Source organism: Panthera leo, chromosome A1 (assembly GCF_018350215.1).
Source record: "Panthera leo isolate Ple1 chromosome A1, P.leo_Ple1_pat1.1, whole genome shotgun sequence".
Lineage (NCBI taxonomy): Eukaryota > Metazoa > Chordata > Mammalia > Carnivora > Felidae > Panthera > Panthera leo.
Genome location: NC_056679.1, coordinates 197568967 through 197629914, shown reverse-complemented (window position 1 = coordinate 197629914; position 60948 = coordinate 197568967). Strand labels below are relative to the sequence as shown.

At 43.6% G+C, this 60948-nt stretch overlaps 1 protein-coding gene across 1 annotated transcript; it reads right to left on the bottom strand.

The window, feature by feature from the left end:
- Nucleotides 1-1531: 1531 nt before the first annotated feature.
- Nucleotides 1532-51263, bottom strand: HTR4 (5-hydroxytryptamine receptor 4). The gene is made up of 6 exons (XM_042903021.1): nt 51121-51263; nt 49672-49872; nt 30293-30446; nt 29123-29164; nt 25831-26399; nt 1532-1622 (listed from the first exon to the last, which is right to left on the bottom strand). Exons 1-6 carry the CDS (start codon nt 51261-51263, stop codon nt 1532-1534), a joined length of 1200 nt encoding a protein of 399 aa, XP_042758955.1.
- Between the last annotated feature and the right edge of the window lie 9685 nt (nt 51264-60948).

Sequence of the window (60948 nt, the reverse complement as noted above, 5' to 3'; positions counted from 1 at the left end):
GATCAACGTGTAGGATAAAGTCCTGGGGTGCTATCAAATCACAGCCAAGATCATTGTTAAAACCTCACACGGCTCATGTGACACAGTTGGGTTTATTGCCCTGGGACCTTTCCTCTGGGGCAGTTGGCAAGAGCCAAGGACTCAGCTCTGAAGAAAAGACATCCAGGTTAATCTGAAGGGCAAAGTTGGCAAGACCATAGGTCTAGAAGGCCCAGATGAAGAGGGTAGCTCCTTTGAAACAGAGTCAAAAGGCAGGCAAGCCATGGCTTTTCGAGGTAGCTGACGGCTGTAGCAGCATCCTGTGGTCCTAGAAATGGAGAGGGATCTTGGCGATCCCCGAGTTCAAACTTCAGTTCACGGACATAGAAAGTGAGGCCCGGGAATGGAAGGGCGGGGGTCAAGATCTCACAGCGTGTTAGGAGCAGAGCCAGGGCTGGAACTGGGGTCCCCGGTTCCAAGTCAAGCACTGTTTTCCCACCCCAGCACTGCTCAGTCCTGCCCTCCTGCACTTGGGGAGCTGCGGTGAGTGTCGCTCCTGTGCAGTGCGAGCTGCCCCACAGTCTTCTCTGGGAGCAACAAGGCCAGATTCAAGGCTTTTGAGCTGCTACCGTGGGCTTCGCCACAGGTCTATGGGAAAGATTCCAAAGTCTTTAATACACACTGCGATGTTGGTGGCCCTACACAAGGCTCTTTAGAAGAAGATGCCCGGTTCTAGTCCAAGAGGGAAGCAAGCATCTCAGAGCTGCAGGGCCCGAGGCCACAGCACGGGAGGAAGCCGTCTTCGGCCAAGCTGCAAGGGTGCCACAGAGACCGTTCTCCTCCGAGAGCCCTCTGCTCCCGTCTCTTCCACGGTACATAAATGGACACCGGACTTAAGGAAGAGGGAGGGGAAGTCTGCAGCTGACATGGGGGCTGGCCAGGAGGATGCACGCTTGGACCCAGACACCGGAAAGAAAGTGTATTGGTATCTGGCACAGCACAGGACGGGGAAGAGACAGCAAGCACTTTGAACGTGGCCGTAACAGATGTGAACAAGCAAGTAACGCGTGCTTTTGGAACATGGCTCTGACCAAGACAGGCGTGGGGAGGATGTGTTCTGACAACGTCTGTGAGCAGACACAGCAAAGAAGGCTTATTTGGAGACATCTATGACTGAGATAGGACACAGCGAGCGATCGTGTTTGGAACATGAGAGAGACAAACCAGGAACAGTAAGGGGACATACTGGGGACAACAGAGAGTGTGAGGCACGGGCGAGACGCCAGGAAGAGGGAGTGCTGGGGAATGAAAAAAAAAAATCCCTTCACAGGGGATCTCTGGAGGAGAAACCCCAGGCAACAAGGAGGTTGTCCTGTCCCCTGACTCCCTCCAGCGCCACCTGCTGAAGCCCCAGAGGAAATCCCTGGTGGCCGTGGGCTGCCTGGCGTAAGACACGGTGGAGAGAATGGCAGGTGCAGTCCCACACAAGCAGCAGTTTAGAATCTGCCCTTTCTCCGAGGGATGGCTGTCTTCTGAGTCACTGCCCCGGGGCCTAAGTGTCACTGGGCTGAGCAGCCACCAAGGAAGAAGTTGCTGGAGGGTGACAGTGACTCTCCCATTGGCCACCACACTCCACCGCATCCCTGGAGAGGGGAGATCATAGCACCTCAGAGTTGGAACGGACATCCCCGATGATCTCTGCAGGAGTGCCCCTTGTGCCACACAAGTCATTTACCCCCTACTCGGGAATCTCCACTGACCGGCCAGGCCATTATTATTTTTGAACAACTTCAGTTTTTACAAAGAACTTATTAACGTTCAGCCAAAATCTGCCTTCATACAATTTCCACCCAGTGGAACTGCTGTGCCCTCTGGGGCCCACTCAAAATTCTTCCCTCTACTAATTATATCCTCCAAATTTTCTCTTCTCCAGGCTACACATTCCCATTTTCTTTAATAGTTCATTATATATTATGGTTTCCAGATTATTGCTCATAATGATCACCGTTCTCTGAAAACAATCCCTATCATGATGATCTCTCTTGACATATGGTACCCAGAACTAGCACAAATCTACACAGGGAGCCTGACTTGTATATATCATGCACTTTTCATCATCAGTTTACTTCTGTATGAATGTAGTCAACACTAACAATGGCAACTTGCTCTAGGCTTACAGGGAGCTTGTTAACAATTTGTATCTTTTTGACACAAAGAGCTGTCAATTCCTGTGGTTCTTTATTAAATGGGTGCAGAGTGTTTATTTATTTATTTATTATTTTATTCTATTTATGCCAAAATACAGGCCATTACATTAGTCTCAGATAAATTTCATTTTATAGGTTTGGTATCATTTTAGTCAATTGAGGTCATTCTAAATCATAACAATCGCAACATTCAAGATGCGATCATTTAGCACCTGTTCCAACTAGACTTTAAGGATTTCACAAGCACACGGAAGATCAGATAATTTATTGCTACCTAGACCTTTCAGTTTAGTGTCATTCTGCCTTCTAGCTCTTTGGTCTTCAGGGAGGATCAAAAACAAAAACAAAACGACCCTGTTGGTTAGGGCAGGGCTGAAACAGACTTGTTTCGGGCACAGACTGCCTTCCCCGGGAACAGCTCACACTCAGTGGGCCTGAGAATAAACCCACCCATGGAAGGCTTTATCCAGAGCTTTGCAGAAATGAATCTGCCCCGCGGTAAATCTGTCCTCATAATGAAATTAGTTGGCATGAATTGTTTTTTTAATGAAACAACGCTGACTCTTGCTCACAAATCATTTGTGTAATAGCTGTCTTAGCATTTTGGTAAGGTCTATTTCAAGCTATGAGTCTACTGTTTCTGGAGTCTAGCTTTAGTCCTTTTTTAAGAACTGGGGCAATATTTACTAGTCTCCCTCCAGGTTGCCCTCATTTCCCCCGCCCTCAAAAAAGCACCAGTCAGAGATCTTATCAACTAGCTCCTTTAATCCCCTGAGATAGAATACATCTTGGCTCAGAGACAGTTAAATATTTTTCATGAATCCTGGACAGCAACCTTCTCCCTGTAATATTCTCATCTTTCCGGATGGAAGACTATTCTTATTTCAATAGAATATGCAAGATTTCTTCCCTAAATATTGAGATCTAACTATTTCTGGATTTGCTACTTGCTCTGAACATAGCTTTGATTCAGCCTTGGCTATATATTCCTTCTTCTATGCTATTTTCAAGTAAAAGCTCTCTAGATAACTCAAGATGCAACCTCAAGTCTTCATATACCTCCCTCCATTTTTATGTCTTGATCACTAAACATATCTATTAAAAGAAAAAAAAAACGAATAGGAAGGAAGGAAGGAAGGAAGGAAGGAAGGAAGGACAAAGGAAGGAAGGAGACAAGGAAGGAAGGAAGGAAGGAGACAAGGGAAGAAAGAAGGAAGGAAGGAAGGAAGGAAGGAGACAAGGGAAGAAAGAAGGAAGGAAGGAAGGAAGGAAGGAAGGAAGGAGGAAGGAAGGAAGGAAGGGTTTCTCATTTCCCACTAGCCACATTTCCTTTTTTATCACACTTTTTATTTCCACCATCAGCAACAATAAAACCAAGCCAGGCATTAGGCTAAGCGTGTTATATGTGTATTAATCTGTGTATTTTGTGCCCATTTAACACACGAGGAAACCGAGTTTCACAGAGTTTAAACAATTTCCCCAAATTTACTCAGTTAATAAATGGTAGGATCAGACCTTACATTTAGGCCATTTTTGATACCAAAGTCTGTGCTCTTAATTATCCTGATATATTGTTACTCGTTGTCTCGAGAACTGTCATAGCTAAGTCTAGTGTTCACGTGCTGCTGCCCTAGCGTTTCCTTGTCCCACTGTGACAGATTCCAGGGTAAAAGGAGCATGTGCAGGGGTTTGTATTGTATCTATTCCACCTGTGGGAAGCCTGCAGGGTGATGTGGCTCCTCCTTTTACTGAAACACAGTGCGACTGGGATGTTAACACAGGACTCGTTCCTGGAGACCCCTCCTGCCCCCTAAAAGAGAATCTTTGCCAAGTGGCACATGTATATTCCGTGATGGGGAACTGGGGATACAAAGCTGAAAAGGAAAAAAGTCCTGCAAAAGGCAGGAGAAAAGTCAGGAGGGCATAGTCAAAGAGAGGAGCTGGGTGAGGAGACAGCACAGAACGAGGACAGAGGACGGACAACGTGCAGAAGATACGGGCTAACAAGAGCTACGGAGTCGGGTATGCGGAAGGCTCCAGAGTAGTCAGGGAGAATGGAGGAGGTTCTCCGAGAAGCGTTTCTCAAGGTTACACTGGCTCTCTCCTACAATCCTTCCAGAGCGTCAGAGATAAAGATCGAGATGACCATGGAACCACTGTTGGATGTCTGCATTCCTCTTCAGGCTACATGAATGCACAGAGTATTGCAAGGTGAATGGAAGCCAGAACGCAGGGACCTGGGAACTAACGCCTTTTTACCGCTCATCCGCACGTGCCTCCTCTCATGACTTACTCCCTTTCGTGTGCCTCACTTTCCCCATTCGCTAAATGAGGAGGAGGATCATCTAGAAGATCCTCTGTGGCTCTGACATTCTGATTCTATGAGAGGCAGAGATGGTGGGTGACAGATCCAGACCTTCTGATTGGGCACCAGCTGCGTGTGGGACTGCTCTCCAAAGCTGTGGCTAATTGCTTGAATTTGGCTTTTAATATCCTATTGTTAGTATCTGATACTTTATATTCCGTATGGAGGGAAGAGGTTTCGCTGGAAACACGGGGAGGCTAATTTTTGGTTTGTATTAAAGAAGCTGAAAGACCTCAATTTCTGAATCTGTGAAATCACCCTGCAAAGCTGTTAAATGTATCTGGGGAGGATGGGCTAGGACAGCCGAAATGCCACAACTTAGAATGCAGCGAGACCACAACTGTCTCTCCTCAAACATATGCTTAGGCAAAACATTGGCAGAGCCGCTCAAAATCCCTGATGGAAAACCTCATTAAGAAAGAACCTCCGACATTTTAACACACGAGTTCCTCAAGTGCCATTTCTTGTTTTGGTGGTTTTAGTAAAATCGCCTACGATGTACAAAGCATTTTCGTATCTTTTTCCATACTTAATCGTTTACACAAATCCATTAAGATAGGAGGGTATGGGGTTATCATTTCAATGTGAGAAGAGGAAGAAGGTCAATGTAGGGGCATGGGCTGATGGATGGGAGAGGGGGATCCAGGACTACAAATCGAGCATTCTGCCTCCCAAACTAGGAACCCTGTCCACCGGGGCATGTGGAAGTCATTTGTGTGCAGGGAAGAGTTTTGTGGCGAAGTTGAACGCGAACAGTTGATGAAACAGACCTACAATTACTTGTGTTCCAGAAGAAGGAGACTGGCGAAGTCATCTTTCGCAAGGTGGTGTCCAGAGGTTATGTGTATCAGAATTATCTTGGGAACCTACAATAAATACAGAGTCCCAGGATCCACTCCTGACCTCTGTCAGCAGGGGTGAGAGGTCAGGGGTTGGGTGGGGAGAGCAAGCATCTTCATTTCTTAAAAAAAAATGCTCTCAGCTAATTCCTATGCATGTAGGAGTAGAAGATTCTCTGAGCAGGTGGATATCCAGTATTGTACTCACACCTGAGGCCGTGCTTTGGGCCAGACACTTAGGGGGCTTCAAAGGGAAAGTACAGGTGAGTGGGAAGGGTCAGAGCTATAACATGAGGCATTCAGTGGTGGTCCACAAGAGATCGGAATGGAAGCACTGAAATGCACACAGCAGTGCATTTTAGCCAAGTGGATCAGGGGGCACTTCTGGCTTTTTATGACACTGATGATGAAATAAGACTTGGCAATGAATCATAAAAATGAGAAGTTAAAAACGCAAAGGAGGGGCACCTGGATGGCTCAGTCGGTTAAGCATCTGACTCTTGATTTCAGCTCAGGTCATGATCTCATGGTGTATGAGTTCCATCCCTGAGTTGGGCTCTGAGCTGGCAGGGTGGAGCCTGCTTGGGATTCTCTATCTCTCTCTCTCTCTCTCTTTCTCTCTCTCTGCTCCTTCCCGACTCTCTATCGAAATAAATAAACTTAAAAAAATATGCAAAGAGCGAAGTTTGGAATGTGTTCTTTATGTGATGGAAAAATAAAATCCTTGGGTACAATTAGCTTATTGAAACTAATTGAATTGTCTATAAACAGCGAACACACAGGCTTGCACTATGTTATCAGTAAGTTCGATCGCTCAAAAGGCAATGCCCTAGGTCAATTTCTTCTTTTGTCTTTAGATTCATTATCAACCACAATAGAATCTTGACTATGGAAGAGCCAGTATTTTCCAAACATGGGGTGTGATCCACAGGGGATGTGTCAAACAGTGGGCACAGAATTAAATAATCTGAATCATAGTAAGGGTGTCTGATATCTCTTTAACTTATTCTGCTTATTTTTATTTATTTATTTTTAAAACATATATTTTTAGTATTTATTTCTTTTATTTTTGAGAGAGGGAGAACACACACATGCTTGAATGCACAAGCAGGGGAGGGGCAGAGGGAGAGGAAGAGAGAGAGAATCCCAAGCAGGCTCTGCACTGACAGTGTCCAGCCAGATGCGGGGCTCGAACCCCCGAACCGTAAGAACATGACCTGAGCTGAAAGTAAGACTTGGACAGTTAACCAACTCAGCCACCCAGGCACCCCCTTTAAATACATATTTTTTATATTTATTTATTTTTATTTTTGAGAGTTGGGGGGGGGGGAGATCATTCTGCCTATTTTAAAGAAAAAGACTCAGTTGGTGCCCCCTCTGGCTTTAACAAGTTTCTAATACCTAACACATGGAGAGCAGGCCTTAGGCTCACAGTCTTTGGCAAGCAATGGGATCAAGTCAAATTTTAGTGACCATAATTTATACAAATAATAACTGGTTTTGTTTTCATTGCACTATATTTAAAACAATCTTCTCTATACGGTTTTGCATTCGAGGTCATGATAGCTTCCTTTACAAATACATTTATTCAGATTAAAAATGTATTTAAAGGTAGTGGTTCAGTTGGGTAAGCATCTGACTCTTGATTTTGGCTCCGGTCACGATTTCACGGTTCGTGAGATTGAGCCCCACGTAGGGCTCTGTGCTGACAGTGCGGAGCCTGCTTGGGATTCTCTCTGCCCCTTCTCTGATCACACTCTCTTTCTCTCTCTCTCTCAAAATAAATAAGTACGCATTTAAAAAAAAATGTATTTAAAGGTAAATAGTAAATAAATAGTAGCATGGGTAGAATGCCGATACAGTAGAAGTTGTGAAAGTAGCAGGCAAGGGACGAAAGTTCTTATCAGACAGATGGGAAAACTGACTTGCAGTGAACACAGAGTCTTGGCAAGGACATAAAGTGATGCGTCTGCAGGGTGATGGCTCTAAAACCACAGGCCAGCACTCCTGCTATTTTCTGCTACTTGTCGAAAAGACCCAAATAGCTGAGTTTGCACAGTTTGAAATGCCTAACTAACTTTTGCCTCTGGACACAATGTATTCCCAGAGCTTTTTAACCCTACCCCTGGCCTCAGATGTGTCTGTGTTTCAGTATGCCGAAGTGCAAGGTCAATCAGTGGGCACGGCTTGTTCCAATCCTGAGGCACCTCTCGCCCTACCTCTCATATGCGCAGATGACTGAGGTCAAACCATTCTCCTGGTGAGACCTTTTTCCCCCCTCCTTGCCTACCACAGTTCCTAAATGACCAACAAAAGGATCGGAACGTTGAGTCTTTGGGGGATCAGACTGACAGCTTTTTCTGCTGAACCGTTTCAATGTGGCTGAACCTGAAAATATCTAGGAGAAAATGCTTTAAAAGTGCGGACCCACAAGAAAAACAGCCAAAATTTATTTATTATGTGCCATTTACTGTGCTAAACACATCGTGGGTTACCTTACATAACTTTCACAGAAATCTCCTGACACAGGTGCTACTATTTGCAGGTTCTGGTTGACTGGAATGAGGCCGAGTAACTTGTTCCAAGTCAAACATCTGTCACCAGGTGGAGCCAGGATCGGAACTGGGCGATCTAACTGGCGTCTCACTGCACCAGCATGCACCTTGAACGTGCACCTTCCGTCAACAGGCACCCTCGGGTCCTAGCCCCTGCGGGTAAGAAAATGGCCTGCTCTTGGGAGGCTGCCCAGGTGAGTAGAGAATGTGTCAGGTGCATAAGAGTACTTCCGATCCCTCGGGGTGAACTAAGCTTCAAGAGGAGAAGCAGGTGGTAAGAGAGCCCAGAGGGGGAAGTGATTAGTTATTGCTCAGAGATTGAGGGGGTGGGGACCAGGAAAGTTTAGAGAGCTCGTGTTGGAACGCTGCCTTGAAGAATGAGTAGGCTTGTCCCAGGCAGGAAAGCGAGAGAGAGAGAGAGCATTCAAGGCAGCAGAAATAATCCAGAGGTGGGAGAACTCACTATCTGCAGAAAACTGATCGATCTTGCACGCTTATTACGCAGGGAGTTAGGCTGGGGAAGAGTTGAGGGAAATGAGCTGGACAACCAGGTTGGGTGAGGCCAGGAGGGCTTTCTATGCCCTTCACTATCTGTCCACTACAAGTCCCACTATGTTGCTCAAGGTTGTTCTATTAGAACTCAACCCAGCTGGCATTTACAGTTTCAAATCCCACAGGTCTGAATGGCCTTTCCATCGTCTTGAATGCTACATATGAAATAGGTTGTCTCTCTCTGGTTATATTCTACACATTGTCCCCAAAGAAAATCAGAGGCAGAAAAAATAAATTAGAATTTGCAATAGTGTCAAGAAAAGGTCACCCTCAAATCACCAAATACGTGAATAGCCTTGAGTTCAGTTCTAGAGTCCATTCTTTTGGCAAGTCATGGGCAAACTGGCCTGAATGCAGAGAAAGTTGCCCAGGATGGCTTGATTATGTGTGTGTGTGTGTGTGTGTGTGTGTGTGTGTCTGCTTCCAAGGGCTCAAACCATCAAAAAGAAATGGGATGATAAAATCTCAATTGTGAGTTCCTTCATGGCAGGGATCCTGCCTATCTAGAAATCTGCTGTGTCCCTACTGCCTGAAACAGTGCCTGACCCACATTAGGCATGTAATAAAAAGGCAAGAGATGAATGAATCAGGGAGAAGGACTCAGAGTTCTGAGACCTGGATTCAGATCTTTGTTCTGCTCATACAGCAGAATCGTCTTAAACATCTTACATCTTGGAGCCTCATTTTCTTCTCTGTAAAATATTGGGTTCGCTAGTCTATTTCAGGCATCTCTTAACAAGACTAACAACCCCATGGAGTGGCCACAGGAGACACTGGAGGGATGGGGTCGATGGTCACGGCTCTGTGCACACACATCCCCATATAAGCATCTGTTGTGATCAAAGCAGTTATACTTTATTGCTCACACGTCCAAGGAAGATTCCATTTGAACAAAAGATTTCCACATCTGCAAAAATGTGTTTAAAAACTACTGGACTGCTCGAGCTCTGTTATCACTTCCAGCTATAAAACTCGAAGCTTTGATGATGCTATGATATAGAGAAGTAAAATTTGACCCAAATCTGCAACCACTAGGGCTGTTTCAACAATAAAATGCCTTGCTTTGAATAATAATGAACTGCCTCTCATGAGGGGGGCGATTGAAAACCACTTATCAGATAAGCTACAGAAGAGACCACTGCATTAGCTGGAATATTTGGTCAGATCACTTCTCAAGCCCTTCTGACGTCCAAGAACCAAAAATTCTATATTCTTTCAAGGGTTTTCCGTTCACTAGTAAGGAGCACAGTTTGGTGGTTTCCAGCAAGGGCTTCGAAATCAGATGAACATGCGTGAGAATCCTGGTCCTAACCCTCACCAGCTGTAAGACGCTGGCCAAATTAATCTGAGTCTCAGTTTCCTCATCAGTGAAATGGAAATAATAATACCTGCTCCATAGAGTATATTAAAGATTCAGTAAGATGGTGCATGTGATACACTCCGCATAGATGCCTCGCATACAAACCAGTGCTCAGTAAATGGTAGATCTTACGATGACGATGATAGAGAAGGAGGAGGAGGAGGAGAAACGCGAGGGGGAACGTCCAGACTAGGAAACCAAATTATTCCTAACGCAACTGACTATTATACGTGACAATATATTATATTACGACAATATATGACATATATTATTATATGTGACAATCACATATGTATAGGTGTGTGTGCCCAGGATGTATGTGTATACACATGGACACACACACACACACACACACACACACTCCTTTCTCCAGAGGCAGAAATGTAAAGCAGGCAAGGCCAATTCACAAACACAGGAACAAATTACATTATACCAGCCAGCGAAGGAAACGAAAGTCTGAAAAGAATAAAAGGAAGAGGAGCAGGCTCCAAATATATTTGTTTGTCATGTTGATCAAAACACAGATTCGCTCGTTTCTTAGAGAATAAAAGGCTCTCCAAGAACAATTCTAACTGTGAAGTGTTTCTAAGAATCTTGTTAAAAATAACCTAACATAGGCATGGAAACAAGACGAGACGTTCAGAGATCATTTTCTGAAAAGGAGGTTCTTGGCTCTTGGCTTGAATCTAACCCAGAGCACACACACAGTTGTTTGTTTCTATAACCAGAAGCTATTCACTGGGTCTCCTCACGCAGGGGTTGGAGACGACGTCACAGTGCTTCTAGAAGAACGGCAGCTAGAACCTGCTGCATGCCTCCGTTCGCTGCGGCTCCCATATACTTGAAGGTGAAGTACTTCTGAGCCTGCTGCTCAGGAACCATCCTGCCCCTTGTCAGGAGGCTATTATGGTGATTTTGGCACCCAAGTGCTTCCCTCCACCACCTGTTCTGACAACGAACCAGCGTTCGCGTGACAGGAGGCTCGTTCTGCTAACCTGCGTCTCTGACTTTTCGCCTCGAAAGATGCTGATGCTGACAATGAGAACTCAGTTTATCAATAGCTGCTGTGTTCCAGGATCCATATGTACAGTATCTCACACAAGCCTCACAACACTTTTATGAGCAAGGGCCATTTAGAACAGGAAGAAGTTGAGGCACAGAAAGGGCCAGTAACTTGCCCAGGGTCACATAGCTTCAAGGTGGCAGGACCTGAAGTCAAACTGAGGTCTGTCAAATACCAAGTCCTATGCATTTGGTCATGATATTAAACTGCTCTACAGTACTCTGGCTCCTCCCAGGTTGGGATATTGCCTTGCTGTTTCCAGAGCCTGAAGTCCTGGCCCTGACATACGAGAAATGAAGAACATGAATACCAGATTGAGGGGGATGTTTCTCTAATCTCAGCCTAGGGCTCCTTCTCCCTAAACATATTTAAATAGTAACTATGTTCATATTAAGGGCTCAAGTGATAGAAATTTATCGTGATGGGTGGATGGGACAATATTTCCCTCACACGGAATCACAGGCATTGAATCAGCTATGTAGCACGGAGCATCTATACAGCCTGGGGATAAATTTCTTCCTTAGATACGTCTAAACTTCCTCCCGTCCACAGACTGCCGGAAGAATCCTAAACCAAAACAGAATGGCCCTTGGCATTAACACTACTACCTCTGGCACATTTCTTCCCACTGGCCGTCTTTCCAGAAAGTCTCCAGCTCCAACCAAATGAAATAAAATGACTGAGGTAGGTCTTGCTCCCTCTCGAGTGTAGCTGCACTGTGGGAGGATTTCTTGCGGTTCCGTAACTCACGCAGCCACAAAGGAGGGATCTGAGGGCGTTTCCTTAGACCTCCCGCCCCTTTCTCCGCCATGCTCATTCAAGTCAACGCTTCCAGTGACCAATGTTGACCACCACTTCTTTTTTTTAAATGTTTATTTATTTATTTAGGGGGAGAGAGAGAGAGAGAGAGAGAGAGAGAGAGCAAGCCAAGAAGGGGCAGAGAGAGAGAGAATCGCAAGCAGGCTCCATGTGGTCAGTGTGCAGAGCCCAGTGTGGGGCTCAATGTCATGAACCATGCGATCATGACCTCAGCCAAAATCAAGAGTTGGGCGCTCAGCTGGCTGAGCCACCCAGGCACCCCTTGATCACCACTTCTAAGTGACTGGTGGTTGTCCCAATTTCTCCTATTTTATTCTACTTCTTGTCTACTTTAATCCCCTTATTAGGAACTCCCTAGAAAGGCAGTCCATGCCATGTTGTGCTGAAATACGAACTCGTAAAACTTCAGTCTTTTGTCCCTACTTCTCTCCCTGCAACCTTGAAGAACAAGCCAGATCCCCTTTTCGTGTAACGGTCCTCAGATAAATAAATAAAAAAAAAATGCTGATGACCATGATTTCCTTTAAGCTCAGCCTCCCCTGTGCCTGACATTGTTGCTCCTAGGTCCTGAATTCTGCAAGGGAAATCATGGTGTTTACCCTTTTCTGGACACACTCCAGTCTGTCAACACTCAGTATAAGATGGAACTTTACCGCCTCTATGGGCCAGGGACCTGCATCCTGACACCGTGGACCGAACACACGTTTCCAAGGAGTATGGGTTTCTGGTGGGTCTCTTAGAGTGTTCTGGAGGCAATTCCTTCCTGAACAGCTGCTCCGACTAAATCGGGAGGGCTGTGTCCCTGCCAAGTACATGCTGTAAGAGAACAAGCTCACAGAGCCTGCCTGGTGGAAAGGGCTTTTCAGCAAGGTTACTGCCGGCACCGTAACCACAGAAATTCCGGGCCCTGCTTCGCAGAACTGACACCAGTTATCGTGTTCTACAGGGTTTTGGGTTTTTTTTCAACTTGTCTCATCTTGGGAATGGATGTGAGTTAAGAGAAGCCATGTGGCGGGGTGTCTGGGCGGCTCAGTTCGGTTAAGCGTCCGACTGTTGATTTTGGCTCAGGTCATGGTCTCACGGTTTCATGAGTTCCAGCCCCACATTGGGCTCTGTGCACTGACAGCACGGAGCCTGCTGGGGATTCTCTGGTTCCCTCTCTCTCTCCGCCCCTCCCCCGCTTGCACTCTCTCGGTCTCTCTCCAAATAAAGAAACAAAACAAAAAAAAAACGAAAAACAAAGAGGAGTCGCGTGGTGCAGGGCACTGCAGTGGGCAGGTAAAAGCATACATTGTCCCCTGGCGCTGGTAAAAGACCCCTCTTGCTGTCGCCTGTCAGTGGTAAGGAGAGTCTATGTTGCGAAGCCCAGAGAATCCGTTTCAAGCAGGGTTTCTCAACCTCAGCACTATGTTGCAATTTGGGCCAGACAATTCTTTGTTGCAAGGGGGTCGGGGGCTGCCCTATGCATAGTTGGAAGCTTCGGCAGCATCTCTGGCCGAAATCCACTGATGTCAGTAGCCCCCGCCAGTCAGGAGCACCAAACATGCTTTCGGACATCGCCAATTGTCCCCTGGGTTACAAAATTGTCCCCATTTGAGAACTAATGGGTTATGCCCGCACTAGCTCAGTATTTAAGACGTGGAACGAGGCTTAAACTTGAAGGCACTTCCCTGTTCTATTGGTGCTGAAAGAAACAATGACTCCTTGGTGATCGACACAGGCTCCCTGCTCTGGCCACCGAACCAAGGGATCTCAATACTGCAGTACTCCTGACCTCCTAAAACAGAAGCATTTCTGGTCCCCAACTGGACCCTTTATATAGAATCTCTACCAGTGGAGCCCAGGCTCAGGTACTAACAGCTCTCAAGCAGCTCTAGTGTGATCCAGGGTCAAGGGTCGGAACCCCACACCATCCTGCCTCCATTCGTGACCCCGGACCACTCTGGGCGTCTCTGGAGCTGGGTGTGGTTTTGAAGTCTGCCCTACAGAGTGGCATGCCTGACCCCTCTTTATCGTGGGCGCCAGTCTCAGAGGGCTGGTACACGGAACCTCAACACCGTAGCACCAAGTCCAGCACCTGCAGAGCAAAAGAGGAACACCAAAGGCACAGACAACGTACGCAGCTTGTTCGGCATGGTTAGCACGTTTTAGATTGGGTCAGAGAAGTGCCGACAGGTAATTTAAAAGCCAGAAGGCATATTCAAAATAACAGTCCCGACTGTTCAGCAAGAGGCATAATGTACCCAGGAAACAAGTCTTGTCTCCTGTTGCTTAAACAATTATTTATAAACAGTGTGATTAATTTAATTTAATTCATCCCTGGTTTTTCTTCCAGTCGAGGGAGGGCGGCATTCCTTGCGTGGGAGCAGTGTTTAGAGAGCACAGAGATTTCTATTGACTCATTTCTTACGAAATGCTTATCAGGAAGCTGAAAAAATAACTGGAGAAGTTTGTTTAACCAAGATATGAATGATGTTATATATACAATTATAATAACAGCAGTTACACCAGCTTCCGTTTATTGAGCACTTTCTGTGTAAGAGGAGCTGGGCTCAGCTCTGCACATACAGTCTCGTTATTTAACCTTAACAAAAGCCCTAGGAGATGGGTTCTCATAGTATTCCCATTTTACAGATGAAGGAACAGAGACCCAGAAATGTCTGGTCACATGTTAACATTTGTATCAATAGTAAATGACAAGTGTCAGGACTAAAACCCAGGTGTGCCAACCCCCCTGCATGACAGCCATTATGCTTTTGGTTTCATAACTCAAGTTCACCTCCCTCTAAGTCAGAGGTGGGAACTTTTCCTTGAAAAATGTCTCCGTGGAGGGAATAATGCTTAGGCCTCAGCACTTCAGCCCAAAAGAGGGCATCCTGGAGGGCAGCTTAAGCCACTTGATTACTAAACTTCAGGTTAAGGGGAGCTCTTCTGATGTTGTTATTCTGTTTTCCTGGTGTTCTCTCAACAAGAGCAATGTTTCCTGAGAGGTTGCTTTAGGTTGTGATTGGGAAGGACGAGGGACAGGCCAGCTTCCTGGCTGTGTGAGCAGTGCAGCCAGACAGAAACCCAGGTCTTGGTTTAATGCTCTGTTTGCTGCCATATTGAAATTCTTAGTAAGTTTATCTTTGAACCTACGAAGTCGGAGGGACAACGGAACATGCACCAGTGATATCTGGGGCACTGGCGAGCACAGGCTATAGGTGCATGTGTGTGTCCGCCATAGTTCCTTGCTGCCTCAAAACGTTAATGATACCCCATGAGCACAGGATTCTGGTAGACTCGCCATGCCTAAAGTATGCCTCAGAGCAAATACAAGGTGAACACATCATGTATAGAAAGTGTTTTTCCTGTTTTCCATCGTCTCTTGGTCAGCAACTTCTACAATATGTTTACCAGGGAGTCTTACTGAATTCCCACAGATCACAGGTCCACTAGAATCCTACGCTCACGCTTCATATCAACACGTGTACGACTGACTAACTGGGAACACAGACAGCCCTGAAGGTCACGGTTTCCATCTGACCAGAACTTGGCAAATGCAGGAGGAAGGCAGTGCTGCTCGAAGAAGGAGGGGGAACCACCAAAAAACCCTCTATCATCTTGTATTTGCCAACCACTTCTGCTGAAAATATCAACAGAGAAAGAAAGGATGAGATATGGCCAACCACGGCTCTTTTCCCTTTTAGTCCTTCTTTACTCATCAGTTAGCTGAAGGTAGCGTGTTAGCGGAATGAGTGTGTGTACTCTCAAGAGGTGAGGTCAAATACGATTTGCATGGTTCGTGTCATTTTGGTGATTCCATACAAGTGAAATGCTCTCATGTTTGCATTTAAAACTGGCTTTGGGTACTATAAATGGTAAATCTTTGCTAACAATTTAAAATTAAATTTTACTTTCCTACTAGAGGACAGGTAAATAGCAAAGAAAATATGCCATGACGAGTTAAGAGAGAAACTGCAGATTAAAAAAAAAAAAAAAAAAAGGCTTTACATATTAATACTTTCAGTGGAAGCCTTATCTGCCTTTGACCAAGGGACCCTGCAAATTATGCAGCTAGCCCTGGTGGAGGCTGCAGGATATGAGGCAAGGTCATCCTCAAACCATCTTCGATTCACCCAGATTCAGTCTGCACTGGCTCAAAACAATGAGCTAACTGTTGAATCCAATTGTAACCTCCGGAGTTCAAGGTAAAGGCCACAAAATGGCTGTTAAATGTCAAACAGCTTTCCAACATTAGCCGAAACCTCTCAGGATCCAAAGTAAGAGCACACCTAAATTATTGGCTCATCCATGGGTAATCTAGACCGCGGTGTGAAAACCTCTGTGTAAAAGGGGAATTCTGGTGTGTTGAGATTGAAAGTTGGGAAGCAGCAGCACAGTGAAAAAAAAAAACAAGGACTCCGGTTGTGGGATTCATAAATATTTTTTTTTAAGTGGTGAAAACTTATTTGAGTATACCTATTCCAGGTGGTTAACGGGATTTGATAAGAGCGTCCATCCATTCAACCAATAAGGGTATTAACTGAGCAAAGGGCTATACCCTCGGGGAACTTTCGGAAATAAAATAGACATGTTACCTGCCCTTATGTACTGACAGTCCAGCTGGGGGCACAGGTAGTAGATAATTAAACAGCAACTAAATACAAGGATAACTTCTGACCATTGTTATTTATCAAGGAAACAACAAAAAGTAATAGCCCGGAAAAAAATGCTTTTCTCCTACTGGTTTTTAGTTTTCTTTGCCTCTTTCTCACTTTCTTTTTCTCTCTATCTTCATATTTTCCTCCCCTATTGATTCCCTATTTAAACCTGAATATATTGTGCGTGGAAATGTCAAAGACTTATATGGCGCATCCGTCAGAATTGCCTTATTTATTATTGAGCTTTGGTTGATAACACTTCATAAGTCTGAAGGAAAGCATATGCTGCCTTATTCCAGACAGAAGGCTCACAGAGCTCTAGAGCTGTTTTCTCCAGTAGAACTTTCTACAATAATGAAAGTATTCTATTTATAACATACGGCTACTGAGTGTTTGGAATGTTAATGGTTACCCTATAGGACAACACAGCCCTAGAGATTCCCCAAGTCAACAAAAAACCCTTGTTTATCAGGCAGATTGACGGTGGGTAATGGAGGACAGCAGCCAAGAGCCAAGTCAGACAAACAAGAAGTTCTCTGGGAAGTGCTGGCTGAAATTCTCAGCCTTCTGAGGAGCCAGGTGAGTGTCCCAGCTTTGGGTGAGGTCTGAACCTGGAGAACCAGGGAGTCATCTCAGCCTGGCCTGGGAGCAGAGAAATCCATCCCCAAAGCTAAATTCTGCATGCCGTCTCTGCATTGCTAAGCATGCAGTCTTAGCTATTTACCTAACTTATAAATAGTCTGTTCTCATCACATCATTATCTCTCCCCTGAGGACAGAGCTTTGCAGTTAGCAAAGCAATTTCACCTCCATTACCTCGTTTGATTTTCACAATGAGGTAGTGAGACAGGCAGGCCAGGGATTATTTACCCAAGAAGCCAACAATGGAATCCTCAGTGGATTTCATGTAGAGAAAAATTTCTGTTCTAAGGTTACACTCAATGCCACAAATCCTTACTCTGCCTTGGACCATCGAGGGCTACTCTCCATAAAGACAGTCAAACAGAAGAGAAGCGAGCCTGTGGAAAGGGGCAGAAACATTCCCTTACCCCTTGTCAAGCCTCACAACGTGCCAGGCCCTTTACTAGGCTCTCCTCAGAGAGGAGACTCCTCAGGCAGCAGTGAACAGCACTGGCAAGATCCTTGACATTCATCCGACGGAAAGAGAACTCCAGAATCGAACCCCCAATGAACTCCAAATCACATCAGTAGGGCTGGTTCCCATCTCCTGTCCCGGTACGTGGTCACAATCTATAGGATCACACTTTGCCTCCCAAGTGGCCAGAGTCACTTGGCTTGAAAATGGCTGAGCTGAGGCCACTTCGAAAGGAATTTCACTAGTTAACATCACATGAAACTATGACTCTGAAAGGACCGAAGAATTATATGGTATGTGTCATAACCCTGAAGCACAACCAAAGTCAGCATACACTGGGCCATTCCAATCCATGAGGATCAGAGACTGGTTCTCAAAGTTTAACACAGGTGAGAATCACCTTGGCAAAAATGTCATTTTCCTTAACGTGCCCCAATTCAGTGAATGGGGCCCAGGAATGTGTGTTTTGACTCCGTTTCCAGGGGATTCTAATGCAAAGCATACAGGAGGAGTCATTTCAGCAAAACGATGTAGCCTTGTTTTCTCTTGCTCACGGCGGAACTAGGGCCCGCAGGTAGATGTCACAGGGATGAAGATTTCAACTCAATGGAAGGAGACCTTTTAGATTCTAGAGCTGCCTAACCATTGAGCAGGCCCTTCAAGTAGCAATCCTCCCACTGCAGGAATTCAAGCAGAGATCGGGGGACCCTCATCAGTGACGACGAGGAAACTGTTGGTTAGGTAGCAATCCCTCCAGCTCCCAGTAAACCTTGCACACGATCCCGGTGATGTCCACTGTGCTGTGATTATTTGCTCGTGTGTCTCTTTCTTCAGTGAGGCTGTGAGCTCTGTGAGATACCGAGTCTCATTTTTCTTTCTCTACCACCCCCCTACACAGTGCATGGCAAGTCGATGCCCCGTGCACAGTTACAGTGAATCAAACCTAATAACCTACTCGGAACCTAATAACTCACCTTTCAGAGTCTGCAAACCTAGGCTTCTGACGAATTTCCTGTAGTTTCAAAAGAAAAATCTGGATTTTTTTTTTCTTCTGCTCTCTGCCGTGAACCCTTCACAGTATCTTTGACTTCTCCTTTAGGAAAGTATTTAAGTTCCCTTCGATAAAGATCTTACATTTTTATTTTGCACTTTTTTTTTTTAAGTAACTTTAGTGACTGCTCCTGTGGATGGTGGTATTTTTCCTGATCCACATTCTAACTGGTGATTTCTAGTATGTAAGAATCGCTGAATGTTGAGTTAGTTATACAGTATCTGGACATCCTTGTGACATGTCTTCATTTTCAGTTTACTGTGGGATTTTCCCGCTAAATAACCATATTGTTTATAAATAGCCACAGCTTTGCTCTTTTTCCTAAGTTTTATACTTCTTATTTCTCCTTTCTGTCATTTGGATTTTGTATGCAATGTTGAACAGCACAGGTGATGAGGCAACCTGTCTTGTCCCTGACTTGAGTAGGAATGGAGTCAATGTCTTCTCACTGGGTGATTTCTTCCTTCTCTGCCATTATGTCTGATGGGAGTTTCGTAGAGTGGGCAAAGTGACTCTTGTATAAGACTAAGGCAGACTGGTGGATGGGGAGAACAACTATAGAGCCAAGTTAAAGAAGTGACAAAGAGAGAGAAGCTGGCCCCAAATCCACTAAGAATCAGTTCATACAAATGATGAACCTCTTAGAATCCATTGCCCATACACTGGCATTATGCCTCCTCCTCCTCCTTTTTTTTTTTTTTTAATGTTTATTTATTTATTTGAGAGGTGGGGGGAAGGGGAAGAGAGAGGGAAATAGAGAATCCCAGGCAGGCTCCACACTGTCAGTGCAGAGCCCAACATGGGGCTTGATCCCATGAACTGTGAGATCATGACCTGAGCTGAAATCAAGAGTCAAATGTTTAACGGACTGAGCCACCCAGGTGCCCCTATGCCTCTTTCTAATATATGTGGGCATACAAGTTAAAACTGCCCCAAGAAACATATATATGACAATAATTCATGTTTGGAAACTATTTTTAAAAGGCTATGTAACCTACATGTCTAGACAAACTACTTCAGGAGCCAATCAATGGCATTTTCACTTCTATTTTGATCATGAGCTGGATATTCCAAAGAAGATGCTTATCTCACGGAACACCAAACACAACGGCAGACATCTCTGCTACATGGTACATTATTTCATTCAATTTGAGTGGGCAAAGTCCTCTAAGACTGTCTTGCAAAAGCTTATTTTATTTCTTTGATTGCCCATGTGTTTGTTCAATAACAAAATGTAATACAAGTCAAAGGACTACGTGGCTAGACCTACTATTCCAAACCACTGAGGCAGACTGGCCTGTTTTTAATTCAACCTGGAAAAGCAGAATTCCATTTTCTCAAAAAGACTTTAAGAGAAAAAGGCCCCACAGTTTCAGAGTGTTGTCATGACCTGGCTCTCCCCAGTGTGATTCTTAGGTCGCAGACTAACTCCTCTATACCTTATAGATTCTCAGGAAAGGCAAGATGATTTTCAATTTTGAGTGTTTTAATATTTCATTAACCTGAAGACAATCATGAAGACTTTGTGTGATCTTGGGCCAGTTAGATACTCTCTTTAAACCCTGGATTTTCTCATTGTTAAAATCATGATAATTACCATAGCAGCCTACTCGGTTGTTGTAAAAAATTAAATGCAGTAATGCATTCAAAGTTCTTAAATTCAGTAACTGGCACATTTTTTTTTGAGTTATGCTTGGCATCATAATCGTTACTAATAACACAGAATGACATGAATTTGTCAATGGATGCTTTGCATGAGGAAATGAAGTTGCACTTATCAAATTCCAATTTTTATTTTATTTTATTTTTAACTAATCTCCTACTCAACATGGGACTCGAAACTCAATGACCCTAAGATCAAGAGTCATGTGCTCTTTGGACTGAGCCAGCCAGGCACCCCTGAAATTCCAAATTTTAAACATGCAGCAGGAGGTTCAGGCATCATCTACATTTCTGTGATTTACATGTTGTCACTATGATTAGATTTTGCATTTATTTAAAAAAAAATTTAATATTTATTTATTTTTGAGACAGAGAGAGACACAGCATGAACGGGGGGAGGGTCAGAGAGAGAGGGAGACACAGAATCTGATGCAGGCTCCAGGCTCTGAGCTCTCAGCACAGAGCCTGATGCGGGGCTCGAACTCATGACCATGAGAGAGGGAGACACAGAATCTGAAACAGGCTCCAGGCTCCGAGCTGTCAGCACAGAGACCGACGCGGGGCTCGAACTCACGGACCGCGAGATCATGACCTGAGCCGAAGTCGGACGCTCAACCGACTGAGCCACCCAGGCGCCCCAATTTTGCATTTATTTTAGATCGAACTCCATATTTTCAATATCAGCTGATGGGTTTTTCTTTCTTAAAGCTTCCCATCTGTCGCTTATATGTTAGTTCTCCTTGAGGGCCACAGAAAGTGTCCAGATTTAGTAACATGGTAGATGACAGCTGTACTTTTGGAGACAGAGGAGACTCAGGAAGTCTGGGGTGGGCAGGTGGGCAGGTATATAGGAGAGTTCTGTTTAAGGGACATTAAATGTGAGATTCCTGAGAGGCACCTATGTGAGGCTGTCAAGGAAGTAAATTGGATTTTGTGGTCTGGAGCTCAGAGGACAGCTCTGATCTAGAGCTACTAATTAAGAAGAGATTAATGGCACAAAGATGGTATTTAAAGCTATGGATGGTCAAATCACATTTAAAGCAAGAATGTCATTTGAGAAGACAGTGAAGAACCGAGCCCTGAAGAACTCTAACATTTAGAGGCCAGATAGAGAAGGAAGGACCTATAAAAGATACTAAGAAAGAGTTGCTGGTGAGTCAGGAGGCAAAGCAGGGAAGTATACTGTCCGGGAAAATTAATGTCAAAAATATTTCAAGAAGGAAGACAGGTTAACTGCAAGAGGCCAAATAAATAGCACTTTTGAACTTTGGAACTTTCATATGACAAAAGTCAACCAAAGTTCAAAAGCAAGCGGAAGAGGAGGGAAAGTGTTTGCAAACTATGTAACAAGGATTAACATTTAGATGGTAATAAAGAACGTTCAGAAATTCATAAGAAAAATACAACAAAGTTGTCACACAAAGCACGATGTATGTGAAAATGCAGTTCACATAAGGATAAATATTTGTCAACAACTTTGAAATTAGTCAGCAATTAACTTAGAAGAGGTTCAACCTATCAAACCACCTGGAAAATGCAAATTCAGTGAAAGAACATTTCTGTAATCAGCAAAATAGTAAAAGACGAGTAATGTACAGTGTTGGTGAAGGGAAGGAGTAGAGGCTACTCTCAGACGCTGCTGATGAGACTACAAATCTCTACGGCATTCTAGAAGGTCAACCTTAAAGTAAACCTAACATTTGTAAATGCACATATACATCAATAGAGCAATTTTATTTTGGGTAGCTATCTAAAAGGAATACATATGCACAAAGAAATGTGTTCAAGGGCATTAAAAACAGTACAGTTAGATACAGCAGAAGAATGGAAACACCTACATATCCAATAATGGGAAATAAGTCAATTTTAGTGTGTATTTTTAGTACAGAAGCCTACGGAACACTTAAAAAGAATGATTTAGATCTAAATGTTCTGAGATGCAAGGATCTCTAAAATACATTCTTAAGGGATAGAAAGCAAGGTGCAAAAAAGTACATATAAAATGACCCCATTTATGTAAAATAAAAGTGATAAGAAAGTGGTACAGTTTCATACTTTTGCATGTGGCTGTTCAATTTTCCCGACGCCATTTGTTGAAGAGACGGTCTTTTCCCCACTGTATATTCATTCCTCCTTTGTTGAAGATAAACCCAAAATGGAGTAAAGACCTAAACGTGACACCTGAAACCATAAAAGTCCTTGAAGAGAGCACAGGCAGTACATTTCTCTGACACTGGCCATAGCAACATTTTTCCAGATATGTCTCCTGAGGCAAGGGAAATAAAAGCAAAAATACACTATTGGGACTAAATCAAAATAAAAAAGTTACTGCCCAGTGAAAGAAACCACCAAAAAACCTAAAAGGCAACCTACTGAATGGGAGAAGATATTGGCAACTGACATATCCAATAAAGGGTGAGTATACAAAATCCATAAAGCACTGATGCAACGCAACACCCAAAAGACAAACGATCCAATTAAAAAATTGGCAGAAGACACGAACAGACATCTCTCCAAAGAAGACATTCAGATGACCAACAGACACATGAAACGATGTTCATCATCACTTACAATCAGGGAAATGCAAATCAAAACTACAATGAGCTATCACACCTGTCAGAATGGCTAAAATAAAAACAAAAAAACAAAAAAACCACAAGAGACAGCAAGTGTTGGTGAGGATGTGAAGAAAAAGGAACCCTTGTGTGCACTGTTGGTGGGAATGCAAAACTGGTGCGGCCACTTTGGAAAATAGTATGGAGGTTGCTCAAAAAATTAAAAACAGAACTCCCCCTACCCGATGATCCAGTAATTGCACTACGGGTATTTACCCCCAAAATACAAAAACACTAATTCAAAGGGATCCATGCACCCTTATATTTACTGAAACATTATTTACAATAGCCAAACTATGGAAGCAGTCCAAGTATCCATCAATAGATGAATGGATAAAGAAGAAATGGTATGTATACTGGAATATTATTCAGCCATAAAAAAGAATGAAATCTTGCCATTTGCAATGACACGGCTGGAACTAGAGAGTACAATGCTAAGCGAAATCAGTCCGAGAAAGACAAATACCTTAAGATCTCCCTTATATGTGGACTTTAAGAAACAGGGCAAATGAGCAAAGGGAAAAACAAAGAGAGAGACAAACCAAGAAACGGACTGTTAACTATGGAGAAGAAGCTGATGGTTACCAGAGGAGAGGGTGGCGGGTGGGGATGTGGATAGGGGATGGAGATTAGGGAGTGCACTTATCATGATGAAAAAGAATAAAATAAAAAAGTAAAGTAAGATAAAATAAAATAAAATAAAATAAAGGGAGAGGAATCTATGAATTTGTATGTTTTATGCAGGCTTGTAAATGCATTTAAAAAATCACTGATTAGTTTCAATTGTCTTTGAGGTGAAGGATAAAACCAGGACAAAAGCCGATTGTACTTTTGATTATTTAGGTTTTATACTTCTTGAGTCCATCGGAATTTGTTGGTGTCCTGCTTATAGGATTTTTAAGAAAAACATAACTTTTTCCTAAGGCGTATTGATACAATTGATCTAGAGAACTCACTGCACGATGTATGAATTTATTCATCAAGAGTTTAAGTTCCTAGTGTATGTCGGGCAGCATATTGGGTATTTGGTACAGACCAGTGAACAATACAGGCAGTATTCCTGTCCTTAGCAAGCTGGGGGCTCAAAGCAAGCTGGGGAGCAGTGGGTTCCAACAGTCGTCTCTGCATAGGCTTCCCCGCTCTTAGAAGATTCCTCACCCCCACAGAGGATTATCTCAGACCAGTTTCCTGCAGTTTTCATTACCTCACTAAGAAATCATCCACCAGCCACCTCTAAACTGTCATCTCTGTTTTACAACCACACGGCAGGTTTCCAAATGCGGCAGGGACGAAACACCGTTATCAGTCAGGTGGGTTTCTTGGGCTGTCCTGGAAAAGCCACCCCCCCACCCCCACCCAGTCATAAACAACTGACACAAATCCAACTGCTAGAACATACAAGTGTAAGTCGTTGGGTGCCTGTACTGAGGCAGCTGCTGACTTAAATAGCTTTTAGGCGCCCCCCACAGAAGTTCCTGTACGCACACTTTACTACATGGTTGGATTCTTCCCATGACACTCACTCAAGGCATAATAATCAGGGAAGAAGGTGAGCCTACGGGCGCAGCCTTTGAGGCTCTTGGAGCAGCTGGCATCACCATGCTAGGCTTTCACTACAAGTCAGACCACACTCGTAGCAGGAAATTGAATTCAGGCTTCTGAGCAGTCTCGGAGGCAAAGTGCTTATATTTCACTTGTAATCCCTATTTTGCTTTCTTCTTTTCTTACACATGCAAATGAAAGTTCCTCAGTTTTTGGTTGCCAGGACAGCTGAATACTGTCATCAGAAAAAATTAAATGCTTGTGTCAAAGAAGGAGCTGCTTTTTTAGAAATTCCTATGCGTCTTGGGGCAAAGGAAAGTGAATGCCGTTGACAATTCATTCGTCTTTGCCATAGGATGAATGTACTTTTACATACGGTTTTTCATGGCTGAGAAAAACTCTAGCCCGGGGAGCCAGAAAATTTTCAGGGTTTAGAAGCATCATGACTAGTCACTGAACATTCAACTCCACAGTGACCCCCATCTCCATCAACCTACGTGACCTTGGGTAAACCACTTGACCTTCCCATGCTCTTTCACGTGCCATTTCCTTCCTCATGCTGTTCTATCTGCTAGAATGACTTCCTTGATTTCTCCCCCAAGTCTCCAATTCTTAAAAAATGCTGTCCTCTGAAGCTTTTCCTGATTTTCTTAAACCAAATCAGCTTCTTTCCTCCTCAAATCCCCCTTCTAGATTATCTCCACCTCCATTACATCAGTTATCACATGGTGTTACTGTTACATATTTATCCTTCTATTTATTTTGTTTATCACATTATTTAGTGGCCATCTTAGGATATCAAGCAATATGTTACTACTACTGCTCCTACTGACATTAATAATATTGTTAGTAATATCATGAGTGCTTACTATGTGTCAGTCCCCATATGAATACATTATTTCTAATTGTCACAATGGCCCTATGAAGTGGATATTATGATTATTACTATGTTTTTATAGTGGAGTAAAATAAAACCAAGGGAGATTATACAAATGATTAGTAGTGGCATTGAGTCAAAATAAAGTCTATTTTACTTTAAATCCCATGCTGCTAACCACGGCTGTAAAACACTATCTAATAAATAACAGTAGATAATATTTACTAACTGCTCACTAGGTATCAGGCTCTATACTATGTGATCCACACACATCAGCTAATTTGATCTTCATAAAAACCCCGTGATGTAGATATTGTGAATATGATCTCATTTTTTTTTTTTAAATGAAACGAAATTTCGCAACGTTTAAATGACTTGCCCAAGGTCAGAGAACTGTGGAGAGTGAATCTGAATACAGGCCAGTCTCTCCCAGAGCCTGAGTCCTTACCCACTATTCTACTTCATGACCAGATGGTAGAATTTTCTTTAATCCTTATAAACATTGCCCAGGTTTTTAAGAAGAATCCTTCTGGAAACAAAAAACTGGAGAGGTAGCCCTTCCGAGTCACGCAAGCCGACAAAATCTATCGAGCCCCTGACACTCACCTTAGCACATGTGTGGATCCATTAATGGTTGTGGTTGAACAGGGCACAGCCTGGCCCAGAATGGAGGGTCTTCGGTAGCGCTCATCATCACAGCAGAGGATGATGAGGAAGGCACGTCTAAAAGACTTATTCAAGAAGGCGTAGAGAAAGGGGTTCAACCCAGAATTGATGTAGCCGAGCCAGAGGAAAGCGGTCCACACCTGCCCGGGAACAGTGTAGTCTATGAATGGATCCACAATATTGGTGACAAAGAATGGAGCCCAGCAGAGGCAGAAACAACCCATGATGATGCACAGGGTCTTGGCAGCTTTGGTCTCTGTCCTCATGCGATGAGTGCTGTGCTGGTCGGCCGGCTGGGGCCTGCCCTCTGAGGGGGCCCCTGCCCGTTGTAACATCTGGATCTGGTGGGCATGTTCCTTCGCTGTGACATAGATGCGATAATAGGCCAGCACCATGAGGAGAAACGGGATGTAGAAGGCCACCACAGAGCAGGTGATGGCATAGGGCTTGTTGACCATGAAGATACAATACGTAGAGTTAGAGTTCTGGTTGAACTTCCTTTTTTCTATCTGAGAGTTGGAGAGACAGAATAATGAGGGAAGAAGGGAGAAAAGGGAAGGAAAAGTGAAGAGAAAGAAGCAGGAGGGGAAAGAGGAAAATTGTAAGAAAAGAAAAAAAGATGGAAAAGAAGAGAAAACGAGGAATTGGAAGGGAGAGAGAAAAGGAGGGGAACAGAGAAGGGCAGAGAAGGAAGAGGAAAATACAAGAGGAAAAGGAGGAGGGAAAAAGAGAAGGTTTATCAGTAAAATTCTCTTTTTCTTATTAGCCTATAGCACCTAGAATCACAATGATAGAAGAGAAACATGATTGCATCCCGGGGCGCAGAGGCATTGTCTGAGCACCAGGGGCTGAAGGCTCCAGGAAAGAGCGGAAATAAGACAGAGACAAAATCATCCTTCATTCCCTTTACCCAGCCGATAGCAGAGTTAGCCTCTCCCTTTCTCTTCTGTCTGCACACAATATATCTGGTAGAAAAGGGCTTTGAACTCAGGCTCATCTTCCTCAGGCTGTCCTTACATCTCGGCATTTCCCATATAAAATTTAGAATTAGCTTATCAATCTCCATACAAATCTTTGAGGATTTTGACTGGTGTCAGAGTAGAATGACTGAGGGAAATGGACTTCTTTCCCATGGTCAGCTTTCCAATTCACAAACATGGTAAGTCTTTCCATTACTTACATCTTTTGAAATTTATTTCAGTAATATTTTACAATGTTTTTGTGTGTAAATGTCTTGCATGTCTTTTGTCAGACTTATTCCTAAGTATCTGACTGTTAGTCTATTGCAAATGGTACCACGTTAAAGTCCTTAATCTTAATTGTTTGTTGCTAGTATGTAGAATTCAGTGAAGACTTTTTTTTGTATGGCTCTGTATCTAGCAACTGTGTTAAACTCGTTATTAATATTTCATTTCTAGATTCTTAGGGATTTTCTCCATAAGTACCCATGTGACCTGCAAATAATAAAAATTTCATTTCTTCCTTTCCAATCTTAACACCACTTTTCTTGCATTATTGACCTTGATAAGACCTCCAGCGTAATTTTCAATAGAATTAGGTAATAGTGGATGCCATTTTACACTCCCAGTTTTAGGAAGGGAGTTTCAATTTTTTACTATTAAGTATGATACTTGCTAGAAGTTTTTTATGGATGCTCGCTTCTATTTTCAGTTTGATGACAATTTTTTTAAATCATGAACAGATACTGAATTTTGTCAATGAATTTCTGGCAATAAAGAGATGATCACGTGGGCTTTCCTTCTCTCTTGTATTAATATGGTGAATTACAGCGATTGTGTTACATTCCTGGGATAAACTTCACTTGTATTAGGTACAATGACAGACTGGATCTCTTTAAAAGGTTGAAAGTCTTTTCTCTCTACTATACTCTGTCTGCTGACAGCTCTGAGTTCTCAGCCTTGTCTAGGAATAGCCCTTGGCTGAAAAGAGCTGTATAATCCAATGACACTTCCTGCCTGAGGTCAGCCTGTATACAGTGTGAATATACACACGAACAAATGTATGGATAACAATTATATATGATACACGCATAAGCAATTTTATCTGTGTGCACATTTAGTGTCGTGTCTCATGGTATATTCTAAGGTTATAATAGAACTCCCTATTGAATTGACATTTTTCTTATAACGAAATCTCTTTATCTCAGGTAAGATGACGTGCCTTAGATTTATTTCATCACAGCTACACCACCTTTCTTTTGATTAGTATTTGCATATTTTATAGTTTTCCATTATTTTATATCAACCTTACTGTCACCTTACATTTCATGGGCCTCTCTTACAGGCAGCATATATTATGTATTGATTGGTTGATGAAAATATTCGGACCAGAACTTGCAGGAACCGAACTCTGTATTCCTCCCAGGGGCAAAGATATTCAGTATTTGCTAATTTAGTATTTGTGGCAACTTTATAGAACCTAATTACTGTGAATGATGAGAATCAACTGTACCTGTACTATGAACATGCGGGTTGTGTTAGCATCTCCCTAGGCCAATTCAATGTGTAGATGAGTGGAAAGATATGAAATGCAATCACGGCACCATGGAGCGAATACGAGGCATGTTCATAGCAAGCAGGTGCCCCCATTCCCCAGCTGCGGGAGGTAAATGGGGGATGCCCCCCTCTCACTCTTGAAATGAACAGCAGTTCTCTAGATTCTTTCCCTTAGAAATTCTATATCCGAAGGTAAGAGTGCAGCACCCTCTTTTAAAAGTTCTGATTCACAGAAGTTTATGCTTCCAAAGGTCTTCTCCATTAGGGAGGAAGTTTAGCACAGAGATCAAGAGCACGGACTCTGGAGTGCAGGAAGCTTGAACTTAGCTAGAGTCACCACTACTCCCTGCCAATCTGACGTTAGCTAATAACTGCACCTCTCTGATGCTCAGTTTCCTGAGGACAATGATAGGATCGACTTAATAGCACTGTCGTGAGGCTTGTGAGAGGTTCACAGTAATAACGATTAAGTGAACACGGGGCTCGGCAAACAGTAAGCGTTCAACATTTGTTGGCCGTTGTTACTACTCTACTGGTTGTTGGAAACTTGAATTTCATTTCCCTTGAGATTGGCAAGGCTGAAAGTTTGAGAGAAGAAGGATAGGATTCAAGAAAATATCCATACAGTCTCCCTTGTATGAATCCCCTTTTACTTCTCCACTCCTTTGTCCCCAGCATTTCTTTCGGAAGCCCAAGGAACTCTTGTTCTGACATACCACATGCAAATCCTGGCCCAGCCTTGGCTTGGATATCCTTTCCTGGACAAAGAACAAGGCAAGATTAGGGCTAGGGACGTGGTGGAGAGAAGAACAAGCAGCTTCTACTCTAACTGGTCTTGTGGGGCTGGAGCTTGCTCTCGATCTTTCCTCTCCAGTCCCCTTCCTACATCAACACGGTCCTGGACCGAAGGTTAGAGTGACTGCCTGACAACTTCCTTAGGGAACATATATCGCTGCTAGTGAACACGCACCATAACTTTTGATCCTCATTGCGAGTTTGGCACTAGGAGCATACTGGGTCAGAGCTGGAAATCTCTGGAAGATCATCCGGACAGGGGCTGGCAAATGCCTGGCTCGTGTGCCACACTCTGCTCTCCTACTCTCTGGGAGACACTCCCCCACTGAAGACCAATGCACCTTCTCACTGCAGTCCTTCAAGGTCAGGGACAGAGCTGGACTCAGGGTTCAGTTCTCTCGACTCCTGACCCAGGCTTCTCTTCATTCTCTGGAAGCCTCTGCCCACATGACATGTTTTCTGCTGGTCACTGGCAGCCATGAAATGGGACGAAGGCCTCTTGGGGCACATCACATGTCTCAGGCTCTCTGGTCTGAACACCAAGCTTTGAGTACCCATTGTGCTATTTGACCAGGCATGTTACTTTACCTTTTTGAGCCTGGTATTTCTCATCTGGATGAGATGACGGAAGGATGTCATTAGGATTCTATGTTAAAGTCTGAGCATATTTTCTGGCATCCAACAAATATTCAAAAATGTTAGCTTGCCTTTTTTTGTTGTTGTCACTTAGATCACTATCAGAATCTTTCTGGGGTGCCTGGGTGGCTCAGTCGGTTGAGCGCCTGACTCTTGGTTTCGGCTCAGGTCACGATCTCATGATTTGTGTGACTGAGCCTGGCATCAGGTTCTATGCAGACAGTGCAGAGCCTGCTTGAGATTCTCTCTCTCTCTGCCCCTCCCCAATGCATGCGTGCGTGCATGTGCTCTCCCTCTCTCTCCCTCCCCAAAATCAATAAACATGTACATATATAAAAAAAAGAATCTTTCTTAGAATATCCACCCAACCTGATATTGTTTATTTATTTAGAATCTCAGGCAAATAAAGTAAATCAGAGAGTAAAACAGCAGGCACTCTCTGCATAGGTACTCACCAGATCAATTATGCCAATATTATTCCAGCCTTGCATTATAGGGAGAAAAGAGATAAACGTGGGGATGACCCAGCAGCCTCCCAGCATTAACGCGATGCGCAGAGGGGTCATCTTGTTCCTATAGACCAGAGGCTGGCAGCAGATGGCATAATACCTGGAGAGAGAACAGAAGGTGTGGGTGCCATGGGAAAGGAAGAACGAGAGGGAAAAGGAGGGAAGAATAATTGAAGAGAAAGAAGAGGAGAGAAGGAGCAGAGAGGAGAAGGGGGATAAGAAGACGAAACATCGGGAAAGTGGGAAATTAGAGGGGCAAGTAGAGCATAAAAGAAGAAAGAAAAGAGAAAATAATGGGAAAAAAGAGGAAGTGGGTAGTAGAGAAAGGGAAGATGCAATGAGAAAAGAACAGAGGAACGAAAAAGGCAATTACACAATGAGATGTTGTATCGCCCCATGAGTTTCTGCTAACAAAAATATAAACTTCAGATCACATCTGAGAGTCACTATCTGGAGTTGGCCCCACATCCCTCTTCCTCTCCCCGTATATGAAAAGCCTGACACTCCCTCAACTGACGGTCTGCTCTGTCTCAGGCGTGCTTCCGAAACTTACCTTCGTGCCTGGGCATTTCAGAAGATTCTGTCCAGCCCTCTGGACTGTAGTGCCCAAGGCAACTGTAGCGTCTCCGATAACAAGGTGACGTCTCCCAGGCTTGGCCCTACATCTGAGCTCTAAGAACTGTATCTCAGATTTGTCCCCATACTCTGAATTACCTGGCTATCTTGCAGTGAAATTCTAAGTCAGTGTTCCAGAGATTCCACTCCTCCCCTACATCAGACGCACCTGAGGAGGCCCATTTAATGCAAATTCCAAGCATCTCCTGCATCACAGTCTGTTGACGAGGGAGTTTGCCTCCTTCCATATGACAAATGGAAGTCGTAACTGCTGTTTGCTAAAAACGTCCAGCCCTTCTGGGCACATGAGCTTCCTGGGCTTCCTTGTGGTTGGCTGAGGCCAAGTGATTGGTCTGGTCAAGGAGTTGGAAACAGAACTGACGTGCATTACCTCTGGACCAGCCCATTTAAGTGTTTCTCTGATGCCCAGAAGGTAAAAGTTCAAATTTTCCCTACTCCATCATCTCCTACCTATTGGTGGACACCACATCGCCCCTATTTAGCAGGGTCTGCTCTTCCTCATGGAACTCACTGCTCATGGCTTTTTGAGTTCATATTCTGCCAATGTACTAGTCTCCTTCTTTCCTCCGGACAGAGATGCAACCTACTCTACTCTGATCTGGGCTCTAACTCCCAGACTGCTTCTTGCATGCTATTCCAGTCTTGGAAATCACCACTTCCACACCCAGGCAACTGTGGGAATTTGACAAGAGGCACAATACCCCAGTAGGTCTATCGGCTATTTGTCTTTGGAAGAGTCACAGAATAAGCGCAAACAGAAAGCCTGGGGGCTAAGCCTGTTCTTTAAGGTTTGATACCATTTAACGATGAGACACCCCCTTATACCACTCATTTTATGCAATTTGCTTTAATTTTTCCCACCTCTTCTTTTCTTTTCTTAATTCAAAGCCTAACTAACGTAACAATGGCTATATTCTTTGAAGAGGTGGTGGTAGGACGAGTTGGGAAAGAGGGTGGCATAAGAAGGAGAGCTTGCCCTGTGTTGGAACATGGGACGTGGGGGCCTCAGGAACTGAGAGGGCAGAATTACACCTTTCCCTCCAAGGAGTCAGGGAGCAGCTGACCACACTGTGCCAGCAAGCTTCCTGTGGCCAGTAACACCGTGGGAGTTCTGACCTGCACCAGAGTGCAAGAAACGACAGACCAAAGAACGGGAGAAAGGCTCCTCTGGGAACTCATTTTCTCTATCTATAAAACTGACACGGTGACAAAATCTGGCTAAAGATAGCTCACCAGTGGAAAGAATCATGATTCGCTAGAATTCCCCCCATGATCTTGACTTATGAGAAAGGCCAATCGTTATCAGAATGACAGGTTTTTCTGAATGGCGGTATTAACAATCATACAGATTTATTATTAACGTAGAATTAATCATGAATTTGGGGTATATGAAAATATTTTTTAAAATACTTTTAAGATGTATTTATTTATTTTGAGAGAGAGAGAGAAAGAGAGCATGAACGGAGGAGGGGCAGAGAGAGAGAGAGGGAGAAAGAGAGAATCCCAAGCAGGTTCTGCACCGTCAGCAGGGAGCCTGACGTGGGGCTCAAACTCACAAACTGTGAGATCATGACCTGAACTGAGATCAAGAGTCAGACGCTTAACTGACTGAGCCACCCAGGCGCCCCTACTTTTTTTTTTTTTTTTTTTTTTTACAAATTCTGCTCCTTTCCTCATGCACTGGAGGGTCTAGATTAGACATTTGGTTTTATCCATTTAGCATCCTTCCTCCTTTCTTTTGATAATAACATCCCAAAGCCATTGGGAATTACCTCTTCTCTGTCACTTTCATGTTGTTGGGAGAGCAAATGATGGTGCTCCCGACTTTTCTGGCCAGGGAGTGACCCAGTCAGACTTTTTCCTGGGACTCTGAATGCCACGTGGAGTAATGCAGAGATGGGGAAGTCAGCGAAGGTCTCTCTATACTACAGCAGCCTCCTGGTGGGGCTAGGAGTAACTCTTACTCCTTGGATTGTTGGGCAGCCATGATCTTGCCTGTCAGGTCCTCTTTCTTTAGCTCCTCCTTTGATTAGATAAGCTACCGAGTATCTTTCCAATAAACTCCCTTTTTTTTTTCCTTTGCTTAAGCTAGTGTTATGGATTGAGTTTGTCCCCTCTTCCTTTCCTAAAAAAGTATGTTGAAGTCCTAACCCTCAGTACCTTGGAATAGGACCTTATTTGGAAATCGAATCTTCACAGAGGTCATAAGATTAAAATGAGGCCATTAGTGTGGGCCCTGATCCAATATGGCTAATGTCCTTATAAAAAGGGAAATTTGGACACAGATTCAGATATGCTCAGAGACAGCAGATTGGAATGGTCTGAAGCTAAGAAGGGCCAAAGAAAAATCCTTCCCCTCTAGGTTTCAGAGGTAGCGTGGCCCTGTTGACATCTTGGTTTCAGACTTCTAGCCTCTAGAACCATGAGACAATACATTTCTTATTCCAAGAACCCAGTTTATGGTACTTGTTATGACAGCTCTAACAAACTAATAAAGTTGGCTAAAGTTAGTCTCTTGCCACCAAAGCTTCCTGCATCAGTAAAAATGGTTTCGAATGTTAGACATGTCCTCCACAGATACTTTAAGTAAGAATGTCTTGTTTCATTCAATACACTTCCATATCATAGCTCAAAGTTATAACATTCCTTCATCTACCATATCAAAGAAGGCAATCGAGGGCTAAGTGTAGAACAGATATTGCCCTATCTTTGCTGTATGATTTATGATTCTTGAGGTTTGGAATAGATGTTGAATAAAGGCAACATTTCACGAATTTCGGTTGGATGTCCAGTGTCACAGAAATCCCAAAATCCAAAAAGACAAGCCAAAATTAAATACCCTGTGGGCCAAAAGGTAAGTTTGAGGAAGCAGGATATCTCACCTGAGAAGAGTCTTTAAGCTTCCATATGTGGACACAGATATTCAGAGGGTCATGGGGGGAAGACAGCAGAATTTACAGAAGAGGACTTCATAATATATAGTTACATTGGTGCTCAGAACACTTTTGTGGAAGTCTCTCTTTCTAAGTCTTGCTTGGCCAAGATGATTGTCTGATTCCCATGGTATGATGAATATCCTGTGCATAAGAAGATCTCCTCATGTTTGATGTGGGTGGGAGGATGGGAAAAATAGGTACAGAAGATTAAGGGGTACCAACTTCCAATTATAAAATAAATAAGTCATGGTGATGTTAAGTACAGCTGAGGGAATATGGTCAGTAGTATTGTAATAACCATATATGGTGACCAGTGGTAACTGGGCTTACTGTGGTGATCATTTCATAATCTATGTAAGTGTCATATCACTATGTTGTACATCTGAAAGCTATATAATATTGTATGTCAATTATACTTCACTAAAAATAGTTAGATTTAATTTTATTTTTTTAAGTTTATCTTGGGGGGGGCGGAGTACAGGTGGGGGAGGGGCAGAGGGAGAGGAGACAGAAAATCACAAGCAGGTTCCCCGATGTTAGTGCAGCACCTGATGTGGGGCTCGAACTCATGAACCACGAGACCTGAGCCGAAGTCGAGAGTTGGATACTTAACCAACTGAGCCATGCATATGCCCTGATTAGATTTAATTTTTAAAAAATGAAATGGTCTGCTGTCCGGTGTCCATGTCCATGGTCTGCTGCCCAATGTCCTCACTTTAATTCGCATTACCCCAGGTTACTAGAAGCTCCTGCCACAGAGGAGTCAATAGTGGTGACCGATTTCCTTTTGAAGTTTAACTTCAAGAGGGATACTGTGAATGTCGTGCACATTTTACCAATCTTTTACACATTTGATCTAGATAGTTAGTGCCCTGGCCAGTGAATTCCTGAAAGAAAGTTGCTTGGACAGCTCATTCCATAGGGGCTCAGGTGGGATACATCTACGTGAAAGACGCACAGACTGTTGTAGAAATTGACTCTTGCACGATGTGGGGTGGTTGGGTAAGCCTGAGAAAAAATCCTTTATCTCCTACTTTAAAAATCAGTGATGAGTAAAAGGAAAAAAAAAAATTTTAATTTTACTTAGATTGCACTGGCCGAGTTGCAAGTGATAGATCAGGATGAATAAGAACATTGTGTCTAGGTATGTGTTTGACTTGAATCTTTCCCTCTACATCATTTTTAGCCTGATGCTACCTTACCATAGACATACTTTGATTTTTTAAGTAGCATGTGGTGTAAAAAACATGAGATTTGTATTTGGAGCTCAGATGACAGCACCCACTTGACTGATGGGTTCAAGATTCTTACCAAAGCTTTGGCCCTGTTGAGGCAGCTTCCCTGAATAAGCCACCACATATCCTTCTATCTTTCCCAATAACTTTCTAATCTTTGCTTTCTAGCAACGAATCAAGAAAAATAAAAATCCTTTCGAAGTCTGCATTCAAGAGTCTAAATTAGGTAGGTGAAAACAAACATCCCTGAATAAAATGATTAAAATAAAAATTGAGTTTGGGGGTGCCTGGGTGGCTCAGTCAGTTTAGCGTCTGAGTCTTGATTTCGGCTCAGGTCACGATCTCACAGTTCGCAGGTTCAAGCCCCAAGTCGGACTCTGCACTGCACGGAGCTTGCCTGGGATTCTCTGTCTCTCTCTGTCTCTCTCTCTCTCTGTCTCTCTCTCTCTCTCTCTTTTTCTTTCTCTGCCTCTCCCCTGCTGTTCTCTCTCTCTTTTTCTTTCTCTGCCTCTCCCCTGTTCTCTCTCTCTCAAAATCAATAAATAAGCTTTAAAAAACTGAGTTTGAGTGTTATTTGACTAATGGAGCTTCCTTAAAAATTCTAACCTCTGTCTACAGATCAGGGACTAGACAGGAATCTGATAAGTTGATTGTCACCTGTCATGGTTACTGTTTAATTCCTATATTTGGATTATACTACTCCTGCAAAATCACAAAAATATGTATCCTATTGTGAACTGCCCCCAAAACACACATATAAATACCACCAGGCAGAAGTAGCTAAATTTGCAAGTTCTTTGGAGATCAAAGTGCACCAGTTGAGTTAGTAGGTTCTATTCATCTACTTACCAAGGGCTCTACCAGTATTATCTCATTTAGTCCCCACAACTATTCATGGGACAGGAACTATAAAGGCACCCATTTCATAGACGAGGACACAAACACACAGAAGTGTCAGGATTTGTTCAAGGTAAGAGCTGAGCTGGGATCTAGCTCAGGCCATTTGATTCAAGGGACAGGATTTCAACTTCACCACTATCACTTCACTCTGCCACCTTCCCTAAGCCCCCAAGGAATTATTCTAATTCTTTAAAAGCCACTTTGGAAACAGTCAAAACACTGGATCTCACAACTTGCAGAATCCTGAAATCCCTAAATCCTCTCTAAAAAGTGAAGTGTATCCAGGCCGTCCTGAATGCACCAGGGACTGGGAATTCACCAAAAACCACTGAACTACTCTCTAAACTTCAGGCTTCTCTAAAGTTAGGGAAGTTTATTCCAAAATTGATTCCCTGTAACTTCCAGTTTTACCCTCTCGATCAGTTAAAAATTTCTATCTCTAATTCGTTCTCTGCATCATGGTCCTACAGACAACTGAAAAGAGCTTTCCCCTTCTTCTGAAATCCTACTTTGTGCAGGAAAAATATTCCCAGTTGTATTCAACCCAGGTTGATCTCACTCACCAAGAGATATTTGGCAATGGCTGGAGATATCTGTTGTCACAACTGGGAATGGTCACGCTTTGGGCATTCAGTGGGTAGAGGTCAGAGATGCTAAATGCCTTAAAATGGACAAGACAACCCCCCCACTCCCCAATAAAGAATCATCTAACTACAACATCCATAGTGGTGGAGTTGAGAAACCCTGGTTTAGAGGAGGTGATATACACCAACAGCCAGGGCTTCATGTCCTCTGCATATGCCATAGTGTGCCATTATGTCTTAACTATGGATGTCACAAAGAGAGCACAATACTCCAGTGCATTCTATATGGACCAGAAAAGACAATTACATTGCCTTCCACCCTGCTCACCATAACTTAATACAGCCTGGGGGACTCCCAGCAGTATAGGACACGTGTGCCCCCTCAAAGAGCTACAATCTAGGACAGGGGATGAGAAAAGTCTACCTTACCTGATTTGTAAGTTCCAGCAATGTTTCCCTTTTTGCCACTGTATCCCTAAGGTCTCGTACAATGCTAGACAGAGTGGATGCTCACAGAATAGGTTGAATCAATAATAAAATAAATTCTACTTTACATTGTGGGACCAAGTTCTGGGGATGTAAAGGTCATATTTAGTAGAGGGATGGGAAGGTTTTCTCCAGCAAGTGTCTTTTAAGGATGGTGGAGAAGAAAGTGCAATCCATGTACTATAAATAGTATGGACAAAGGCCAGGAGACAGAGATTATCTATAGAAAATAAATCCATAAACCTGTATCCATGCATCCACATAGGCATACAAACATAAAGAGAGTACAAGTTAACTGGGACATAGAGTATTTGGAAGAAAATAGAACAAAATCTGTCTCAAAAGGCCAGCTCAGGGGCAGTGGTTCTCAAACTGTAGCATACAAGGGAGTCACCTGGAGGGGTTGCTGAAATACAGGTTCCTGGAAAATCTGGTTATGGCGTCCAAGAATTCACGTTTCTGTTATTGTTACTGGTTGGCAATAACTGATAACTGATAACATAATAACTGATAAACGATGCTGGTGGTTTGGGAACTCCTGAGAACCTTTTTGAATGTTATGCTAGGATGAGTCTAGCAAAAGTTTTTTGAACTGGAAAACGTCCAAAAGTTCTTTGAACTGGAAAATGTCCACTGCGATCAACACTGCTGCATGCTCTACTAAAGAAGCTGAATTACAACAAATTCAAGAAAAAGGATCGTTGGTTCCCCTGCCAGGTGAACAGGGTTCATGAGGGAATGCGGTTTGGTCTCATCTCAGGAACGGATTTATCTGCAAGGTCTGTTCCCTAGACTTCCACTGGACAAGGCCCGTTCTTCTTTCACTAAAAAACTTATACAAAGTGGTTAAATGAATGTTCAAGTGACAAGTGAGGTTCCAGGTGGCCAGGATTAACTAACACGTGGCATGGGTATTTGCAAAGAAATGTCTACGCAAAACATTTCAAACTACTGTTCGTAAAACTCCATTAAAATCCCCTTTGGTAGACCAGCCACCAGCTTCCCCAAATGCAGCCATGTGGAAAAGTGTGATTAAATTGCTTTTAAATGTCTCTGGGGACACAATTTACTTTGACAACTCTTAGAAGTCAGTCATGTATTTTAAGCTCCATGCTAATCTCTACCCCACCCGTCCTACAATTAAGGAAAATTCTTCCTCCTCACTTCCTGCCATCCCACCACAGGGAAGGCAGAGGAGCAAGGAGAATAACGTGGAATCTTAGATTCTCAGACTTAGAGGAGATGTTAGCAGTCAACTTTATGTCTTTATCTGAGCATCTCGTCTTCCTGCCTTAACCAGTTATTAGCTCTGTGGTCTCAGGATTAGTTATGTGACTTCTCCAGGATCCAGTTTACTCATCTGAAGTGTGGGTATCATTATGTCCACCTCACTGACTCGCGGTGAGAAATGATGAGCTAGTGTTCAATACAGGAAGTTTTGGGTACATAATGCTTCATAAATAGTAGTTACTAACTTTACTTACATATAAGTACAAGATCAAAGGGAATATATATATTATACATATGAATTCAAATAGATTCAAATACATTCTGGAACCAGGGGCTCTAAATTATTTAACAAATAAAATGGAGGCCACCTGGTTCAACATTTCTCCTAGTAATGAAGTGGTGAATGAGTTGGTCCCTAAAGGTGAACGGAAGCAGTGAGACCCTATTGGTTGCAAGCAATGAAGTAGATCTTGTGTAGTATCTTCTTATGGACTTAATCCAGGCCCTGCTGTCCTACCTGAAATAATTGAAAGTGACATCCTAGATGGTCCGCGAGACCAGATCTCTAGTCAAGATTAACTAAAGAAAGAAATGCCAACTGCAGGACAGAACACATGAAGTCGCATCTGGCTGCTAAGACCCAAATATTGAAATGGAATCAGGAAAACAAACCTTTCATCATAGTCCCCTCACCCCCCACCCCCAACTCCGAATTTATAAAGCACAAGCCAGTGGTCTTCAGGACTTAGGACTAGGGGGATAAAGAGCTCTGCAGAATCAACAAATTTATTAATTACAAGGGGTGTTTTGTCTTTAGCAAGACAATCAGTTCTAGCGTCAATCCTTTCATGGATATTCTTTCCAACATTTAACAAATCACGTGATGTCTTTGGGTCTCTGTTTCTTATGTGTAAAGGGGGATTAATTACATCTCAGCTTTTGTAAGAGGTTGTAGTTGTGTTGGATTAAAGATGGCCACAAATTCTTTGACATGCTTCCCATCCAGAGGTGAGTCTGCTCCTTCCCTTGTGACTGCCTTGTGACTGCCCTGACCGAGAATACATTAGAAGTGTTGTATGCCGGTCTTGAGACTCATTTTTAAGAGGGCTCTTGGTTTCTCAAGGCCATGATCTGTCATGTAAGAAATTGAACATGTATGAACATGAGATCACATATAGAGAGCTGGGACCACATGGACAGGGACAGGGGCCCAGCTGAGCCCAGCTTTCCAGATGACGCCACCAAAGTGCCATCAATGTGTATGATAAATTGTCTTGGACCCTTCAGGCTTGTCCAGTCTCCAGCTAAACACCATCAAGTGACTTTAGCCAAGCCCAGATTCCTGACGCGCAGAACTGTGAAGTCTGGGAATAGTACATTGTTTTTTCAGCCATTAAGTTTTGGGGTAGATGTTATATGGCAACAGATAACCACAACTGAAATAAACAGGTAATATACAGTCTAGTGTGACCGTGGCAGTTCCCTGGCTGGACAGTAGTCCTCCCTCCAGTAGGGGATCTAGCCACATTTTGTGGCAGAGCTCTGGATGCAGAGATTTATCTTTCTCCTCATGGTAACTGGTTTTGTTACACTTCAGTTGCTCTGGTTCCCCTCTGAAGCGGTGTAGAAACAGCAGCGGCTTCAAGAGAAAGCTAAAGTGCTCCGCTTCTGCTTCCCAAGGGGTTTGGCAAGCTGCCAGTCGCTTTGAGAATCAAGGAAGACGACCCCAGCAGGGATATTCATCAGGAGCCAGGAGCACAAAGTGGGGCTGAGAATGTCGCCAAGAGCTGAGGGGGAACTTCGGGTTCCAGGAAGAAAAAACTGTGGGGGTGAGGGTTTGGGGGGAGACTCCTTTCTGTCAGAGATCTGAATTGTTTCCGCATCTCTGCCCTGGTTCTTCAAGTATTTTGTTTATGTCTGTGACACAGCACATCTCCAATCGTATTATAAGTGTCTGTTTCTTGTCTCTGCTATAGCTACTACTATTCACACTATACGTGTTGCCCATTTACCGAGGGCACATTATGCAGCAAGAGGTGTATTCTATAATATATCTCACTCTCCTATAGCAACGCTGCAAGGCAGCTCTCATTCTCCACGTTTTAAATATGAGGAAACTGAGGCCCAGGGAGTTCAATCCACTTGCCTAATATCCTACGGCCAGGATACAGTAAAACTGGGAATTAAACCCACATCTGGCAAAGTCCGTGCCCTGGTAATGCTGGTGAATGGTCAGGGTGAGACCAAAGCAACCCTCTTTAGGAAGAAGACAGAGAACATGAGTGCCTTATAAGCTTTCTGAGCTGAGGACACATGGAAAAAATGTGAACATATTTAAATAAATTTAAAGATGCATATGATAAATAATATACAGGAATAAAAACTAAAAACCTACTGCAACAATCAAGAAGTGGGATGGGAGAAAAGGAGCGAAGAGGAGGAAGATGGGTTTGAGAGATATTTATAAAAATGAATCTATGATTTGGCTTCCAGCTGGTCATGGTGGATAAGGAAAAGATGACCTCAAAGAATTGCATTTAAATGACTAAAAGATGACTAATAGATGTGCCTTTTACGTACAAAGTAGAAGAGGATATTAGTTTATAACGGAAATTTCCACTTTGGGCACAGTGGATTCAAGAAAACAGAAAGAAGCTTAAGGCGAGATATTGAACAGGTGGGTAGAGATAGGACCCCAGAGCCCAGAGATGGGACAGGACTGCAGGAGGGGTGAGAACAGAGGTGCAGGTGAAGCCATGGGATGGGTGAGCTCTCCAAAGGAAAGAAGGAGATCCCTAGTGCTGGAAGGCCGAGGGTCTAACCTTGAAGGATACTCGGCCGTACAACAGGAAGAAAAACACAGCAACTGGTGTCTGGGAAGTCACCCACAACAACCAGTAGAAATTCACATTTGGAAAGGAGAACAATAATGGAATAATACTTGTGGCTAACATTTATTGAATGCTTATTATGTACCATGCACTGATTTATGTTCTCCTGCATGCACTCAGTTATATTCTTCACGAACTCCAAAAGGAAGTTACTATTAACACAATGTTAGAGCTGAGAAGGTAAAACCCAGAAAATTTAAATAACTTCTCAAGATTACACAATTGGTAACCGGTCAAGCTGGGATTGAATCCAGGCAGTCTAGCACCCCGGGCGTCATTCTTAACTACTTGCTATACTGGCTATTTGAGAAGGGTAGAAAAATGAACACCAAAGTCAGACCAAGCAACCACAAGTCACATCTCGGAGCATCAGCTAAATGTGCCTGGAGCAGCTGCCTTGGACCAATCAGAATAGCACGAGGACAGGTGAACTCTCATTTGCCTTGAGGCTGACTCTCAAGGAGCTTATCATCCAGGATGAGAAGGAGATAAACCAATGATTAAGATGAGTGATAACTGGGGCACCTGGGTGGCTCAGTCGGTTCAGCATCCGACTTCAGCTTGGGTCACGATCTCACGATGCGTGGGTTCAAGCCCTGCGTCGGGCTCCGTGCTGACAACGTGGAGCCTGGAGCCTGCTTCAGATTCTGCGTCCCCTCTCTCTCTGCCCCTCCCCTGCTTGTGTGCGCATGTGCGCTTTCTCTCTCTCACAAAAATTAAAAATAAAAAATAAAAAAAACATTAAAAATTTTAAAAACAAGATGGATGATAACTGCTATGCTTATACATTTTTTAATTTTTTTAACGTTTTATTTATTATTATAAATTATAGAATCCGAAGCAGGCTCCAGGCTCTGAGCTGTCAGCACAGAGCCCGACACGAGGCTTGAACTCTCAAACCACGAGATCATGACCTGAGCCGAAGTTGGACGCTTAACTGACTGAGCCATCCAGGCGCCCCACTGCTATGCTTATATTTAACATTCTATGGGCACTCAGAAGAAACAACAAATCATGGGGAATGAAGCCTGGCCAGTGGGTAGAGACAGTGACACATTCTGTCAGAATACTGAAGGGTGAGTGTTCATCGGGAAAAGAAAAGGAACTCGAGGCAATGCAGAACATGGGGTTATGAGGAAACATATCAGACTCAGGCTATGAATAACAGATCACTCATGGGTTGGAGCTGAGTTAGAAAAAACAGACCAAGGACACGCTGGGAAAAGCACTGAAAGACAAGGGAAGAATTTAGCCTGTGGTTGATAAGGTATCACTGAAAAAAATTCGGGGCTTTGCACATGCCATTTTCTCGAAACTTCCTTCCAGGAGATGCCTCCTCTTCTTCCCCTTTACCTACTGACATTTGCATAATCCACAGATCCCAGCTTCCCTGTTACTTCCTCCCAGTGCTTACACTGCTTTGGAGGCCACATGCTCCAATAGCTTCTTTGACTTCTCCTTATTTGACTTCAATGGCCACCGATTTCATTATAATTACCTATTTACTACCTGTTCCCCACTAGACTAAAAGCTCCGTGATTCAGAGCTTTCTCTGGTTGTTCACCTCTGCACTTCCACTGCTCTGCTCAGCTCCTGGCAATTAGTTAAGTACTCAATGCATATTTAATGAAATGAATATAAAAATAAGAGTTCATATCCCGTAGCATGAGATTCAACTCAACAAGTATTACCATTATGTACAAAGTATGAACTTAGCCTCAAAGCGTATGTGAGAAAGGGAAACAGTACGCCTTCCTTTCAGAAACACATTTCAATCCCATTGGGAAAACAGATGTAACTGTGTGACACAAGTTCACAATGACAGACACCTTTTAGGTATACATTACAAAACTGAGTGGTGCCGCAGGGAGATCATTAAGAAACGCAGACACGCTTATCTCTGGCACAGGATGAAATACGCAACCTTTGAGTCAGAATCATATGTTTAACAAGTAAACCTGTTTTAAAAGAAAATCTGTGACTGACAAATCGTTGGAAGAGTTTTGCAGATAATATACATCAAGTTCTTGTGTTGCCAAGAGAAAGGGTAGGCAATTTGGTTGAACATGTCAGTGAGGACATCTTGCAATCCCGTAGAGAATGGCATCCTCAGTGAAGTGAACCATTTCAAGGGGAATTGCATTTGATGCCAAATACAGGACAAAGTATAGCATGGATTGGGGGAAGGGGATCAGAATGGTTACAAGTCTAAAAAGTATGGCATATGAAGCCAGTGGAAGGATCTAGGGATGTTTGGCCTAATACAAGAAGAGTTGGGAAGGGCAAACCTTTGTCTTGTTGTGGAGGCTCAATAAAGAGATCTGAAGGTCCCTTGGGCAGCCTAAAAGAAGTTGATGTCTGCTATTCTTGTCTGCCCAACATCCTTCTTCCAGAAGGAACTGCCATTCTCCCACGCCATACACCTTTGGTAAAGCTGACCGTCATGGTGCCTCACCTCTGCCCAGCCACCATAATGTGTGAATGGTCAATGAAAGAGTGATTCAAGCAAAGCCAGCCAAAATTCTTCCATGAGAAAGAGCATTTAGGCTTCTCCTCCTGTGGATTCACAAGTTAATCAGGATGGTTTAAGACTCACTGGTCTAAGCCCAGCCTGAGACTCAATCCAACAAGAAAACAGCAAAGGGACACAAAAGACAGATATACAGAGAGGGACAGAGGCAGAGAGGGAGACTGACAGAGACGGAAGAGAAAGAGAAGAAAAAAGAAAAGATAGAGTCAAGGAGGAGAGAGAGACAGAGACAGAAGGAGAGAGTGAGCCTCGATGGCATTGTTCAAACCCTGTAGACGGCCATGTCTAAGGTCAGACTTTTCAGCTGATTCAACCAATCGATTTATTTTCCATCATGTGTTGCTGAAAAAGATCTTACTAACATATCATCTGAGAAGTGAGTTGGTCAAAACACTACATTCAGGCAATTCACTGGGATACTGGGAAAGCCCTTTTCAAAAGCTTATTTTAAATATAAAGCCATTTGAGCAAACTAAAAATATATTCACAGAAGTCTGCTTCTTGCATATCAAATGACTGGAATTTGCAGACAGCTACTGTGTACAGTGGTAACCTCTAGGATATATAGCTGTGGAGGTGCAGAGGGAGAAGAGAGACATTTTTATGTTCTACTCATAAGCCGGAGGCACTTTTTTTTCACAATGCTCAGGTATTATCGTCATGCTCATTAAAAACTGTGATGGGGAGGGCGGCGCCTGGGTTGCTCAGTGAGTTAAGCGTTACGCTTCGGCTCAGGTCACCATCTCATGGTTCGTGATTCAAGCCCTGCGACGGGCTCTGTGCTGACAAGAGTTCAGAGTCTGGAGCCTGCTTCAGAGTGTTTGTCTCCTTCTCTCTCTGCCCCTCACCTGCTAGCTCTCTCTCTCTCTCTCTCTCTTTCAAAAATAAACATTAAAAATTAAAAAGAAACTGCGATGATTAGAAAAGAGACTGTTGAAATGGATGAGACACAAGGTCATGAATGAGGGTGGTGGGACCAAGGAAGACGAATATGGGAGTGAGTGGGAGGAAGGATCTGCTGACAGGAGACAGCCAGGGCTCCAAAGAGGGGAGAATCCAGGGCATTTTGTGAGAAAGCAGAGAGAACACATTGGTCAGAAAGACTTCTGCGCTCTCTGCCTCGCTCAGATCTCAGAGGGAACTCCTAACACTAAAGTTAGAATGTTTTCAGAGACTGGAGAATGTGCTGGTCTAGGAGCACTTTCGGCCAAAGGCGATCCTGGATACTTCTGCGCTCAAGAAGTGTCAATTTCTAGCACAGGGAAGATTCAAGTTTCAAACATATATTTTAGAGGTTAGTAAAAGTGATGGCTCCCAACCCCAATCTATCTGGTCACCTAGTCTAGCCAGGACCATTTTCAACTACCCTCCATATAACTGTTGTTAATAGTTTGATGCAATTTCATTCATATTCTCTGTCACTCACTCACTCACTCACTCACTCGCCTATACCTAAATATAAATATCTCTATATTTATTTTACAAAAGTAGAATTATTCTAAACATTGAAATCTGACACTTGCTTTTCCCCCCAATTAACACAGTAGTGATATCTTTCTAGGGCAACACACATAACTATTTCTCATGGGTTTTAGTGGCCAGATTAAAACTCAGTACTCTATCACAGATACTTAGTTGATTTTCATTCACCACAGAACCTTTGATTCAAAATAGTCAACTGTACTATAGTGCTTTTAATCCACTTTTCTGGTCTCCCATGACCCATACATACTATATGATGCATGTAGCTTAATTATGCTTTGGAAATTACTTCTAATGAGGCAATAAGCTTTCATTAATTGGATTCAATTCTCAAAGCACCAGGAAGCACAGTGGATGGAGCACTGTAGTTGGGAAAAAGCATTTTATAATATTAATGGAGTCCTGCTTCTTGCTCTGATCCAAGGGTCTGCCATCCGGGAGGAATTAAGAATCACAGTGAGCGTTTTTGCCTGGGAAGCATGACCGGAGATCACTAATCCCTGTAGAGTCATGGTAGCTCCAGAAACAAAGACAAACATCTTAACAGGAATCACATGATGAACAATGGGCACCGCACCCCACTGACAAGCTCCCCCTGTGCTCTGGCCCAGCCCAACGGTCAGGTTGGACAGAGCAAAAACAGAAGCTAACTGATAAATAAAAGCTTACACTTCCAGACTAAGATGTAGTGTTGTCATGTTCAGGGTGAACCTTCCATCCCAATGAGAATATCATTCTTGGGACAGGAGATGCTAGAAACAATTGGCAACCTTCCCAGGCTCCCTGAGGAAAACCGGCCAAATGAAACCATCTGACTCCATCTTATTTATGGTATCAGAGGTTTTGATGTCCACTATCCGAGAAGGAAATGGAACTAATGGCAGCCAAAAAGTTTTGAGAGAATTCCCTCAAAAACAGGGTACACTGAACACTCCATTTGTTGAACAGCGTTTACCAAGTGCCTACATCAGTAGGTTGGTTGCTCTTATGGTTAATTGCTAGTTTCCCCATTAAAAGGTAAGTTCCATGAGGGCGAGGACATTGTCCTTACTCATATCTTTTTTTTTTTTTAATGTTTATGTTTTGAGAGAGAGAGAGCGTGCGAGCAGGGGAGGGACAGAGAGAGAGAGAGAAAGAGAGAGAGAATCCCAAGCAGGCTCCATGCTGCCCGTGCAGAGCCCGATGCGGGGCTCAAACCCATGAGCCATGAGATCGTGACCTGAGCCGAAGACGGACGCTTCACCGACCTAGCCACCCAGGTGCCCCTCCTTACTCATATCTTTGCACTTTCTCCTCTCGGGGGTGATAGAGACATATGATTCCACTCGAATGTGTTCTATAAGAAACAAATGAGCAAAGGAAAATAAAAGAGGCATGCCCCCATTCTTAAATACAGAGAGCAAACTGGGGTTGCCTGAGGGGAGGTGGGGGGAATGGGTGAAATAGATAGAGAGGAATAAGAGGTAAAAACTTCCAGTGACAAAATGAATAAATCACAGAGATGAAAAGTACAGCATAGGGAATACAGCCAATAAGATTGTAATAACGTCGTGTGGTGACAGATGGTCACTATACTTATCACAGTGAGCATTAAATAATACATAGAATTGTTGAAGCATTATGTGTACACATGAAAGTAATATAACACAGCATGTTAATTATACTTTAATAAAAGAGTATAAACGCAAAAAAAAAATACACGATAGATTTTAATCACCACTGCACTAACTTTTACAAAGAAGAATCAGTTTGATGGGGTCAGGGAGAGCTTCCAGAAGGAGGCAAGGATTGAGCCTAAGTCTGAAAGATACACAAGAGAGGAGGGGGCAAAGGAGTTTCCAGGTACAGGGAGGAGCCAAGGCCCTGGGATGGCTGGGCCCAGAGCACTGGAGACAGAAAGAAGGCAAAGACAGCTTGCAGCCCCGGGAGTAAGGCTGGTGAAGGGCATCAAGGGAGGTTGGGGACACAGACAGGAAACAGATGGCACAAAACCCTACGGGCCCAGGAGTCTGGTCTCGATCTTCAGTGCACTGCATAGCCATTGAAGGGTTTTAACCATGACTCTGGCTATGAGATCTTATAAGACGTGAGCAGATTGGAGGAAGATAAAGTAGATGTGGGGAGAACAATTAGGAGGCTGCTGAAGCGGCTTATGCAAGAGATGGCATTAGTCTGGGCCAGCATGATAAAAGTTGGAGAGAAACAGCAGGATCTGTTTAGGAAAGAAAATGAGTAGGACTTATTGATTAAACGCAGGGGATAAGGAAAGACCGCATGTAGCGTAACTACCTGATTTCTGGATGATGCAGCGGCTGGAGCAGCTATTCACTGATGAGGTCCAAGTTCGGTAAGAAAAATCTTACCCATGGAGGGTGCATGGACAGTTGCAGGAAACTGAAATGAACATCCACCGGCACTGTGTACTGTGCCAAGCTGGGCCAACGCAATGCCTCCGCCGGACTATCTAACTCAATCCTAACTGCAATCCTATAGAACAGGTGCTATTGCCCCCAATTTTAGAGACGAGAAGACAGAGACTCAGAAAAGCTTAATAACTTAAGACCATCCTCAGAGTTAAACACTGGCAGAGCAGGGGTTTGAATCCCACCCTCTTCAGTTCTAAAGCAGATGGTTCTTCATGACCAGACCATACTGCTTCAAGACAACGAATGCCCGCCTTCGCGGGGAAAATTCCATGATTTCTAAAGCCCCTGATAGTTCATCTGGAACTCTGAAGCCAAATCTTCCTAGGGAACCTTCAGCCCCCTTCTCAGGGCCACTCCGAGTCAATTTTCCACACTAGGAAGATGATTCTATATGTCCCCCCAATCTACACTCCCTACTCAGCTCATTTTCTTCCCCTTGCTTTTACCCAAAACTCAAGGTTACCTCCAGGTGCCACGATCACCTCAGCTCTGCCCCCTCCAAGTCCATATGATACTTTCAGTCTCAGCACTCAATTTGGCAATGACCCCATGTGGGCTACCCCTCAAGACTTCCATGTATTTTCTACCCCCTTATATTTTATTTCTTCTCATGTGAACTTTCATACAGTATATAGTGACTGGCTTAAAGTGTTTCATGTACTGAAGTCGGACTGCTGCGAACAAGCAGATGAACACAAGTTTCAAACCATGACGTGCTTTGGGTCTGCTCGCCAACCAACAGTTCAGTTTTACCAATGTCGCTATCTGTAGCGAGAGAGTCTCATTAGACGTGCATTTAATTTAAGCACATTCGACTCTATGTTCCTGGTACAGCAAGAGAGAGAAAGAATTCGCACAATTTAAATAGAGCAGGCCATTACACCTGCCATTCCAATCAATAAGCACCATCCCATGGGACAGGAGATGAATCCACTGTTCCCGCAGCTGGTTTCAGGCCCTCAGGACCTTCCCCAGTGTCAGAAATTCTCTGGACAGACTCTTATTTGAGTGTTTAAAGACATATTTTAGACACATCACAATCTCTAATTTTAGTCAAATGCTTTTCCTGTCCTCCAGTTAAAGAAACAGTGACCTATCTCTAGACTGGAAGAATGACTGGGTCTGTTGGACTCCTCCGGAGATAGGAAAGGCTTGTCCCATGGGAATTCTGGTAACATATTACTGGCATGTGTTATCAGAATTTGGGAACTAACCCTACGATACGAGTACTGTGATGGCGGTTTGCGATCCTGTAATCGTCTGACCTTTAGACTGCATTCTGCTTTTATGACTGAATACAAACGGGCAGGAATTGGAAAATAAAAAGTCCAAATACCACTGATTAACGTACACCTCAAATAAATAAGGCCACGATGGAAATCGTCAGGCCTCCTGAAGTCAAATGTGAAGCAAAAGAATAAAATTATGCAAAGGAATTAAATGCTAGCCGTGCGTCCCCCAAACGAATCATTACTGGGGATTTTAAAATCATCTTTAACTTTCTGGAAAAGATTCTCCACAGTTGCATGCACATACCTAAATATGCATATAAAATTCTGATGCGGACACATTTTGGGAGAGGAGGTCATGTCAGAACATCAAACTATCCTTCTGAACCACCCTAGCTGCCTATTGGGGAAGGCATATTACTTCCTGCTCCCTCAGAGTTTGTTCGTGCCATCAGTATAAATTTAGAGCTCTACCGTAAACTGATTGCCAAAACTTGTCACTCTCTAGATCGTGAACTTCCTACAGGCCGGTTCTGGGCCTTAACCACCTCTGTGTCTGCAGGACCTTAGGGAGGGCCTGACTGAAAGGGAGCCCTCTGCAAAGACTGGAGAGTGGGGGAATCAGTGAGTACCCAGAACTTATCTCTCTGAGATTCATCACTTCTGATGAATTAGGGAAAGGAAGAAAGGCGTGGCCCCATAGCCAATCAGGTCCTTGTCCCCAGCACAGAGCTCTGCTGTCACACTGCTCTGTCCTCACCTGTCCAGAGAAATGCAGCACAGGTGAAAAATCGACGCCGTCGTGAGCAGGACGTCTAGCGATGTCCGGACCAGGCAAAACATCTCCCCATAAATCCAGATGTCCTGAACCAGCTCGATGGCACCAAAGGGCATCACCAGCACCGAGACCAGCAGATCCGCAAAGGCGAGGGATACAATGAAATAATTGGTCTTTATCTTCCTGTGAGAAGAATGTATAAGGAAGAAGGCAGGGGGAGAGACAAAGGAAAAGGTGGGAGAAAGGGGCAGGACAGAAAAAAGAGGAGAGGGAAACAAAGAAAGAAGGGAGAGAGACAGAGGAAAGAAAAGTCAGACATGCAATGAATTCTGTGAAATTCCCTTCCCCCCTCTGTCATGCAGCGTGTGTGGTCCAGCCACCCCTGACCTCCTGCACCCAAATCCTTCTCATCTTCTTCCCTGCGGCCACACTGGCCTGATTTGAGCCCTGGTGCATGAAGCATGGCCTCTACACAGGCTTCTCTCTCTCCCCACCTGCCCTTCCCTTCAGGCCTTGTTTGGTTATTCTCAGGGAACCCTCCCAAGGCACCCTCCTCACAAACGGTGTCAAATTCCACTGTTTTCCACGCTTAGACTGACTGCTGTGTGCCTCACATTTGTGACATGGGCCAGAACCGCGCTTTTACATTTCCTTTGCATTGTAAGTGGATTAGTGCATGCCTTGCTTAGAGAGGAAGGCCGTAGGTGAGCCAGGATTGTATCTTTTATCCCATTTTATGGCCTGGTGGCTCTCGACCCAGGCTCAACACCAGAATCACCGGGTGAGTTTTTATAAATATTGATGCCCAGGTCTCTCCCCAGATCAATTAGTTCAGAGACTTTGGGTGGTTAAACCCTCCCCCACCCCCACAAGGATTGTCAGATAAAATATGACCTCCGAGTTATAAAATAGGCCTCCGAGTTAAATGTCAATTTCAGGTAAACAATGAATAACTATTTACTATAAGTATGTTCCAGACACTGCATGGGACATACTTATGCTACACACTAGCAATTTTCAAAAGGTCTTCAGGTGACTTTAACTGCAGCTGGGTTGAGACTGATGAAGTAGAAAGAGCAGAAGATACAGGTCTAAATCCAGATCAGTCACTGAGCACCCACCCCTCTCTGAACCAGTGGGGAGGTTAGACTAGATATGCTCTCAACAATTGTACATTTATAGTGATCACAACTGTTACCAAACACCTCCCCCCAACCCCTCCCAAAGCTGAACACAGGAAAAAAAGACGGGACGGAGATCCGTGTAAGTGCTTACACCGGCTATGTCATCATGGGGAAATCACGTGTGATCTCTTCCCTGCTCTGTTTTACCAACATCATTTCCCTCTCATAATTTGAATTGTAATGGGAATCATAGTTCAGACCCCAGCTCTCCAGGGAGAGCCTCCTCCGGTTTCCTCCTGCTACTCACCTGAGCTGCCTGTCCCTGCACACAGCCACCATCACCAGCAGGTTCCCCAGGATGGCCATCAGGATAACCGCCGAGAGAAACGTGAGCAGCACGACCTTCTCCACCGACCCAAAACCCTCCTTGGAACTGGAAGACACACGCATGCACACACACACACACACACACACACACACACACACACAGAATTGAAGGAAACTCTGAGACACAAGGAAGAAAATTAATTTTTTCCTCACTTATCTTCAGGAAGGTAGCTTCACCATCAGCAGCCGTAATCCATATTTACTATATACACCTGGTATATGCCAGTGTCTGTACTCGTCACTTTACATATTATCCTACTTAACCTCCTACATAATGAGGAGGCGGCAGCTCAGAGAGGTGAAGTAACTACCCTGCCATTACGCAGTTACTCTCTGCCAGAGAGCTTGTGACGTTCCTTCAGAGCACTTACCTCACTCAGCCTGTGCTCAGAAGCCTTATTTGGTTGATTCCTGTCGTGCACACCTCCCCAGCCAGGAGGTAAGCTCCACCAGGCGGAGAGCCTGCCTGTTTTATCCACCGATCAGTTCAATCTCAGTGCATCACTCACAGTTGTTGGATGAAGGAAAGTTGGTGTTGGATGAATGAATGACGGTAAGTGGAAGCAGGGTCTGCATGAACACGAGGCCACCCTGTCTCCAGGACCCCACCCCTGCCCATGCAGAAGCTGCCCTGTAGAAGTGGGCTATTGCGGGGAGAGGTCATGGCTTGAAGGCTGTTCTAGCAAAAAGTGGACCTGAATAAACTGATCTCAGATTCTGTGAGCTCCACTGGAAAGATAACAGCCAATCAATAGGCTCAGGGACTCCTTTCAACTGCCCTGAATCACATTTCTTTTGGTGCCCGATTGAATAGCTCACATTTGTGTTCTTGTCAATTCCAGCATCTGAATTGGTCCTGTGAACCCTGCCCTCCTATCGTAAACTCGGCATTTTGTTTTATTAACTTGGAAGCAAGTGTCTTCATCAATAAAAGCATAACATCCGTAGGTTATTAAAAAGCTACAGAAAAAAGGTTTCCGCTTTTAATAGAATAGTAATAAAATTTTCTCTTTTAATCACATTTCAAAGGGTCTCAAAACTCTCAGTGCCAAACCCTACATTTCAACACGGAGAAACTGAGGCCCAGAGTGGAGAACTGAATTGTCAAAGTATATTAGTGTCTGGCCTAGGAGAGGCTGCTTGTCCTGTGAGCCTGGAAACACAGGGTCCCAAGCAGCAAGAAACAGCTGTCTTGACTGAGCTACTCTGACTGAAAACCAAGATGGCTGTTGGCCCCAGATGGCAATAACCCACCAGATCCTAGCTCTGGCCTCGTCCCCAAATTGTTTTCCATTAGGCCTGGCATGGAAGACAAGGTGCCAACTGGAATAAGGAACCAGTATTATAGTGGCTGAAGAGCCAGCAAGCTCCTTCACTCTGCTGACAAGTGTTTGTGTTGACTGATTGAAGTCATCGTGGCTAAGGTTCATAAAAAGAAATTCAAGTTATGTTCATCTAAACCACCCTTCCACATCCAAATTCCAACTATCGACAGGTTACAAGTATTGAACAGGGGAGATGTGATTCAGGAGGAAAAAGACTTCCACAGGGTAATATGGCTACCCCAAGCTAATCTGATCTCAGGCCATGTTACGGCAAGTAAAGTGGCCAACAAAGGAGGTGAGAGTGGGATTTCCCCTTGTTCTTCTCAGAGGCTCTGACTGAGAGCCCTTCGGAAACATGTTCTCCCCGCACAGCCTCTGCCCTTGCTCTCTGCCTTCTTCCTGGAACGCTTCTTCGGGGCTGGCTTTTTCTTGTCACTCACATCTCAGATTCAAGTGAGGCCCTGTTGAATGTACCACAACCAACAAACATTTTGCAGTTTCTGTGAACCACTTGTTATCCGAAATGACTTCTGTTGTTGATTCCTGTGGCCCATCCTCACACAATGACTTTGTTTCACTTTTTTCACTGCAACTCCCAGATCCTAGCACAGCGTCTGATCTAGAATATGTGCGTACAGGTATGTGTAGTACATAGGAAGTGCTCAGTTATGTTAAGCTAACTAAGTGAAAGAAAAAACATACTGCATTCATAACGGTGAGGTTTAGGCTTCAACATCTTTGAAGACTGATTGAAGGTACAAAGAAGATTTTGCCTAGAGAAGAAAAGACCCAGAGATAAGACACAAAAGCTGTTTTTAACTATCTTGAAGCACTGCCATCTGAAATGAGAGTAGATTCCCGCATTCATTCATTCAACAGCATTTTCTGAGCACCTACTCTGCATTAGGCATTGTTGTATATCTTGCGGAAGCAGATAAGCCAAACAGAGAACAGACAATGAATAGCTAAACAAGAAAATATGTAAAGTGTCAGGCTCTAATACACGCTATGGCAAAAAAAAAAAAAAAAAAAAAATCTAGGAGGGACAGGAGGACAGGACTGCCAGAGGGAGTGAAGGGCTGGCTATATAATAAGGGTTGTCACAGAACGCTCTGTGATAGGGTTGTCATACTTTCTGGCCTGTAGGCTTGTGGAATCAAGGGGGACCAGTGATCGGGTTGTAAGCAGTGGTTCTCAACTTTAGTTACATACTGAAATCACCTAAGGAGCTTTAAAAAGTGCTGATGCATGGACTCCAATCTCGAAGACACTGATTTAACTGGTCTGGGCTTTGTGGCCTAAATATTGGAATTTTTAAAAGCTCTCAAGGGATTCAGATGTGCAACCAAGGTGGGGAATCACTGCCAAGAGAAAGGTAACATTTAGTAACGGGTAGTAGAACTTCCTAACAACTAAGAATGATCCTCAACAGCTTCCTGGTGTTGTTTTGAACTCCTTGGCTCAGGAAATGTTTAAGAATACCTAGACGTCAATAAAATACCACTTCACACCTGTTAAGATGGCTATTAGAAAATCAAACAAAACTGAAAAATAACACGTGTCGATAACCACGTGGAGACATCGGAACCCTTGCGCATCCTGGTGGAATTGTAAAACAGTGCCTTCACTGTGGAAAGCAGTGTCCCAAAATAAATTTTCGCAGAAGTTTCTCAAAAGGCTAAACATAGAATGACCAGGGGAGTCAGTAATTCAACTCCCAGGTATATACCCCCAAAGAATTGAAAGCAGGGACATAAATACTTTTCTACCTATGTTTACAGCAACATTATTCACAGTAGTAAAAAGGTAGAAATGACCCAAGTGTCCATCAACAGATAAATGGATGAACAAAATGTGGTATACACATACTACGGAATACTAATCAGCCATGAAAAGAAATGAAGGTCTGAAACATGCTACAATGGACGTAAACCTTGAAAACATGATACTTAGTGAAATATGAAATAATTCCGACAGAAAGACAAATATGGTATGATTCCGTTTATAAGAAGAGCCTAGAACAGGCAAATTCATAGAGACAGAACACAATAGTGGTTACCAGGGACACGGAGGAGCAAGGAATGAGAAGTACGGAGTTTCTGTGAGGAAGAGGAAAAAATTCTAGAAATGGATAGTGGTGATGGTTGTGCACCATCGTGAATGTACTTACTGTCACTGGGTTATACATTTAAAATGGTTATTTTATATATTAATGGCAAATTTTAGGTTATGCACACTTTATCGCAATAAAGTTTATATGGATGACCACAGAGAGGATACCGAATCGGGCTCCTGCGTTGGAGGCAGATTGGTCTGGCTGATTTTAGATCATTCTCTTATCTATGGACAGTGACCTGAACATATTCTTAGAACACGGATTCTCCATCAACCACATCCTTGTCATTAGAGCCATCTCCTCTATACTGCCTTTCCTCTTATCGGAGAAAAGACCAGATTGAGGGTATGTGGTGAATACCTCTGGCACCAGAGAATGTACATTTCAAATCAAATGGGAATATCAGGGTCAGAGATTCCCAAGTCAACGTTATGGTTCACTTGTGGCACACCAGTTAGGAGCCAGAAATAACAAGCTTTAAACTCAACTTTGAATGACAAGCACAATTTAACAATGGAAGGAGCTTTTCCAATTAAGCAGAACTGTCCACTGAACTAAATGTAAGTCCAGTGGTAATTAAGATAAATCAGGAACCACCTAGCAAAATCCACGTTAGATCGCTGGGTTACCTTGGACTTCCTCCAACCACTCCCTGTCAACCACTACCAGGTACTTCTCATCTGGCCAAAGAGCAGTCCACTCCACTAAATTGGTTCTTTGACACTTATGCTTGTGGTAAATTTTGCTTTCTCTTCTCTTTTGCTTCTTTCAGTGATCTCTTGATCTATTGATAAAGAAACACCACACACTTGTTGGCTCTGTGTACCATTTTCTCAGCTCTTGATAAAAGAAAACCTGGGTCAGTAATTCTGGGCAAATTTTCCACATAGGTCAGTGTATGTGAAAAAGGATGATAAATGATAAAGTAAAATATCAATAAGTAATCATTGTGAGTTATTAGTATCAGAAGCCTGCAGAGGGACAATAGCCTAAGGAAATTTTAGGTTTGTTCGTCACATCACCGAGAACAGTTGGTTTCAAGGTTTCACACACATACACACACACATACTATACTTTCTTAGGAGTCAAGAATACTTATTTTTTTTTTTTTTTTTTTTTTTGCACTGGCCATGTTAGTAACAGCTGTGTAGCTTCTCTGAGCCTCAGTTTCTTCATGGGTCCGTTAAGGAAGTTAGATTAAAACTCTCATTGATCAAATATGTATTGACTGCCACCTATATGCCAAGCATTGTGCTATGCACGGGGATGCAGCAGTAAAGAAAGTGACAGAGACCCTACATTCACAGAGTTCACACTATTGATGAAAAAAACCAAGCAAGTGCACAGCTAAAGAAATATAATTGGCGATCAGTACCTCAAAGTGACACTCTCAAACTTAAAATGTTCATGTGCATCTACTGGGAATCTTGTTAAAATGCAAATTCTGATTCTTTTCATCTGGGGTGGGGGCTGGGGCTCTGCATTTCTCACAAACTCCTAGGCTCACGAAGAGCATCGGTGATGCTCATGCTGGTGGTTCATGAATCACACTCAGGGTAGTAAAACTATCAAGGGCATTGACACGATGGTGGATGGAGAGCAACTGGATTAGAGGGAAGCTAGGTAATCAGGGAACACGGGGAGGGATGTTCAGCTGAACTGTGATACGTGCAGAGGATCCATGAGTTAGAGGAGCCAGGAGAGCAAATGCAAAGGTGCCAGGACAGGAAAGATATTTTGCGTTTACCATCAGAGGGGAATGAGCAAGGAATAAAGAATCTGGGGGGGGGGGGGGGGGGCTCTGAACACCCCTTGGGCTTTGTATGCACTGCTGAGAAGCTTATGTTCTATTAGACAATACATGAGAATGCAGTGAAGTGATTTAAGCAGAAAAGCAGCCCTGCGGGTGTGAATGTGAGAGAAAGTCAGTGAACCTGTCAGGGGCCCTTGCAAAGCTCAGGTCAGTGATGGCAGTGGCTTGGAGTAAGGTCGTGGCAGTGGGTGGAATAAAGGTATATTTGGGAAGTAAAGGGATAGGTAAGAACAACAGATCGATGGATGGATAAGAAGAAATGGAAATTACATTTCTGAATTGCTTATCTCAGTAATGAGATAGGAATTTAATGAGATGAGAAAAACATGTTGTGTGAGATGCCTATAAGACATTTAAATGAAGGGACGCGCGGTTGGCTCACTCAGAAGAGCCTGAGACTCTTGATCTCAGGGTTGTGAGTTCAAGCTCCACGGTGGGTATAGAGATGACTTAAGAAAAATTTTTTTAAGACGTTCAAGTGAATGTGTCGAGGAGGCAATTGGATATGTGTGTCTGGAGTTCAGAAGAGATGGCTGAGAAGGAGATATATACTTGGGATTTTCAGCATTTGGTGGGATTTAGATCTCAGGGGAGGGATGAAATCACCCAAGAAGAGGGCCAGGGGCTTGATGAACTCCACTACTGAGTCATGCAGGAGAGAAGAAGGAACCAGCAGAGGAGAATGAGAAAAACGCCCAGGGATTTCTGAGGAACCTCAGGCGAGTATGGTATTGTGGAAGCCAAGAGCGAAGAAAACATCCGGTGGAAAAAAAGAAGTGTCCCCTCGATAGCTCCCGGCAATACCACAGAGCCACTTCTGGGAATGAGGGGGGAGCCAAGGAGGCAGGGCAACTCGAGAAGTTCTTCTGTTTCTTTTTATGTATTGAATTTTCCAATCAAACTCTGTTTGATAAGAAGGCTCCATCACCAGATCCATGATCTCTGGAGAATGTGCCAACTGTCCCATTCCTTGTAAGTCCCGGTCACAAGGGGGACATGTTTCATGTAAATACACATAGCACATCCACACAGGAGCCCCGGAAGTTCAAAATACTCCCGATTCAAGGCTTCCTTCCCCCATCCTGTCCACCGCTGCACGGTCCTCTGGATGGTGAGAGAGAAGAGAAGACAGGATTTATTTTCTTGCCAAAGGTCGGCACAAAGGGTGCCAAGGTACTCTGATTTAAAAGAGAGACCCTGACTAAAATTGGATTGTTTTTCTGGTGTGAATTGTAGTAACCTTAACTGTAAGGTTCCTGGTGTTCTCAATAAAGAGAAAAGACTGGGTATTGACCACGATGGTCAATACCCTTCTGTTTGGCTTGACTAAACTTTAGATAGACTTCTCCCTAACTCTAGGTTCTGGCTTCCCTTTTCTTTCAGCATTTGCTTTATTATTTTTTTAATTGAGGGGTGTCTTGGGGTGTCTGGGTGGCTCAGTCGGTTAAGCGTCCAACTTTGGCTCTGTTCATGCTCTCATAGTTCATGAGTTCGAGCCTGTCGAGCTCTGTGCTGACAGCTTGGAGGCTGGAGCCTGCTTCAGATCCTGTGTCTCCCTCTCTCTCTGCCCCTCCCCGACTCATGCTCTGTCTCTGTCTCAGAAATAAATAAACATAAATAAGCATATAAATAAATAAGCAAATAAATAAATGGAGGGGTGTCTGGGTGGCTCAGTTGGTTAAGCGTCCGACTTCAGCTCAGGTCATGCTCTCGTGGTTCATGAGTTCGAGCCCCGTCTCGGGCTCTGTGCTGAGAGCTCAGAGCCTGGAGCCTGCTTCGGATTCTGTGCCTCTCTCTCTGCCCCTCCCCCACTCTCGCTCTGTCTCTCTCTCTCTCTCTCTTAAAAATAAACATTTAAAAAGTTATTAAAATCAAAATATAGTTAACATACACTATTATATTAGTTTTAGGGGTAGCACATAGTGATTCAACATTTATACGCATTACGAAAAGCTCACCACCATAAGAGTAGTTTCAACCTGTTACCACACGAACTTATTACAGTATTATTGACTATATTCCTTATGCTGTACTTTATATCCCTGTGGCTTATTTATTTCATGACTGGAAGTCTGTGCCTCTTGATACTCTTCTCTTATTTCACCCATCCCCCGACCCTGGCAACTACCAGTTTGTTCTCTGTACTTCTGAGTCTGTTTTCTGATTTGCGATTTTTTGTTCCACTGTCTGGTACTTTAGATCCCGCATACAAATGAAATCGTACGGTGTGTGTCTTGCTCTGTCTGACGTACTTCATTATACCTTGTAGGTCTATCCATGTTGTCACAAATGGCAATGTTTTATACTTTTTTATGGCTGAGTAATATTCCATTGTACATATCCCACATCTTTTTTTAATCCATTCACGTATCCTTGGGGAGCTTGGGGTGCTTCTGTATCTTGGCTCCTGTAACTAATGTTGCAATAAACAGAGAGGTACATGTATCTTTTTGAATTAGTGTGGTCACTTTCTTCGGATAAATACCCAGACATGAAGTTACTGGATCATACGGCATTTGTATTTGCAATTTTTTGAGGATCCTCCATACTGTTTTGAATAGTGGCTGCACTAATTTCCACTGCCATCAACACAAGGGTTCCTTTTTTCCCCACAAGCTCACCAGCACTTGTGACTTCTTGTCTTTTTGATACTAGCCGTTCTGACAGGTGTGATCTTAGAGCATTTACTTCAGAAAACTTGTAAGTGTAGATTGTGTCTCTGGCCTTTTGGGATACAAATATCTTTAAAAGCCTCCTTCCAGTTTTACAAGCCAGGGCTGTCTTTCTCACGGACCTAGTAGCCATCCCTTTGAAATGTTATCATTAAGGAAGACAGAGTCCCTATCTCCCAGTTTCTGTGAGAGGGTAGGAGCCTAACTCCAATGGACACATTGCTCCAAATTCTAAAACTCCCCCCTGTTTCCTTTGGGTAAGGCCAAATAGCAAACACAGATGGCCTATGTATGATTCCCACCCCCACTCTACTCCTGGAAACCTCTCCTGTTCTCTGCTTCAGTGAAACTGAGTTCAGACTGCATCCTGGTTTCTCTCCCCAATAGCAAAGCCTTGAAAAAGTCATCCTTCTCTGTTTAATTTTCTCCACTGCAGTTTTTCCTTTGACAGTATACATCATTTTCACAACTAATTATGTTGTGTGTGTACTGTCTTCATTACCTTTATTAGTTGCCATGAACAAAATCCATGGCACTTGGAGTACACACAGGAGACTTAAGCTCAGATATTTGCACTGATAATAGTTCATGTAAATTAATGTTTAAACGCCTTTTTAGGTAAAATGGAAATAACAGAGTCCCTGGGAATGTTAACTGTTTTCCTCTATACCAATAACTTCAGAAACGTCGTAACTGTAACCTTGTCAAAGCTTACGTCATTTCCTTTAAATACGTGCGCGGTTTTGTCCTGGGTTTCTTGACGGCCTAATGTACAAACGATGGCCAGATCCTAGGTAACAGGAAAACTCTTACTGCCAATATTTGCAGCAACCAGTCCAGAAAGGTCAGGACTTATTCAATGGCTCTCTTTCTTCCCTCCTACCTGCTTCCACCTGAAGACCAACCACCGAAAGGCAAATATGACCCCCAAACCAATTACATGAGAGCCCCTCACTTCTTTGCAGTTCACCTCTTGCTTCCCTATGCCAACAACCTCCGATCAGAGCTGAAGCCCCACTGTTTTCACTATACTCTTTTCTGCTCTCTTGCCTGACTTTGAGTCTTTGCAGACTGAGAGTAGTGATGGCCAACCCCCTTGCTGTAGCCTCTGTTGAATGTCTCTGTTCTATTCACGTGGTCTTAGTTCCTTTCCACATTCTAGATATGTTCTAGGTGTTATCCTTACTTAGAATCCTATATTTTCAAATACGCTGGGGGACTATTTCTTATTTGTTTTATGTGACTTTGGGTTCTTAATGGTAAGTTTTCAGGTCTTCCAGTCAGCTTTTTTTTTTTTTTTTTTAAGTATGATTTTTCCCTTACAAAACCTTTTTTTTTTTCCAGAAAAAACTAAATAAGGTAATTCATATAAAACAGTTCCATGATAAGAGCATCAGAGCAGTGGTGCTCCAGAATCACCAGGGAATATCAAAGCTTGGCTTGGATTTCCGGATCCACCCACATAGTTTCTAATTCCGTACATTTCTAACAAGATCCTAGGTGATGCTGGTGCTGCCGGTCTGGGGACCACACTTTGGAGGCCACCGAAGCAGAGCATTGGACAGGATGCCCTCTACCCCAGCCCTCATCCCTCCATTGCAAATCACTTTCTTTCGCTCCTACATTTGGAACTTCCTATTTGGAAGTGGGGCGATTCTGACGTGGCTTTATCGAGCACCTACTATATGGCAAACAATGCACCAGGGAGGTTTTCCCCGCTGCCTCATTTCATCGTCTCAAGTACCACGTAATCTAATATCACGATGTCTTCTTTCTGAAGGGACCGGTGCTCAGCGTATCTGGGAAACGTAAGCTCCTACAA

Bases quoted from the DNA above. Each gene is read 5' to 3' on its own strand.
- HTR4 (XM_042903021.1), bottom strand. From the start codon at position 51,263: ATGCGTGTGTCTTCCAGTTCCAAGGAGGGTTTTGGGTCGGTGGAGAAG. The intron at 30,447-49,671 runs GTGAGGACAGAG...TTCTCTCTCCAG, and splicing joins TGCTGCATTTCTCTGGACAG to GTATTATGCCATCTGCTGCC. The intron at 29,165-30,292 runs GTGAGTACCTAT...TTCTTTGTCCAG, and splicing joins ATATTGGCATAATTGATCTG to GAAAGGATATCCAAGCCAAG.